This window comes from Lolium rigidum, chromosome 2 (genome assembly GCF_022539505.1).
Source record: "Lolium rigidum isolate FL_2022 chromosome 2, APGP_CSIRO_Lrig_0.1, whole genome shotgun sequence".
Lineage (NCBI taxonomy): Eukaryota > Viridiplantae > Streptophyta > Magnoliopsida > Poales > Poaceae > Lolium > Lolium rigidum.
Genome location: NC_061509.1, coordinates 247,485,783 through 247,557,871, shown reverse-complemented (window position 1 = coordinate 247,557,871; position 72,089 = coordinate 247,485,783). Strand labels below are relative to the sequence as shown.

Here is a 72,089-nt window from a genome sequence, read left to right as displayed (position 1 = left end):
TCGATAATTTCTTATGTTCCATGCCACATTATTGATGATATCTACATGTTTTATGCACACTTTATGTCATATTTATGCGTTTTCCGGAACTAACCTATTGACGAGATGCCGAAGTGCCAGTTCCTGTTTTCTGCTGTTTTTGGTTTCAGAAATCCTAGTAAGGAAATATTCTCGGAGTCGGACGAAATCAACGCCCAGCATCTTAGAATCCCCGGAAGCATCGAGAACACCCGAGAGCCACCAGAGAGGGGACACAGGCCACCCAGGTGATAGGCCCGCGCGGCCTAGGGGTGGCCCGCGCCCCCCTGTGGTGTCGTTGCCTCGTTGACCTCCTGACGCCGCCTCTTCGCCTATAAGAAGCCCCTCGACCTAAAACCTCGAGACGGAAAAGCCACGGGACGAGAAACCATCCAGAGCCGCCGCCATCGCCAAGCCAAGATCTGGGGGACAGGAGTCTCTGTTCCGGCACGCCGCCGGGACGGGGAAGTGCCCCCGGATGGCTTCTCCATCGACACCGCTGCCATCTCCACCGCCATATTCATCACCGCTGCTGTCTCCCATGAGGAGGGAGTAGTTCTCCATCGAGGCTCGGGGCTGTACCGGTAGCTATGTGGTTAATCTCTCTCCTATGTACCTCAATACAATGATCTCATGAGCTGCCTTACATGATTGAGATTCATATGAGTTTTGTATCACAATTCATCTATGTGCTACTCTAGTGATGTTATTAAAGTACTCTATTCCTCCTGCATGATGTAATGTGGACAGTGTGTGCATCATGTAGTACTTGGCGTAGTTTATGATTGTGATCTCTTGTAGATTATGAAGTTAACTATTACTATGATGGTATTGATGTGATCTATTTGGTTATGTTGATCTATCTTGCACTCTAAGGTTATTTAAATATGAACATTGAATATTGTGGAGATTGTTAACTCCGGCATTGAGGGTTCGTGTAATCCTACGCAATTAGTGGTGTTCATCATCCAACAAGAGAGTGTAGAGTCTAGCATCTATTTATTCTGTTATGTGATCTATGTTGAGAGTGTCCACTACTGAAAGTATGATCCCTAGGCCTTGTTCCTAAATAATGCTATCGCTGTCTGTTTACTGTTTTACTGCATCTGTACTGTCCGCAATATTACCACCATCAACCACACGCCAGTCCTGGACAGCAAAGCACTTTTCTGGCGCTGTTGCTACTGCTCATACTTATTCATACCACCTGTATTTCACTATCTCCGGAGACTCCTTGTCCCACGTGTGTAAAGGTGACAGTGTGTGCACCGTGTGGGTCTCTTAGGCTATATTTCACATAATACTTATTCACTGTTATGAATGGCATAGTGAATTTCTTATTTATATCTCTTTATGATTGCAATGTGTTTTGTATCACAATTCATCTATGTGCTACTCTAGTGATGTTATTAAAGTAGTTTATTCCTCCTGCACGGTGTAATGGTGACAGTGTGTGCATCCGTGTTAGTACTTGGCGTAGGCTATGATTGTGATCTCTTGTAGATTATGAAGTTAACTATTGCTATGATGGTATTGATGTGATCTATTCCTCCTACATAGTGTGAAGGTGACAGAGTGTGCATGCTATGTTAGTACTTGGTTTAGTTGTGTTGATCTGTCATGCACTCTAAGGTTATTTAAATATGAACATTGAACATTGTGGAGCTTGTTAACTCCGGCATTGAGGGTTCGTGTAATCCTACGCAATTAGTGGTGTTCATCATCCAACAAGAGAGTGTAGAGTATGCATTTATCTATTCTGTTATGTGATCAAAGTTGAGAGTGTCCACTAGTGAAAGTATGATCCCTAGGCCTTGTTCCTAAATACTGCTATCGCTGCTTGTTTACTGTTTTACTATATCTGTACTGCCTGCAATATTACCAGCATCAACCACAAGCCAGCAAGCACTTTTCTGGTGTTGTTGCTACTGCTCATACTTATTCATACCACCTGTATTTCACTATCTCTTCGCCGAACTAGTGCAACTATTAGGTGTGTTGGGGACACAAGAGACTTCTTGCTTTGTGGTTACAGGGTTGCATGAGAGGGATATCTTTGACCTCTTCCTCCCTGAGATCGATAAACCTTGGGTGATCCACTTAAGGGAAACTTGCTGCTGTTCTAAAAACCTCTGCTCTTGGAGGCCCAACACTGTCTACAAGAATAGAAGCTCCCGTAGACATCACCGGCAAGAGTTGAAAAAGAGAAAAGTTGGTGGAACTTACCATCATATTATTCGTGGCATCGTACCACGCGCTGTCCAGCTCTTTGACGGCCCGGCGCAGCTGCATAAAGTGCTCCTCGGAGGACCGGTGACCAGCAGGGTCAGGCGCCGGCAGCCTGTCCTTGCCCAGGCCGCGGGTCGCCTTGGACATGTCCGCGGCGTTCCACTTCTGCGCGTAGGGCAGCAAGTGCCCCAGCTCCCGGCCTTCGCGCTGGAACTCGGTGATCCGGCCAAGCAGGCCGGTGGCCTTCTCGCCGGCGGCGCTAGCAGCGCAGCGACGTGCAGCACCAAGGGCTGCGGACCGCCGGAGGGGGCGCTGGAGGCCGTTGCCTTTCCCTTGACGAGCTTCAAGGTCTTGGGCGGCGGCGAGGAAGTGGCACCGGCTGGCTCGGTGCGAGGAGCTTCCGGTGGTGGTGTTGGAGCAGTCGTTGGAGAAGGGGGAGCGCCAGGCGCATCACCCGGGTTGGAGCTTGCCGGCATGGAAGTTTCCGGCGCGGCTCTGGAAGGGGAAGACGTCTTGGTCTTCTTCTTCTTCTTCTTTTCTAGGACGGGAGGAACCAGAGGTTCCGCCCGCCCGGCAGCTTCTTCTTCGGCGCCGATGTTGCTGGCGCCGGTGTCTTGGTTCTCGGGAGGGGAGACAAGGTCCTCCTCCGCGCGGTGATCTGGCGGTGTAGGGGCCGCACGCCCCGAGCTTGAAGTACCTCCCAGAGGGGAGGCAGAGATGTTGCCGGCACCAGATGGTGCCGGGCTTGAGTGAGGAGGAGGGGTTGAGGTCCTCGCGGTACCCTCAGAGCCCTCAGTCCTTGGGCCAAGCTTGAGCGCAGGGCTGAACGAAAGAAAAAGAAAGAGTTGGAAAAAAGCAATCGGCAAAAGAACTTGGTAAAAAACGAAACAAGCAGGGAAACAGGAGCTTACCCAGAGGAGGTCGGCATCTGTTTGCGCTTATAGCGCCTCACGCCTGTTTCCTTCCCCGCCAAAGGTTCCGTCCGGAAGCGCTTCGGGGGAGGGGCCTGGCTGGAACCGGCATCAGATGCCGGAACCTTGTTCTTCTGGCCCTGGGCCATAAGCTTCTCCACAAACTCGGCACCGGCCTTGGCCTGCAGGGGAGGCGCGTGCTCGTGGATCTGCGTGTTCGAGCTAGCTGAGGGAACATCTACAGAGGAGCAATAATGAAAAAGTATAAGAGATTAAAGAGAAAGCTACCTCGAGCAAGGTCAGGTCATCCGAGGAACCGGATGGTTCCGGCACGGATTTACCGAGGCGCGAAGCTTTGGTCCGGCCCATCTTCAGGTCCTGCCAACGAATGTAAGGGTCCGGGTCAACCGAGTCCAGGGCATGCTTCACGCAGGGGCCTCGTCGGTCCGCGTCGATGCGGGGGAAGCGGTCCTTGGCCTGAAACAAGAAAAAAGAAGGTTAACAGCAGCATAAAAGTTACTGGTAAGCCGACCCGAGTTGTGTAATCTCTTACTTCTTGGGTCGGAGGGTTATGGAACTGAGAGGCCGGAAGCCCCATTCCCAATCATCCGGCATAGCAGTCTGGCAGATCTGCCTAGCCTTGCGGACGATGTCCTTCTTGCTGAGAGGAAGGCCGGTGATCTTGGTGGGATCACCGGGACCATACATCTCGCTCATCTTGTGCTGCCGGCGCTTAAGAGGAAGCACCCGGCGCGAGATGAAGGTGCGGATAATATCGTCGGAGCAGATGTTAGTCTCCTTCATCAGATGCTCCATGAAGCGTACTACCCGGTTTGTTTCGATATGATCCGTCTTCGGGTTGTAGCTCCAGTTGGTTTTTCTGGGCGGCGCCGGATTGAAAAGCGGCAGATCGATGAGATTTGTGGCGCCGTTGTTCTTCACGTAGAAGAAGGTCCCTTGCCATAACCGGCATGACTCAAGACCGGAAAACTTGAACAAAGGGCTCCCTTGGCGGGAGCCGATGATACAAGACCCGCATTGAACGGGGGGTTTGGGTTTAGGAATTTCCTTGCCCTGAACGGAATTGATCCGAAGAGCAAAGAAACGGGCAAACGTCTCGCGAGTGGGACGAATGCCGATATAAGCCTCCATAAAGGTGGCATAGCAAGAAAGGTAAAAAATGGCATTGCCGGGAAGATGATGAGGTTGAAGTTCGTAAAAATCTAAGAAACTCCAGAAAAACTCGGAGACGGGAAGGCCGAAGCCGCGCTCAAAGTGAGCGAGAAAAACGACGTGTTCACCGGGCTCAAGCGCCGGTTCAATCTCGTCGCCAGGAAGCCGGCAGGTTACTCCCTCCAGAATCCTTCTAGACCGGTAAAGCCAGTCAATCTCGTACTGGCTAACATTGGAGCCCATCCAGGCCCCGCGGGTGGTACCGGCAGGATCTACGCCGGAAGCTTGGATAGAGCTACCGGCTTCTTGGTCGCTACCGGCATCGATGTCCATCTGGACGAGATCGGCGGATAAACCATCGGAAGATTGGCTTTGCCGGCTATCAGAAGAAGAAGCAGAGGAAGATGAACCGGAGGAAGACTCTTCGCTAGACATGAGAACAGGTGCGGAAAAACAAGAATCCCACGATTTACCCCCGCGCGAAGATCTACGAGTAAGAGAAAAAGCAAAAGAAAAGGAGAAGTAAATACACTACCGACCCAAGATCTAGAAAGCAAGCAAAAGAGGGGTAAAGGCAGATTGAACCTAACCTGAGGCGACGAAGCCGCGGAGGAAGAAGTTCGCCGGCGGAAAGGCGAGCTTGCGGTTGCCGACGAGGTCCGTCGACGGCGAGGCGGAAAGAAGCTTGAGGAAGCGCGAATGCCGCTGCCGCGAGAGGAGCACCGCGAAGAGTCTCCGCACGGCGAAGTTCGGCGATGTCCGGCGAAGCAGCAGCGGAAGTTCACCGGGTGGCGGAGCTCAAGCGAAGAACGGAGAGCAACGGAGGCGCAGAGGACGAAGAGCACTGTGCGCGAAGAAGTGGAGAATGCGAGAAGAGGAAGAAGAGGGGGCGGTTTTGCCTTATAAAGGAAGAGAGAGAGGTGGGCCAAAAACCGCCGGGCCGCGGCGGTTCGCTCCACGGGCCGCCACGTGGCGCAGCGATACACGCGAAAAAAACGGAAAGCCACAGAGAGGTGCACATGGATCCGGAGCGGTGACTAGGATCCGCTGTGAAGCAGTTAATACGCGCGCGGAAGCCGAAGGGAAGTGACCCCTGACACTGGCGCGTCAGTTACAGTGCGCATGTCACTGACAGGCGCGGGGCCCGAGAAATTCTCGACTTCGCCGAGGAGAGAGTTAATGGCTAAGATAACGGAGGAAAAGATACTGGAGGATACCTTGCAAAGAGAGAAAACGTAAGTCCGGGCAAAGATGCCGGATCCAAGCTGAGCGCCGGAAAGATTAAACCGGTATCCTAAAAACAAGAGAACCTGGCATGGTCTGTTGGATAGGATTCACCAGACTATACCAGCTTCGGGGACTAATGTTGGGGGGATGACCCCCGGTATGCCAAAGGCATGCCAAACCGGATGGTTTGAGCCATCAAGATACCGGTTTAATATTTTTACCGGAACACAAAGATAAGAGTTTGGCTAAGTAAAGCCATGCCGGTATCCCCAGAGGGGTATACAGGAACCGGATGAAGAAGACACCGGGTTACCGGAAGGAAGAGCATGTCGGCAAGACTGGTCAAAGATTCTCTTCAGAGCTAGAGGACAAGGCTGAGGTAAGCAAAGTGGCTTTAATCGAAGACCTGGCGCCAAAGAGAGGGATGACGCTGAAAGAAGCCGGAGGACGTCAGCCTCCCTGATTAAAGAAGACCCCGGCGTCATCTATGATTAAAGTTACTTTGTAAAGTAGTTTGTCCAGTCAAAGATGCCATTAGGGTTTCTTGCTCTGTAAGCCACCCTCTCCCCTATATAAGGAGAGGGGGCACACCCGTATGTAGGATGATCAATCTCTGGAGAAACCTTGTATCCAAAAACCTGTAATCATGTTGAGATCAATGAAGATAGTGATCTAGAGCAGAGTTCTTCCTTGTGTGTTTCTTCTTGCATCCCTGCCTTTGGCTGTGTTCTTGAGGAAAGCATCCGGAAGTTCATCCCATCTAATCACAAACCCTCCCCCGAATCCTCTAGCGTCCATTCGGCCCCAACTCAAGCCATCCCATGGCATCTGCTCGTTCACCACGACGACACGTGCAGTTGATGGTAGTAATATTGCAGGAAGTAAAGATGCAGTAGAACAGTAAATAAGCGATGATTGCAGTATTTGGAAACAAGGCCTAGGGATCATACTTTCACTAGTGGACACTCTCAACATTGATCACATAATAAAACCACTCTACACTCTCTTGTTGGATGATGAACACCACTAATTGTGTAGGGCTACAAGAGCACCTCAATGCCGAGTTAACAAGCTCCACAACATTCGATGTTCATATTTAAATAACCTTAGAGTGCATGATAGACCAACGCAATTATACCGAGTACTAACATAGCATGCACACTCGTCACCATCAAGCTATGAAAGGAGGAATAGATCACATCAATACCATCATAGTAATAGTTAACTTCATAATCTACAAGAGATCACAATCATAAACTACGCCAAGTACTACATGATGCACACACTCGTAACCATTACATCATGAAGGAGGAATAGAGTACTTTAATAACATCACTAGAGTAGCACATAGATGAATAGTGATACAAAGCTCATATGAATCTCAATCATGTAAGGCAGCTCATGAGATCATTGTATTGAAGTACATGGAAGAGAGATGAACCACATAGCTACCGGTACAACCCTTAGCCTCGATGGAGAACTACTCCCTCCTCATGGGAGACAGCAGCGGTGATGAAGATGGCGGTGATGTCGATGGAGATGCCTTCCGGGGGCACTTCCCCGTCCCAGCGGCGTGCCGGAACAGAGACTCCTATCCCCCAGATATTGGCTTCGCGATGGCGGCGGCTCTGGAAGGTTTCTTGTACCGTGGCTTATTCGTATCGATGTTTTAGGTCAGTAGGCTTCTTATAGGCAAAGAATCAGAGTCGGAGGGGGTCTGGGGCCACCACACAGTAGGGGGGCGCGCCTGGCTCCTTGGCCACGCCGCCCACACGTGTGGGGCTCCCCTCTGGTGCCTCTCGGGTGTTCTGGAAGCTTCGTGGAATTTTAAGATCCTGGGCGTTGATTTCGTCCAATTCCGAGAATATTTCCTTACTAGGATTTCTGAAACCAAAAACAGCAGAAAACAGGAACTGGCACTTCGGCATCTCGTCAATAGGTTAGTTCCGGAAAACGCATAAAATTATCATAAAGTGTGAACAAAACATGTAGGTATTGTCATAAAACAAGCATGGAACATCAGAAATTATAGATACGTTGGAGACGTATCAGTTGCTATCTTTGCCTAAGAATAGTATTGATTCATGGACTAAATGTAAGGATGCTTTCATTGGTAGATATTATCCTCCCGCTAAAATTATATCTTTGAGAAGTAGCATAATGAATTTTAAGCAATTGGATAATGAGCATGTTGCCCAAGCATGGGAAAGAATGAAATCTTTGGTTAAAAATTGCCCTACCCATGGACTGACTACTTGGATGATCATCCAAACCTTTTATGCAGGACTGAATTTTTCTTCGTGGAACCTATTGGATTCAGCTGCTGGAGGTACTTTTATGTCCATCACTCTAGGCGCCGCAACAAAGCTTCTTGATAATATGATGATTAATTACTCTGAATGGCACACGGAAAGAGCTCCACAAGGTAAGAAGGTAAATTCTGTTGAAGAAACCTCCTCTTTGGGTGATAAGATTGATGCTATTATGTCTATGCTTGTGAATGGTAGGACTAATGTTGATCCTAATAATGTTCCTTTAGCTTCATTGGTTCGTCAAGAAGAGCATGTTGATGTAAACTTCATTAAAATAATAATTTCAACAACAATGCTTATAGGAATAATTCTGGTAACAACTATAGGCCATATCCTTCTCATAATAGTAATGGTTATGGTAATTCTTATGGGAATTCTTGCAACAATAATAGGAATATACCCTCTGGTCTTGAAGCCATGCTTAAAGAATTTTTTAGTACACAAACTGCTTTTAACAAATATGTTGAAGAAAAGCTTGGTAAAATTGATATACTTGCTTCTAAAGTTGATAGTCTTGTTGCTGATGTTGATCTTTTGAAATTGAAAGTTATGCCTAATGAAAATAAAGATATTAAGTCATTTGCTACAGCAAACGCCATCCAAGTTAGAATTAATGAGAATATAAGATTGATGGCCGAATTGCGTGCTAGGTGGGAAAAAGAAGAAAATGCTAAAGAGAATAATGTAGCTAAAGTTTGGACTATTACCACCACTAGTAATGAAAATGCTTCACGTGTTGCTACACCTCCTACTATCAATGGTAAAATAATTGGTGTTGGCAATGTTTCTACTCCTAATGCAAAATGTGCAAAACTGCCTGAAACTGCTTGTGATAAAACTGTTGAATTTTTTTCAAATATTGGGGACAATGATCCCATTGCTTTAGATCATAATGGTTTAGATTTTGATGATTGTCACATCTCTGAAGTTATAAATTTCATAAAAAACTTGCTAGAAGTCCCAATGCTAGTGCTATAAATTTGGCCTTTACAAAACATATTACAAATGCTCTCATAAAAGCTAGAGAAGAGAAATTAAATCGTGAAACTTCTATTCCTAGGAAGTCAGAAGATGGTTGGGAGCCCATCATTAAGATGAAGGTCAATGATTTTGATTGTAATGATTTATGTGATCTTGGTGCAAGTATTTCTGTTATGCCTAGGAAAATCTATAATATGCTTGACTTGCCACCATTGAAAAATTGTTATTTGGATGTTAATCTTGCCGATAATTCTACAAAGAAACCTTTGGGGAGGATTGATAATGTTCGCATTACGGTTAACAATAACCTTGTCCCCGTTGATTTTGTTGTGTTGGATATTGAATGCAATGCATCTTGTCCCATTATATTGGGAAGACCTTTTCTTCGAACTGTTGGTGCTATTATTGATATGAAGGAAGGTAATATTAAATATAACTTTCCTCTCAAGGAAGGTATGGAACACTTCCCTAGAAAGAGAATGAAGTTACCTTTTGATTCTATCATTAGAACAAATTATGATGTTGATGCTTCATCTCTTGATGTTACTTGATACACACTTTCTGCGCCTAGCTGAAAGGCGTTAAAGAAAAGCGCTTATGGAAGACAACCCATGATTTTACTTCTGCACTTTTATTTTATATTTGAGTCTTGGAAGTTGTTACTACTGTAGCAAACTCTCCTTATCTTTATTTTATTGCATTCTTGTGCCAAGTAAAGTCTTTGATGGTAAGGTTCATACCAGATCTGGATTACTGCGCAGAAACAGATTTCTTGCTGTCACGAATTTGAGTAGTATTCTCTGTAGGTAACTCATAAAAATCTGCCAATTTACGTGAGTAATCCTCAGATATGTACGCAACTTTCATTCAATTTGAGCATTTTCATCTGAGCAAGTATGGTGCCTCTAAAAAATTCGTCTTTACGGACTGTTCTGTTTTGACAGATTCTGCCTTTTATTTCGCATTACCTGTTTTGCTATGTTTGATGGATTTCTTTATTCCATTAACTTTCAGTAGCTTTGTGCAATGTCCAGAAGTGTTAAGAATGATTATCTCACCTCTGAACATGTGAATTTTTGATTATGCACTAACCCTCTAATGAGTTTGTTTTGAGTTTGGTGTGGAGGAAGTTTTCAAGGATCAAGAGAGGAGGATGATACAATATGATCAAGGAGAGTGAAAGCTCTAAGCTTGGGGATGCCCCCGTGGTTCATCCCTGCATATTTCAAGAAGACTCAAGCATCTAAGCTTGGGGATGCCCAAGGCATCCCCTTCTTCATCGACAAATTATCAGGTTCCTCTAGTGAAACTATATTTTTATTCCATCACATCTTATGTGCTTTACTTGGAGCGTCTGTATGTTCTTATTTTTGTTTTGTTTGAATAAAATTGGATCCTAGCATTCATTATGTGGGAGAGAGACAAGCTTCGCTGTTGCATATGAACACATATGTTCTTAGCTTTATTCTTAATGTTCATGGCGAAGGTTGAAACTGCTTCGTTAATTGTTATATGGTTGGAAACAGAAAATGCTACATGTGGTAATTGGTATAATGTCTTGAATAATTTGATACTTGGCAATTGTTGTGCTCATATGGATCATGTTTAAGCTCTTGCATCATATACTTTGCACCTATTTGTGAAGAAATACTATAGAGCTTGCTAAAATTTGGTTTGCATGATTGGTCTCTCTAAAGTCTAGATATTTTCTGGTAAGGGTTTGAACAACAAGGAAGACAGTGTAGAGTCTTATAATGCTTGCAATATGTTCTTATGTGAGTTTTGCTGTACCAGTTCATACTTGTGTTTGCTTTAAACAACCTTGCTAGCCTAAGCCTTGTATTGAGAGGGATTACTTCTCATGCATCCAAAATCCTTGATCCAAAAACTATGCCATTTGTGTCCACCAACCTACCTACTACATGGTATTTCTCTGCCATTCCAAAGTAAATTGCTTGAGTGCTACCTTTAAACAATTCAAAAGTTATTACCTCTTATTTGTGTCAATGTTTTATAGCTCATGAGGAAGTATGTGGTGTTTATCTTTCAATCTTGTTGGGCAACTTTCACCAATGGACTAGTGGCTTCATCCTCTTATCCAATAATTTTGCAAAAGAGCTGGCAATGGGGTTCCCAGCCCCAATTAATTAACCTTCATAATTTTACAAATAGACACTCCTCCATGGTATGTGATTGTTGGACGACACCCGAGGATTCGGTTAGCCATGGCTTGAGAAAGCAAAGGTGGGGAGGAGTGTCATCTAAATAAAACTAAAATAAAAGAAACTCCTTCATGGTATGAGATTGTTGGAAGGCACCCGGGGTTAGCCATGGTTTGTGAAAGCAAAGGTTGGAAGGAGTGTCACCCAAAAATAAAATAAAACATTTTTCATGGGAGCCGCTCTTTGAAAGTCTGTCTGGCAAGGGAGTTAGAGTGCCCACTTCCATTCGTTGACAACAACAAACACCTCTCAAAACTTTACTTTTATGCTCTCTTTATGTTTTCAAAATAAAAGCTCTAGCACAAATATAGCAATCAATGCTTCCCTCTTTGAAGGGCCATTCTTCTACTTTTATGTTGAGTCAGTTTACCCACTTCCTTCTATCTTAGAAGCAAACACTCGTGTTAATTGTGCATTGATTCTTACATACTTGCATATTTGTATTCATCATATTACGTTGTATTGACAACTATCCATGAGATATACATGTTACAAGTTGAAAGCAATTGCTGAAACTTAAATCTTCCTTTGTGTTGCTTCAACGCCTTTACTTTGAATTTATTGCTTTATGAGTTAACTCTTATGCAAGACTTATTGATGCTTGTCTTGAAAGTACTATTCATGAAAAGTCTTTGCTATATGATTCAGGTTGTTTAACCATTGTCTTTACCATTGCTTCGAATCGCTGCATTCATTACATATGCTTACAATAGTATTGATCAAGATTATGATAGCATGTCACTTCAGTAAATTATCTTTGTTATCGTTTACCTACTAGAGGACGAGTAGGAACTAAGCTTGGGGATGCTTGATACGTCTCAAACGTATCTATAATTTCTTATGTTCCATGCTACTTTATTGATGATACTCACATGTTTTATACACACTTTATGTCATATTTATGCATTTTCCGGCACTAACCTATTAACAAGATGCCGAAGAGCCGATTCTGTCGTTTTCTGCTGTTTTTGGTTTCAGAAATCCTACAAAGGAAATATTCTCGGAATTGGACGAAATCAACGCCCAGGGTCTTATTTTTCCACGAAGCTTCTAGAAGACCGAAAGGGAAACGAAGTGGGGCGACAAGGCGCCGACACAACAGGGCGGCGCGGCCCAGGCCTTGGCCGCGCGGCCCTAGCGTGTGGGGCCCTCGCGTCGCCCCCTGACCTACCCTTCCGCCTACTTAAAGCCTTCGTCGCGAATATCCCAGTACCGAGAGCCACGATACGGAAAACCTTCCAGAGACGCCGCCGCCGCCAATCCCATCTCGGGGGATTCAGGAGATCGCCTCCGGCACCCTGCCGGAGAGGGGAATCAACTCCCGGAGGACTCTTCATCGCCATGATCGCCTCCGGAGTGATGTGTGAGTAGTTCACCCCTGGACTATGGGTCCATAGCAGTAGCTAGATGGTTGTCTTCTCCTCATTGTGCTATCATTGTCGGATCTTGTGAGCTGCCTATCATGATCAAGATCATCTATTTGTAATGCTACATGTTGCGTTTGTTGGGATCCGATGAATATGGAATACTATGTTATGTTGATTATCAATCTATCATCTATGTGTTGTTTATGATCTTGCATGCTCTCCGTTATTAGTAGAGGCTCCGGCCAAGTCGTTACTTGTAACTCCAAGAGGGAGTATTTATGCTCAATAGTGGGTTCATGCCTCCATTAAATCCGGGACGAGTGACGGAAAGTTCTAAGGTTGTGGATGTGCTGTTGCCACTAGGGATAAAACATCAATGCTTTGTCTAAGGAGATTTTTGTTGATTACATTACGCACCATACTTAATGCAATTGTATGTTGTTTGCAACTTAATACTGGAAGGGGTGCGGACGCTAACCCGAAGGTGGACTTTTTAGGCATAGATGCATGCTGGATAGCGGTCTATGTACTTTGTCGTAATGCCCAATTGAATTTCACACTACTCATCATAATATGTATGTGCATTGTCATGCCATCTTTATTTTTCAATTGCCAAACTGTAATTTGTTCACCCAACATGCTATTTCTTATTGGAGAGACACCACTAGTGAACTGTGGACCCCGGTCCATTACATCGAACACAATCTACTGCAAACATTGTTCTTACTGTTCTTCGCAAACATCATCATCCACACTATACATCTAATCCTTTGTTACAGCAAGCCGGTGAGATTGACAACCTCACTGTTAAGTTGGGGCAAAGTATTTTGGTTGTGTTGTGCAGGTTCCACATTGGCACCGGAATCCCTGGTGTTGTGCCGCACTACACTCCGCCACCATCAACCTTCAACGTGCTTTTTGACTCCTACTGGTTCGATAACCTTGTTTTCTTTCTGAGGGAAAACTCGCTGCTGTACGCATCACACCTTCCTCTTGGGGTTCCCAACGGACGAGTGCTTTACCGTCACAAGCAATTCTCATGTGCTACCTTTAAACCTTCAAAATACTTCTCAATTTGTGTCGATGTTTTATAGCTCATGAGGAAGTATGTGGTGTTTTATCTTTCAACCTTGTCATTTACTCCTGACAGACTTTGATCAATGGACTAGTGGCACATCCGCTTATCCAATAATTTTGCAAAAAGAGCTGGCAACGGGGTTCCCAGCCCCAATTAATTAACTTTCATCAATAATTCTCTTCACATGTTTTGCCCCGATTTATCAGTAAGCAACTTAATTTGCAAATAGACACTCCTCCATGGTATGTGAATGTTGGAAGGCACCCGAGGATTCGGTTAGCCATGGCTTGTGTAAGCAAAGGTTGGGGGGAGTGTCATCCAGAATGAAACTAAAGTACGTGTGTAAACAAAAGAGAAGAGGGGTGATTTACCTAGCTGGTAGAGATAACGTACTTCATGGGAGCCTCTCTTGAAAGTCTGGTTGACGAGGTAGTTGGAGTGCCCACTACCATTCGTTGACAACAACAAACACCTCTCAAAATAATTTTACTCCTGTTTTAAAAATGAAAAGCTCTGGCGCATGTTAATCCCTGCTTCCCTCTGCGAAGGGCCAATCTTTTACTTTTACATTGAGTCACCATCCTTTCTTTGAGCACCTTCTTGAGAGCACAACTGTCATTCTTAGTATAATATGCTTGTCCCAAAATGTGATTGATTGTGGTATAACTTTGATGCTTTTATCTTTGATAATCTCTACTTCTAGTCTTTCCATGAACTTCAAAGGTGCCCGGGCATTTATGTTTTGCTGTACAAACACGGGCAATCAAGATACCACTTTATCATATCCTTTTATGAACATTGCAATCCTACTGATAGACATGATTCATGATGCTTATTATTAATTTGTTGGTACCTTTTCCATGATTGACATAGCTATTAGATGACTTTATTTGCATGTATCTTATTATGAATTGCCTAAGTACTTGTCCATATCATGAGAATATTTATATCATATGAACAAATATGTTCGTGAAAGTTCTTTTATCGCACTCAGTTGTTAACTGAATAGCTTGAGGACAATCAATAAGCTAAGCTTGGGGGGAGTTGATACGTCCAAAACGTATCTACTTTCCCGAACACTTTTTCTATTGTTTTGCCTCTAATTTGTGTATTTTGGATACAACTAACACGGACTAACGCTGTTTTCAGCAGAATTGCCCTGGTGTCTTGTTTTTGTGCAGAAACTCAACTTTCAGGAAAATCCCCGGGATTAATTGCAATGCGCCTATTTTCACAGAAGATTGACGGAGCCAGAAGACCAGAAGGAGGGGGGCCACGAGGCGCCCACCCCACAAGGCGGCGCGGTGGGCCCCTGGGCCATGCCGCCCTATGGTGGCGACGCCTCGGGCAGCCCCCGATGCTCCCCTCTGGACTACTTAAGGGTTTCGACCTAAAAACGCACGGGGGTTAGACGAAATCGCCACAAGACATCCAGAACACCGTCGCCATCGCGAAACTCCATCTCGGGACCAGAAACTCCGTTCTGGCACTCCGCCGGGACGGTGAATTGGAGGAGATCATCGCCATCATCACCACCGACGCCTCTTCATCAACTAGTCATGTTTCCCCCATCCATGTGTGAGTAATTCCCCCACTATAGGCTGAAGGGGATGGTAGGGATTGGATGAGATTGGTCATGTAATAGCATAAGATTGTTAGGGCATAGTGCCTAGTATCCGTAATTGGTACTTTTATGATATTGTTGCAACTTGTTACGCTTAATGCTTTTCACTAGGGCCCGAGTGCCATGATCTCAGATCTGAACATGTTATCAATTCATGATGATATTCATTGCTTTATGATCTTACATGCAAGTTGTATACACATATTGTTGTCCGGAACCCGAGGCCCCAAAGTGACAGAAATTGGGACAACCGGAGGGGAAGGCGGTGATATGAGGATCACATGTGCTCACGGAGTGTTAATGCTTTGCTCCGGTGCTCTATTAAAAGGAGTACCTTAATTACCAGTAGATTCCCTAGAGGCCCGGCTGCCACCGGATGGTAGGACAAAAGATGTTGTGCAAGTTTCTCATTGCGAGCACGTACGACTATATACGGAACACATGCCTATGTTTGTTTAGTACTTGGATACTGTTTTATTACTATCTACAAATGCCCTACCTTGATTGTTACATGAGTTCTCTTATCCATGCAGCGCCCGTTCATCCATCCCTGTGCCTACAGTATTTTAATCATGTTATTTACTATAATCACTATTGATGTCTTTGTTACACTGATGCTGATATTTCACTACTGCTACTGCTATAAAACTGTTGCTACTGATAAACTCTTGCGAGCAAGTCTGTTTCCAGGTGCAGCTGAAGCAACTCCGATGTTAAGGCTTACAAATATTCTTTGGCTCCCCTTGTGTCGAATCAATAAATTGGGTTTTACTTCCCTCAAAGACTGTTGTGATCCCCTATACTTGTGGGTCATCAGGCGTTACTGACAGGCGGGATTATACTGGACTGGTTCGGATTTTACCTGTTGCTGCTACCTCTGAGGGTCGTCATGCCTCGCGGGTATGGGAAGGGTTTACTTGGCTGCGAGGCGTACAGCATGGACACCAGTCAGTTGATGCCACCGAGGCCATGGAGGAGGATTATTTCCCTTGGATTATATTCTCTCTTCCTTGGAGTGAACTATCCGATTATCATTCCAGTAGAAGACGGGGCAGAACATGACGGTCCAAATATGGCGAGAAGCAACTCTATTTACACATCGCACCATGCAGCAGGCCTTGTATATCCTCCTTGTCCAGAAATTTGCCGCTTCAGTTTGAATTCTGAAGACTGTACTGTTGGTTTCTAAACCAACATTAGATGGACATGGCGGCAGGTTCCGTTGTGGTTCATCCCAAGCTTCGCCAACGCACGGCAATGGAACCTGCCTTCGCGTCACAGGTCCAAAAAGAAGGGCTGATGTACTTTATGTAATACTCGTGTTGTAATCCAAGATTTGTATCTGTTGAACTATTTCATTTGCATGTTTATCTCTACCTAGGCTACTCCCTTTCCGTAGTTGTGTTGTACTATCTGTTGAACTATTTCCTTTGCCTGTTATCTCTACCTAGGCTACTCCTTCGTATTTGTTAAATTGATGTAATGCTCCTACAAAATGCAGGCTAGACTGGGCGTGTGGCCTGTAATGTTATCAAACACCTTTTGTACTCGTTCTAGTAAGCATTTCACACGATAGCTCACATAATTAAAGTACCCCTACAACATATTAGTTGAAAGATATCTCTCATAATTAAGTACCCCTCTTTGAGCTTATGCGAATCATAAATGACTATTTATAAATATATACTGTCGTCACAAGATTATATTAAAAAATGGTAGTTCTATTAGAAAAAGAAAGTGTGAATAGTAGAATGATGGAGAAGTGTTTTTTGAAGTCTGTGCATAGCTAGTGTTCATGGTGCAAAAGCACTTAGACTAGTCTCAATGGGAAGTATCGTAGACTTCATACATATGATACTAGTTTATGATACAACACCTTCAATGCATAGTATCATGAATTAGTATCATGAAACGTTGCGAAAAACCAATTATTCATTTCTTTCCAAATAGACTAGCTTTGCGAGGAGGACAAAACATTTCTTTATTGCCCTCTCATATGAATTACCTCCGTACATCACCTGTCATACTGATTGAAAGCCATGCCAAATCGTTGGTTCAAGACCATGAATACCAAGCCAATTTTATTAGCTAGTTGGACCACCCTCGGATTGAGAACCAACGGTTGAAAGAAAGGTGTGCGCCAACTCTTATTTTTTTCTCGAGAGTCCGACACTTGATGTTGATTGCAAAGTTCACAAAGGCCAAAATTTTGACATCCTCTTTGTGCAAGTCTTGCCACCATCCAAACTCGGTTTTGAAGTACCAACCAAGAAAAAAAAGCTTGCACTTTGGAGGACCCCATGGACCATGAAAAATTTGAAAAACTTCCAGTAAGTGATGCATATTTTGATTTATATTTTGGTGAAGTTTCATTCGATTTGAATCATAGGTTTGTGAGCAAATATATATTTAGTTTAAACTAGTGTTCGAATATGTAAGAAGCTATTTAATCACAAGCTAGTCGTCCGAATGGGATGAAATATTCATAGTTTTTAAAACAAGGCATCTACATATTACTAGATTTTTTCAAATTTTTCTGAATAGTTTTTCTTTTTTTGCTTCGAAATAAGAGATAGTTTGGAACGTTGGATCTCAAATGGATGGTAGATGGTGGCACATAGTCACAATGTATCTTGGAAGCATCAAGTCACTAAAGCTCTGGGGATGGTAGATGGTGGCGCATAGTCACAATGTATCCAGTTTCCAAACCAAGCTAGGAAAGGCATTGAAAATGAAGTTCTGCTCTAAAAAATCTCTCATTTCATTTTGGTGCTCGCGTGGTTGCATGCTACCCACGTGTTAAGGTACGTGTCTCTGGCATAGAGAACTACGATTATTGGCAAAAAATATATCAAAATGGAAACTGTAAAAAAACTCTCTCTGGTCAACCTGATGTGACGAGATATCACTGCACCAAACGTCGTCGCAAATTTATATATGGGTGGCGTGTTAGTCTACCAACAGTCAAATCGGCGCCCAGTCGCAGCAGCAACCTAGAGTACTACCTAGTTTTTACCCCATGCATGTCTATCATCTTCTTCTTCACCCTCCCAGAATCACGTGCACGCGCAGGATCTCGATCCCCACCACGCCGCATCACTAGTACTATACCTTTCTCTCCTTACCCCGGCCGGCCGCGCGCCGCATCGTTCCTTCCATAGCGCTCGCCCTCTCCTCCGAAAACCCCAAGCGCAGTTGCATCCGCCATCCACCTAAATCCATCTTCACGTGATGGATTATTCTAGGCTTTGCCGGTGAACGGATCGTAGCGAACAAGAGGGGGGTGAATGGCGCTACGGCAATTTTTAGTCTTTTTCAAGTTTTATGCAACGGAAGGTAAAGGTGTGACTTTTAGCAATGGGGGTGATCCTACAATGAAGCTAGAGCATGTGCAACAAGTAAAGGAATCAACAAGATAAAGAAAGTAAGGAGCGAGACAACCGGGGGCGCGAGGCGAGTCGAGGTTTGTTTCCCGCAGCTCCCTCCACTAAAGGAGGTACGTCCGCGTTGAGGAGGTGCTAGTCTCACACAAGAGACTAGGCGGCCACACCACGAAGGAAGGCCTCACCCTCTTCCTCGAGAGAGCTCCACGGAGGTGCTCTCCCTCTTCCACTAAGGCACCGGTCGAGGCGGTGATTCCTTCACAAGGTTGGAGCGAGCTCCACACACACAAGGATGCTCCCAACACCCTATGGAGCTAGTACATCACCAAGCTAGGCTCCATAGCTGCTCATCTCCAATGCTCCACCATAGGAACCCATCACCAATGCTCCACCATAGGAACTCCTCCAATGCTCCACCAAGAAACTCTCCAAGGCTCCACCAAAAGAACTCTCCAAGGCTCCACCAAAGGAACTCCCCAATGCTCCACCAAAGGAACTCTTCTCCAAGATCCACCAAAGGAACCCTACCACCAAGATCCACTAAGGAATAGCTAGTATTTGTGAAATCTCTCTTGGTAGAACTATAGATCGGGGTCTCCTCCACCTATCCTCAAAATTAGGGCAAGATTGGTTGGAGGGGGAAGGAGATCCTCAAGAATTAAGCTCAGCAACAATGGAGGAGGGAGAAGGGGAAGAGATAAAATCGGGTGGGGAAGAAGGGGCCCTTAAATAGGCTCCTCCAAATCCAACCGTTATGTCCAGTTTTGGCCCAAGCGGTACTACCGCTTTGGGGTAAGCGGTACTACCGCTCTGAGTTCAAATTCGATCCAGATCTGGTCAAAGGACGCAGAGCGGTACTACCGCCCGAGGTACCGCTCGAGGTACCGCATAAGGGTCCAGACCTTACTGGATCCAGAGCGGTACCAGGGCGGTACCAGAGCGGTACGACCGTAACGCGTTACGGTACCGTAAGCGGTACCGTGAGCGGTACTACCGCTCGTGAGCGGTACTACCGCTCCAGGTACTGTAGAGGTACCGCAACTCGTTCTGTGGGACGAATTCAGCGCAGAACTCAGAGCGGTACCGACATCGGTACCTATAGGGGTAGCGGTACTACCGCTACAGGTACCGGTAGTACCGGCCTGGCTAAAACTGGTTTTCTTCCCTTTTTCTCTCCAACTTTGTTACCTCGCTAAACACACACAAAACCAGAAAACCTATCAACTACGCTTCAGTCTTCCGATCTTGACGCGTCCGGCGAGGTCACCGTGTACTTGCAAATCTAACAATGATACTCAAGGCACACGGTGAGATTACTCAAGTGTTGTCATCAAACACACAAAACTTGGGGTATGACTTTTGCTCTTACAATCTCCCCCTTTTTGGTGTTTGATGACAACACAAGAGTTGACAATAACATATGATATATGATGAGAACATTAGATTTGCAAAAACTAGACGGAGCTCCCCCTACACATGTGCATATCATAAATATGTATTTGAATACAAATTCACATGTTATAGAGACATCACTCCCCCTAGTTTTTACAAACCAAGCACATATGCAATATAGAAAGATGGCATGTTCAAGAGGCATATGCACAAAATGGAGGCAACATGAGATCATATACGGAGATTTGGGTGAAGTTATCATACCATAGCCTTGAGAATACCCAAACTCACAATAGAATGCCTCCATGGGGTTGTTGATGTAGCCAAGAGACAAGATAGGCAACTAGAACCAAACGGCTACAAACAACAAAGGTCTCCATCCACCTAGGAACTTCTCCCCCTTTGGCATCGGAACACCAAAAAGGAGGGTAACGAAACTAGAGAGATGGAGAAAAAGAACATACAACCAAGCTTGCAAAAATCACGAGAAAACAAGCTTGATAGAGGTTCTTAAAACAAGAAGAAGAAAGCAAAGAAGAAAGACAGAACAAGGTCACGAAGAACCGAAAAACCCTCAAGGAGGGGGTGTTGGTGGCCGAAGCCACCGTGTAAGAGTATAGTAGTTGTGAGGTCGCGTAGATGTATCTAGGACTCACGGACTACAACTCAACATGAAGCTCATAAGTCACTTAATTGACAAATAGCAAATGTTTTGGATTTCTTTATGCATTATGGGGGGGCGATAGCTCAATGGATTTAAACCGCACTCCCCCTATGTCCATGCGTGCCTTTCATCTAGATATGACGGTAAGATTGGTATGTGCGCACGACGGTCAAGCAAAGTTCGACGGATCAATGACATTTAGCTCATGCCTCAACTGAATAAAGCGCTTCTCATCCAAGGGCTTCGTGAAGATGTCCGCCAATTGCTCCTTGGTGCCAATATAGGATAGGACAATATCTCCGTGAGCAATGTGGTCCCGGATGAAGTGGTTCCGTATCTCGATGTGCTTCGTCTTGCCATGAAGAACCGGATTGTAGGCGATCTTGATTGCGCTCTCATTGTCACACAAAAGAGGCACCTTGCTATACTCGAGTCCATAATCCCGCAAGGTTTGCCTCATCCATAAGATTTGAGCACAACTACTCGCCGCGACAATATACTCGGCTTCCGCGGTGGAGACGGAGAAACAATTTTGCTTCTTCGAGGACCAACACACCAAAGATCTTCCAACAAAGTGACATGCTCCGGAGGTAGACTTCCTATCAATCTTGTCGCCCGCCCAATCGGAGTCGGTGAAACCAACCAATGCAAAGTCCGTGTCCCTTGGGTACCATAGTCCGAAGTGTGGGGTATCAACTAAATATCGAAAGATCCTCTTGACCGCCACAAGGTGGCTTTCCTTCGGATTTGCTTGAAACCGTGCACACATACCAACGCTCAACATGATATCCGGGCGAGAGGCACAAAGGTAGAGAAGAAAACCTATCATCGAACGGTAGAGCTTGGTATCCACCGCCTTGCCGCCTTCGTCAAGAGTGAGTTGACACTTGAGTTGCATCGGAGTTCCGATCCCCTTGGCGTCCTTCATATCAAGGCACTTGAGCATATCTTGGAGGTACTTTGCTTGATTGATGAAGGTGCCTTGTCGCATTTGCTTGATCTCGAACCCAAGAAAGTACTTGAGTTCACCCATCATCGACATCTCAAACCTATTTGTCATCAACATAGCAAACTCATCGTTGAATTTTGTGTTAGTAGAGCCAAATATGATGTCATCTACATAGAGTTGGCATACGAAAAGCTCCCCATTGACCTTCTTAGTAAAAAGAGTGGGATCGATTTTGCCCACTTGGAAACCACGGTCTTCAAGCAACTCCTTGAGATGCTCATACCAAGCTCTAGGAGCTTGTTTGAGACCATATAGGGCCTTTTTGAGCTTGAAGACATGGTCCGGAAAATGGGGATCCTCGAACCCCGGGGGTTGCTTCACATACACTTCCTCATGTAGAGGACCATTAAGAAAAGCACTCTTAACATCCATTTGTTGTAACTTAAAGCCATGTGAGGCAAAGGCCAAAAGGATACGGATGGACTCGAGCCTTGCAACGGGTGCAAAGGTTTCACCAAAGTCCACGCCTTCGACTTGAGAATAGCCTTGTGCCACCAATCTTGCTTTGTTGCGGATGACCGTGCCACTTTCATCTTGCTTGTTCTTGAAGATCCACTTGGTGCCGATAACATTGCGGCAATGATCGGGTCGCTTCATGTGAGTCCATACATCAATCCTCTTGAAGTTGTTGAGTTCCTCTTGCATTGCATTCAACCAATCAGGATCTTGGAGAGCATCATCAACTTTGAGTGGTTCCACCCTAGAGACAAAGGCATGGTGCGCACAAAAGTTTGCAAGTTGCCTCCGAGTGGTGACATTTCTCTTTATATCACCAATGATGTTTTGCAAGGAATGAGACTTGAGACGCAAGTGTCTTGTAGTAGGATCTTCACGGCGAGTGTCGGCTTGAGGAGATGGTTCTTGAGAGTCCTCTTGGCCTTCATCACGGTTTAGGTCCTCGCCTTGACCTCCATTGTTGTTGAAAGAGGCAACCTTGTCATGAGATCCGGATGGCTTGGGGAATAGGGAGTATCATTGTCCATGAAGATTATCCCCGAACCACTCGGAGAAGAACTTGAAGCTTGACCTTGGTCACTTGATGTTGGGTGTTGAGGTAGACGAGCTTGCGGAGTATGTTGTTCTTGAGCTTGTTGAGGTGAACTTGGACTTGATTGTTGTTGTAGATGTCGAGGTTGATCTTGAGTTTGAGGTTGAACTTGAGGTTGTTGTAGAGGTTGGCTTGCATACGTTAGATCAACGGAAGAAGCTTGGCCTTGTGGTGTAGCTGGCTCCACTTGGGTGGAACTTGGTCATTCCCCGGTACTCATAGAAGGTAGCGTTTGAGGTAGGCGAATGCCCACACCCATCCTTCCTATGGTATCCGGGGGAATTGCATCTCCTTTCTCACAAGAAGCACTTCGCTCCTCCAAAGATCTATCATCTTCATCGAATGTCACATCACAAGATTCTACAACACGTCCACTTGACTTGTTGAAGACTCTATAGGCGTGAGAATCCGTAGCATAGCCAACGAAAATTCCTTCTTGAGCTCTTGAATCAAACTTGGATAGGCGTGTGTCCTTGATAAGTATGTAGCATTTGCATCCGAAGACCTTGAAGTATGACACATTAGGCTTGTTGCCGGTGAGGATCTCATATGGTGTCTTCTCAAGACCTTTGCGGAAGTAGAGGCGATTAGTAGCATGGCAAGCGGTAGAGATAGCTTCCGCCCAAAAATTGTAGTTGCACTTGTATTCCATCATCATGGTTCGAGCGGCTTCGATCAAGGTTTGATTCTTCCTTTCGGCGACCCCATTTTGTTGGGGAGTATATGGCGTGGAGTATTGGTGTTTGATTCCTTCCTCGCCGAGAAAGTCATCCAATGTGTAGTTCTTGAACTCCGTTCCATTGTCACTCCTTATTGCGAGAATCTTGTTGTCGTACTTGCGTTGAACTTGGTTGGCAAACTCCATCATGGTCCGTTGAGTCTCACTCTTGTACTTGAAGAAGAATACCCAACAATAGCGTGAATAGTCATCAACGATGACGAGGCAATACTTCTTTCCTCCAAGACTTTCATGAGATGGTGGATGATGTCTACGCCCCCTCCTTTTCCTGTAGACAGTGTTGGGCCTCCAAGAGCAGAGGTTTGTAGAACAGCAGCAAGTTTCCCTTAAGTGGATCACCCAAGGTTTATCGAACTCAGTGTCGGCCCCCGAAGTTAGATACGCATCACGGAACTAGTACCCCCCGTGAATACGTATCCGTGTCGGAGCACCAAGCTGTTGACCCTAGGAGTAGGAATACGGACGCGGAACTAGTGCCCCCGGCGTACACGCATCCAGGCCTAGGTGTCTCGCCTTCCTGTGCACTCGATATGAAACACGCACGGTGCACAGGTTACAAGGGCATAGCATCACAGATGATATCACAACATTAACTCTACGACACAAAAGAGTTAAATAAGTATATAGCAAAGCTCATAGAGCAAGATAGCAAATGACACTCAGAGGACACATGTCCCAACAATACATCAATACATCATGCGGAAGCGAATACACGTCTGAGTACAGACAAGATGCAAATGGGACTAAGAGTCCATAAGTAAAGCAGTCGAATCCATATCCAGCAAGCCCCAGGCTGCTGCCTTAGGAGCGTCCTCTCTACTCGACGTAGTTGTCCTCAGCGTAGTCCACAAAGTAGTGTCCAGGTGGATACTCATAACCTGTCGTACCTGCAAACATCGGGCCAACGGTTGCCGGAAAAAGAGAGGAAAAGCGAGGGTGAGTACCAAGGCGCGTACCCAGCGAGACTTAGAATATTGGCTGCGCTCGCCGGCTATATGGTGGGTTTAGCGGCAGCAAAGCTTGCGCTACAACCTATAGAGACACTCTCAACTTTCCGTCTGCAAGATATAGATAAGAGAGCGTGCATATAACAGTTCTAAAACTCTACAAACATAACTCAGCCGATGCATTCCCCCTTCTACATGCTACAGGAAGAAGATGCAAAAGCACTCACACGGTGTACAGTTTTAACCAGTTTTTATTATAGTTCTCCTAATTACTACGCAAGTTAATTAGCAGGTAAAGGGTGAAAGTTGTCTATGATCAAGCAACACTTCTCCAAGTCGTCCATAACCGCGGACACGGCTTTTCGAAAAGATTGTAACCCTGCAGGGGTGCACTACTGGTCTCATACGCTCGATCAACCCTACTGGATCAAAGCAGAGTATCACGACACTACCTCTCCCTTCACCACAGACCAAGTCCAAGAGCCACCTAACTAAGTTAAACCCGTTACGGAGTTCGGACGAGTCTCCGAGGCGGACCTAGCTGTTTGCGACCACGGCTTCGGAGGGTCAAAACACACACAGGGGCGAATGACCCGCTTCAGCATGCGATAAACGCTCGTACCGCAACCTATACGTGCATACCAGAAGCAAGGGATACAAGGCACCCAAGGGCTTCCCAAAGTAAATAAGTAACATGCTGGCATGCACGCGATAAAAGAGTAAACACACCAAATACTAATTGTGGCACTTGGACAATGGAAGCAGTTCAGGAATTGGTCGAGGAGGCCCCACCGAACCCCACGTATGGTTAGTGCGCTCGGTCTTGGATCGGATAACAAGAACTCGGGATCCTAAGATATTAGTGGACACAAGTGAGCCGTGTTCAAAACGAAAAATCAGCTGACCCACCGATGCCTCTACTTAACAATTTTATTATTAGCATGAATAAGTAAGGTGTGATCTTATCGAACAGATATAACCATAAGCATGTATCTCGGAACCCCCCAACAAATATAACCCAACTAGATAACGATGACGACAACGATAATAGTAGCAATGTAATAACGGTACTAAGTAAGCCTACGACTCGCATGGCTGACCCTGTAACCAAACAACAGTTGTAGGACATATGTATGGGTCTATGGCTTGCAATAGGTGACATGCGATAGGATACGTGACAAGAACGGCACACCAGGATAGCAGTAAGGTAAAGAGGCAAAAGCGAGAAAAATAGGTAGCGGGGAAAAGTGCTCGCTCGTCAAGTCGAAGAAGAGAAACCGGCACGATCCTCCTCGGGGTAGTAGTCGTACTCCTCGCCGTACTCCTCGGTACCGGCGTCTAACGAGAAAAACCAAACACACATACAAGAGAGAGTACATAATCAATACAAGAAATGAAATGCGACAATATGATGCATGGCATGTGATATGCAAGAGGGACCATGCTTAGCAAAATTAAGTGGGACAATCTGCTAGACAAGATAGTTAATAATTGCCCGCACATATTATTTAGTTATCGTGGAATTAACCATTTGGCAAAGATAGAAAGGCATATGATGCATGGAAAGTTCATGTTTGGATTCATCTCGGAAAAACGATTGATTTTGTTGTAAAGTTCATAGTCATCGGAGATACAATTCACAAAATATGATTGATGCAAATTTTAAGTTTTAAAACCTGTTTTTATTTACTTGGTCAAAATTATTTATTCAAGAATAATCTGGTACCAGGATAGGATGTGAAATGATTCAAATCCCTGTCACTACACAGTTCTTAACAGATTTGAAGTTTGGATTTTTAAAAGTATTAGACAACCAGGGAACCAGTATAGCAAAACAAAAGAGATGGTTTGTTAAAGAAAGAGAGGCATCCAGGTTTGTTACTGGGACCTCACTGATCGCTCAAGTGAACTGACCAACTGAGCTAGATACGTCCTGGTTAAACTACATGCTACCGGAAGCAAAAGAAGTCATATGCAGCTACAGAAACTGGAGACAGGATACTGAAGTGATACGCGAAACAGTGCTCTGAAACTGAAAAAGAACCAGAGACGGAACAAGACGCTACAGCTAATTGAGACCAGATGGAGTTTGATCTCCAGCTTCCAGACAATCGCACAAGTGCTACAGCTAGCTAGGATAGATATCATTCTGGAATAACCAGGGTAACAGCTGGGAAGTGCTAACGAAAAGCTAACTGAAAAATAAACAGCAGCTAACTGAATCTGATTTCAGAACTGCACAGAAATAAAAAGGGCACCTTGCGCGCCGGTGACAGACAACAATTCGAGCCTCACCTTCGTGCAGATTTAACCGGCTAGCAGCTGGACCAGTAGATGATTGAAGAGAGGGGCTTGGTCCTTTGAAGGAAACAGGGAAACTCGACCAAGATCGACGGCTGCTGCGCCTCTGGTGGCACAACGACGAGCTGCAGCGGCGAGCAACAGAATCGGACGCGGACGACGGCGTCAGCGCGAGAAATCGAAAGAGATGAACGGGAGAACGACAGGGAACTTAGGCGGAGCTCACCACGTCGAGGGAGAGGTTGGGGAGGATGGAGACGACGGCGGGGCGAGACGGAGGTCGTTGGCGTACACGGCGGCGCTCCAGGTACGTCTTGGTGGCGGCAGCGTCCTCGAGCAGCTCCGGCTCCGGTTCAGCGAGGAGGAAGAGGGCACCACGGCGGCTCCATCCCCGCGCTCGGCGCAGCGAGCAGCGGCGAACAACGACGGCAAGGACGGCGATCTCCGGCAGGATTTCTTAGCGGTTTTGTCTGATGAAACTGAAGACTTTCTCCCGAAGTCCCTCTCTGATTTTTGTGGAGAAGCAGAAAGGAGCAGAGGGGCGGCGCAGAGGAAGAAGTCTAGGGTTTGTGGCTTGATTTGGAGGAAGGGGAGAAGGATAGAGGAGCTGGGCAGGTGACCGTGAGAAGAAAGATTAGGAGATGCTCACGGCGCTGGTTTTCTGACGGAAAGAAGAGAGAAGAACAGGAGCTGACTTGTACAGCTGGACTGGGCGTCCAGGTAGAAATAGAAAAAGGCCTAGTCTCCTTTCTTTTCCATTTTATTTAAGTTCTTTTCTGATTTTTAGTCAAACCAAAACCAAAACCATTTTGAATTAGGATAAGAGGAAGATTTGTAAATAATTTTAATTCACTGTTGGTTTGGGTTAACCCAAGCAAAGTATTTCATTAAACCAAAAAGTTGATTATTTTGTTGAATAATTATAAAATAAGAGATTAAGGAGAGGGTATAATATTAACCCATATTTACTAGAGGTTTTGGCATGACCTTTTTAAAAAGTGGTCAAGTATTAGGAATAGGATAGGTAGGCTTGAAGGTTGGAACATCTCAAGTGAGATAGAGGTAAAACAAGGAGAGAGAAAACAACACGTCAAAAAGAAATGCAAAATAAAACCAAATGCAATTTTATAAGAACCAAAAGTGACATGATGAGATGCATGAATGCAATATGATGCACAAACTTGCAAAACTAAAAGGGTAGCTCACTTGGGATGTTACAACTCGCCCCCCCTTGAAGGAATCGCGCCCCGAGATTCCTAAGGAGATGTGAAGAGAGCGGGATACTCGGATCTAAGAAGATCTTCGCGTTCCCAAGTTGCTTCTTTCTCAGAATGATTAGACCAAAGGACCTTGAGAAACTTGACAGAACTGTTCCTCGTCTTCCTTTCGGCTTCATCAAGAATGCGAACAGGATGCTCACGATAGGAAAGATCCTCTTGAAGGTCAATAGACTCGTGATCAACTGCACGGCCTGGATCTTTGAAACATTGCTTGAGCTGTGACACGTGGAACACATCGTGCACTTTGGAGAGATTTGGTGGAAGCTCTAGCATGTAGGAAACTTCACCACGCCTTGCAAGAACCTTGAAAGGACCGATGTATCTTGGAGCCAACTTGCCCTTGATACCGAAGCGATGTGTACCCCTCATGGGAGTCACACGGAGGTAAGCCAGATCATCAGGCTTATAGACCATATCACGGTGCTTTCTATCATAATAGCTTTTCTGTCGAGACTGAGCTATCTTCAGATTGTCACGAATGATTCTGACTTGTTCTTCAGCTTCTTTCACAATGTCAGGACCAAAGAGTTTTCTTTCACCGGGACCTGACCAGTTTAGAGGAGTTCTGCACTTGCGACCATATTGAACTTCAAATGGTGCCATGCCAAGACTGGATTGATAGCTGTTGTTGTAGGAGAACTCAAGCATATGGAAGACATTCTTCCCATTTCATGCCGAAGGAGATCACACAAGCACGAAGCATATCTTCAAGGATTTGATTTACCCTTTCAACTTGTCCACTAGTTTGAGGGTGATAAGCCGTCTCGAATCGTAAGAGTTGTTCCCATAGCTTTTCGAAAGCTTGCCCAAAATCTAGAAGTGAAGATGCTTCCACGATCGAGCTTATTTCCAAGGGAACACCATGAAGAGAGACAATTCTAGTGGTGTAGAGCTCAGCCTAACCGACTAGCGGAGATTGTCTCTTTGACGAGATGGAAGTGAGCAACCTTAGAGAGGCGGTCAATCACAACGAAGATTGCATCATTGCCCTTGCGGGACTTTGGAAGGCCAGTGATGAAGTCCATCTCGACTTTATCCCATTTCCACTCCGGAACTTTCAAGGGTTGGAGAACACCGGCCGGTCTTTTACATTCAGCTTTGACTCGGCGGCAAACATCACATTCGGAGACATACTTTGCTATCTCACGCTTCATTCTTGTCCACCAGAATGTTGACCTTAGATCGTGATACATTTTGTTGCTTCCAGGATGGATAGACAAGGGAGTCTCATGAGCTTCTTTCATTATCAACGCTCTTAAGCTTTCGACTTTAGGAACGACCATGCGCCCTTCAAAGAGCACAGTGCCTTGATCATCAAGAGAGAAAGCCTTGTACTTTGATTGATGCATATTCTCCTTGATTTTCTCGATTAAGGCATCACCCAACTGTGCCTTTCTTATCTTTTCTTCAAGAGTAGGCTCAACTACCAAGGTTGCAACAAAGCCTTGGGGAACGATTTGAAGATTCAACTTCGGAATTCTTCATGAAGAAGAGGTTGTGCTTCTTTCACCATGAGATTATTGCAATACTCCTTGCGACTCAGCCGCATCGGCCATCACATTTGCTTTGCCGGGAGTGTAGGAGATAGACAAGTCAAAGTCTTTGATGGTCTCCATCCATCTCGTTTGACGCATGTTCAAATTGGGTTGAGTGAAGATGTATTTGAGGCTTTTGTGGTCGGTGAAGATTTCACAACGGTTGCCCAACAAGTAGGGACGCCAAGTTGTCAAAGCATGTATAACCGCTGCAAGCTCGAGATCATGAGTGGGATAGTTCAACTCATGCTTGCGCAACTGGCGAGAAGTATACGCCACAACTTGATGTTCTTGCATGAGAACTGCACCCAATCCTTGAAGAGAGGCATCACAGAATATCTGGAAGGGCTTGGAAGTATCTGGAGCAACAAGAACTGGAGTTGAAGTGAGTTTACGTTTCGGGAGTTCAAAGCTTTCTTGACACATCGGAGTCCAAAGGAACTTCTTGTCTTTCTTCGGAAGATCCGTGAGAGGCTTGGCAATTTTGGAGAAGTTCTCAACAAAGCGGCGGCAATAACTAGCCAAACCGAGGAAGCTTCTCACTTGCTTGACATTCTTCGGAGGAAGCCATTCAACAATTGCCTTGATCTGTTTCGAGGATTGACGGCTATGCCTTTTGCGAAATGACATGCCCAAGATAGACGACTTCTGGAAGCCAAAACTCGCACTTGGAGAACTTGGCATAAAGGCGATGCTCGCGGAGCTTGGTGAGGACGAGGTGAAGATGCTCTTCATGTTCTTCATTAGACTTGGAATAGACAAGAATATCATCAAGATAGACCACCACAAACTTGTCAAGATACTCCATGAAGGCCGAGTTCATGAGGCGAGAGAACGTTCGTTGGAGCATTAGTGAGGCCAAAGGACATGACTGTGTACTCATACAAGCCATAGCGAGTGGTGAAAGCTGTTTTTGGAATATCCTCCTTGCGGATTTTTATTTGGTGATAGCCGCTTCTCAAGTCCATCTTAGAGAACACAGTAGCACCCGCAAGTTGGTCGAAAAGATCAATGATGCGAGTGACAAGGGATTAACTTATCAATGCCTATAGATTGTAGGCTAGGGTTTAGTTAGAAGTAGAGGGCAAGTAGATCTCGAAGGTTTCAGCCGAAAAGTACTCGACGAACATGAAATCTAGGGTTTACAGACAATGATTCGATGATCTCTTCGTCCCTCGACTCCCCCTTTATATAGGAGGTGGAGCCGAGGGTTTCGTTTTGTACAAGTTACAGAGTCCGGGACGGTTTCTAACTCATCCCGCCAGATTACAAATAACACTTCCTATTACAACTCTATCTTTTCCTTAAATACATCTTGGGTTTCCGAATCTTCTTATTCTTCGGGTAGTGGGCCTTCAATAAACCCCGGGTACTATATTTGGCAGGCCCATTTGGGATGCCTATGTCGAGTAGCCCCGAGATTTTGCTTGAATCATAGAGTCAAGGAAAATCTCCACTTGTTTATTTTTATTCAAAAGCTCTAACTTTTATACTTCTTCTCATAAAATTCTATATTGTACAGGGATATTGGTAGTTGGGGCTAGTTCATCCGACGGATCGAGTACTAGTTAAGCTGCGCTAGTGGCAATCCGCAAAAACCTACTTCAAAATCACGTCCCTGGACATGATCTCGGGATACTGGTGTAAACTTCGACGAGTGCCGCTTAAGGTCTTACCATTCTGTCGAGTCCCGGTTAAATTTATCGAGTACCTAACGCGTCCGTTAGGATTTTTCTTCGTATCCGTTGATACGGATAAAAGTAGCAGAGCGCAGTCTTCGGCGATGCCACGCCCAGCGAGAATAGATCCGGGGTCTTACCTTCGCAAATTTGCGGCATTCGGAAATTGATCGCAACTTTGGCGTTACGAGAATATATTGTCGAGTGCTTTTCCGGCTGTTGGAATGGCACATTTTATCGAGTCAAATATGACTTATACTGCTCTCTCGATGGGAGTATATGTAGAGTTAATTATAACTCGAAATATACTCTCTTGTCGTTCTATTTTTCCTTTGTTAATTTCATCGGGCATGCGAACAGCGTTCCCGATGGGAGTAGCCCCCGAGGCTACAGCCAAGAACTTGTGCTTGGTTGTAGGCTCAACATTTTAGTCCACCTTGTCGCTATATTGCCATTATCTTCCGATATTCTTTCCCTTCTTCTTTCTTTTTTTTTTTTTTTTTTTTTATCTATCGGGTGCGCGAACAGCGCTCCCGATGGGAGTAGCCCCCGAGGCTACGGCCAAGAACTTGTGCTTGGTTGTAGGCTCCCACAATTTCTATTTTTGCCATAATCGAAACTTTACTTTTTCGAAGTAGCCCCCGAGCATTTGGGCAAAAACTTGTTCTTGACCAAAGGCTCCCGAAGTATGCAAATCACTCATCATGTCGCCATTTTCTTTTTATTTTACTTGTCGACATATTTTCCCTTGGCAAATTTTTCTTCAACTCTATCAATGGCCGAGTTTTTCTCGCCTTGTGGGTCCATCGTTTCCACCACGTTGACACGTCGTGTAAGTGGGGGACACACGTCCTCCGCTTTTACGGCGCACGTACGGTAACGCCTATCTCGGTAAAAATACTTTTTTGCCCTTGTAACCGAGAAGATCGATTCTCACCACACGATTTCCTCATCCAACGGCTTCTGCGACCCTCAATTCTTATATAAACCTGTCTTCAACCTCCGTTCATCCCCTTGCTTGCGCCGCTCACCTGTTCCTCTTCGCAAAACTTTCCACTGCGCCCAACTCTCTACGATTTCCCGCGCTTGCATACATTGCTACTGTCCATTGCCGTTGATGCCACCGCGCGCGCGCCGACTCGCCACGGCACTCCGGAATCCGCGATGGCTGCTGAAGATCTTGAGTGGGAGAGATCTAAAATCTCCAATCAAGACGTCAATCGATGAAAAGGCTTGGCCTTATGAAGAAGGAAGACGCCATCCGCTTTCCCGACGAAGAAAGCTACCCCAACCCTCCAATGGAGTATCGGGTTAGTTTTGTTGATCATCTCATCCGTGGCCTCTCTCCCCCAATCCATGATTTCCTCCGCGGTCTTCTCTTTGTTTACGGGATTCGGTTGCACCAGCCGACTCCCAACTCGATCCTTCATATTTCTATTTTTATCACTCTTTGTGAATGCTTCCTTGGAGTCGCTCCCAATTGGGCTCTTTGGAAGCGCATTTTCTGCCTTCGCCGCAATGGCGCGCACAACGCCACCTACAACATAGGTGGCGTAGTTATCTGTGTCCGAACCGATGTCGATTATTTTGACGTCAAATTTCCCGACTCCGTCCAAGGATGGCGCAAGAGGTGGCTCTATATACACGAAGAAAGCGCCAATTCCGTGGAACACAACATAGTTCCCTTCGACGGAAACGCGAAAATTCAACGCCGCCACTCCTGGGACGCCGAAGTTTCCGAAGAAGAGAAGAAGGCGACAGAAGCTCTCATGTCTCGTATTCATCAGCTCCAAAATACTCGAGGCAAAGAGTTATCTGGTGTCCAAATCACAGCCTATTTTCTTAGAATTAGAGTGCAGCCTCTTCAGGCTCGCAAAAATCCCCTTTGGACATATTCTGGTGCCAATGACGCCAATAGGCTCTCCGGAGATCTTTCTGTAAAGGACTTGGAGAAGCTTATTCGAAGAATTACCTCGCTGAGTAAGAAGGATCCTATTCCTTCCTCCTGTCGCGTGGCACCCTACAACTCCACCAATCCTCTTCCCGAGGTATTTTGTCTTCTCGAATTTTTATCTTGTTCCGAATTTTTCCTGCATCTCATTGTATTAATATCTCGCTATTTTTCCCTTTGTCGCTATTTTTTTATAGGATCACCCTACTATGGCTTCCCTTCCTCCTCTTCCTGAGGATGGAGAAGTCGAAGAAATGGGTATAGTTGCCGAAGATGCTCAAGGCTCTTACGTTCTCGAAAGTGAAGTCGCGGGTTCTCACAAATCTGCGGCTTCTCATGAGAAAGAGGCTGAGTACGAGGCCGGTGAATCGGCCGAATCCCTTCCTCCTGCTTGTTTCTCCAAAGAACAAGAGGAAAAGGACTGAAGCCGAGGATTCGGCATTTCTAAGGTTGAAGAAGTTGTTCCTTCTCATCCGAAGGCAGACTTATGATCCTTATGTTGAGTCCCTCATCGGCTCGTAAGTCAACTTTATCTCTCCTCCCCTTTTTTATGTGCTCGAAAGATTTAACTTGTCTTGCTTTTTGTACTTGTCGATTTTTATTCACTAGTGATGAGGAAGAAGAAGTACCGATTCGCGACGTAGCTCCTCGGACCGGCACGTCACGTGCTTGTGCTTGTTTCAGACACGTTAGTTGAAGGAGATGAAACATCGCCTCCCCAACAAAACGTCGTCACCACTACTCCACCATCGAGCCCCCTTGTCCCTTCGCCAAAAAGGGCAAGGGTTGAAATGATCGTTGAGCCTCCTCCTCCACCGAGCAGCTATTCGCCGCAGCTCTTGGATGATGTAAGTTTATCGAGATCCATCTTTCCTCTTTTTTGCTTTTGTGGAACCTTACTTTTTGTAATGCCGAAGTTTTTCCCCTTCTTTTCTTCTTCTTTGACAGCCTATGATCAAGGATCTTATCCGCATCGGGTCCCAATTTATTGGATACCGCGAGTATGCCGACGAGCCGAAGGTAACGACTTTTATACTTGCTTTTTTTCCCTGGTTTTTTACTCATGCTGCCTGTCGCTATTTTTGATCTTTCTTTTCCACATCTCAACAGAAAAACTTGCGGAGGCTAACCAACGTGCCGAGTCACTTGCTCGAAAACTCGAGCAAAGTGAGACGGCTCGTAAGAAGGCTGAGCTTGCCGCTAGCGAAGCTAGAGCTGAAGGCGATGATGCTAAAGCAAAGGCCGCTAGTGTCGAAGAATTGCAGCAAAGGCTCAAAGATGCTGAATCTGCTTTACACGAGCAGAAATCTGCACAGGCTGCACGTGAGCAAGGGGTCATCAAGCGCTTGAAGTCGCAATGTCGACGTACGCTGAGTAATATCCTTAATTTCTTCTATTTTGTTGCATTTCCTGTGTCTTGGTTTTCGACTAATATGTTGTCTCATGTGTCAGCCCAAACAGGCCAAGATTACGATCTGGAGAATCCCGTCAATGACCCTCTCCTTGACGCACTTTCTCTTTTGGAGCTCCATGGACGCGAAATTCGTGAAGGCGTGGCCAATGCTAGTGGGGCTTTGTCGGTGTTGTTCCCCTACTTCTTCCCGAAGAAAGAGGAACCTTCGACTTTCCTTGACCTTGCCAAGCTTTTCAATACATCGAGAAGATCTTGGGCTGAAGATGCGCCATGAGAATATGAAGGTGGGCACGTTGAAAATACTGTTGCTCACGGTTGCGACGGTCGACGGACTCTCGGCTGGACGAAGGTTGGCGACACCGATCAGATAGAGCGATCGAGGTGGAAGTCAACGATGAAGGCGGCCAAGCCCAATACGAAGAAAATCTTGGCGTATCTCGGGATTAAGCCAACTTCGACTCCCAGCTCCTCGAGGCCGGAGGTCTAGTGGCATGCCTCCTTGTTTCCTTTTCCGTTTCTTTTGGTCTTGTCGCCATTTTAGCTTTGGCGACAATTACTCACTTAATCTTCCTGGAGAACTTTCTTTTGTAATACCCATGTAAATATTCTAGCAAGTAAATGAAATTTTCCTTCGTGCTTTTCATTGATCCTGGGCCTTTCTTTTCCAGTTAATATTTGATAACTACTCGACTCCTCCTTGCTCTGCCGCTGCTTCACCTGCATCTTCCTTCTCGAAGAAAATATTAGTCGACCCTAGTCTCCTCAAGAGTTCATCAAGCGGGCATTTGTCGGAAGATTTACAAGAACTTCGACAACAACTTCAATCTATGAAGAAACAAACTTTGGCCATGATGGAGCAATCTCGAAAAGCCTCTGAAGGAGAAAAACTTGCTCTTCATCAAGCCGAAGAAGTCTGTAGGCTGCTAGGGATCTTCTGTCATCTTGGAAGCAAAAGGAGCCACAACCGAGAAAATAGTATGCTTGAGCTGATGCTAGAGGCTAGCACGGATATGCTAGGTACGTTTTTGCCTTCTTTTGATGCCTCTTCTTTATCTTGCTTGTGCCTTTCTTCCAATTTCTTGCCCTGTTGCTTTTAACGAGGCTCGGTTCTTGATTACTGCGCCGAAGATCGGAGGGTAAATGAGAGAACAAATCTTCTTGTTAACCTCTCCCTTAATCATGGGTGTTTGTTCGGGCCACTCCTGAACGAACCCAACAAATTGTTAGGTTCCAAGATCGTGCGTGCCAGGTGCGCGATTTTCTCGGCTTTTGCACGTCGACATTAACCCTTGTCTATAGGAATCTGTTTCCGCGAAACGAGGTTCGAAAACTCTTCCCGAATTATTGGAGGTATTCGAGAGATGCTCCTCGCATCCATAACTTTGTGCGGGCTCAACTCATCTGCTTGGAGCGAGGTTTGCCATGATTATGATAAACATTTGTTACCCAAAGTTGGACCTGACGAAGATTGTTGCTGGTTGCACGGCCAAGAAAACGCGTCGAAAGAATGATATTGACTCAATCGATGCCATGGTAGCTCCCGTGGCCGAGTCGATGATAGATGAACTTCTTCGGATGGACTCGAATTCTTTACCAAAGGTTCTTATGCTGAACACGAAACAACCAGGGGTTTATCGGTAGATACTATCTTGGGATTTCATTGACTTGTATCATGTTAGAAATCTTGTAGCTCATATTTCCGAAGGAACTCGTTGTATGTTGCTGAGGTCCTTTATGTTGTTGAAGCCCCCGAGCCTGAAGATTGCACTATTTTTCCTTCCTTGAAATCTATTTTTCCTGAATAAGACATATTTGTTTGTCCTTTCGGCAGATTGCCCGTTTTTGAGTATCGTTGATGTCGAAGTTCTATATTTGCATGGCGAGGTTTTTAAACCAAGGCACTTATGTTTTTTGATGTGTGTACTATATTTATGATTCTTGTCTCCCGATTTTTTTATATTTGGCGAGGTATTAATGTACCAAGGCGAAATATTTTAGTGAATCTATATTGTATGTATTTTGGGGCTTGAGCGTTTGAGCCCCCGAGCGTGTCGAAAAATAAGAAGTATATCTTCACTATCTTTATTATATTGTAGCACCACGAGCCCGCCTCATTAAAAACCTTTCCGGCCCCACTCGGTGCCCCGAAAAAGGAAAAGAGTGCGTACGAAAACTCGTGGGCGTTTCGGTACATTGAAGTTTTACAAGGACTATATTTCGACTCTAGGCGTAGAACCGCCTAAGTTGCGCCACGTTCCGGGGGTTTGGCTCCTCCACCCCTGTCTTCTTGTCCTTTATCTCGTATGCTCCTCCTCCGATTACTTCAGTGACGATGTAAGGGCCAAGCCATGGTGATTCGAGTTTTTCATGACTTTTTTGCGTGAGCCGAAGAACTAAGTCCCCCACTTGAAAAGACCTTGGCCGCAAACGTCGACTGTGGTAATTCTTCAAGTCCTGTTGATATTTGGTTACGCGAGATAGTACTTCGTCTCGAGCTTCGTCGAGTGCGTCTACATCGTCTTCCAATGCTTGTCTTTGAAGCTTCTTCATCATATCTTGTGACTCTAGGGGAGTCGTGCTCTATTTCTATTGGAAGTACTTGCCTCCGCGCCATGGACCGAGAAAAAACGGGGTTTCTTGTGTCGCCGTATTTGGTGTTGTTCGGATGCTCCACGAGCACACTTGGTAATTCTTCGGGCCGGGTATGTCGAGCTTTTTCTAAAGGTCCCAACGGACGTTTCTTGATGCCATTGCGGATTATGCCATTGGCTTTCTCAACTTGCCCATTGGTTTGAGGATGTGCAAGCGACGCAAAGTTCAGCTTGATACCCACCTCTTTGCAATAGTCTTTGAATTCATTGGATGTGAAGTTGCTGCCGTTGTACGTGACGATGCTTTGTGGGGCACTCCAAACCTGAAGACGAGGCCTTGTATGAATTTTACTGCGGATGCTCCGTCTGGTGAATTTATTGGCTTCGCTTCTATCCACTTTGTAAATTTGTCGACAGCTACTAGCATGTACTCCTTTCCTCCTGGCCATGATTTGTGTAACTTGCCCACCATATCGAGTCCCCATTGTGCAAAGGGCCACGACAAAGGTATTGGTGCTAGTTCTGCTGCTGGAGAATGAGGTTTTGCGGCAAACCTTTGACACGCGTCGCAAGTTCGTACTATGTCCTTAGCATCCTCAATTGCTGTTAACCAGTAGAATCCTGCCCGAAAGACCTTGGCTGCGATAGCTCGACTACTTGCGTGGTGGCCACATATTCCTTCGTGTACATCCTTTAGAATTATTCTTCCTTCTTCAGGTGTAACGCACCTTTGCAAGACGCCTGAAATACTTCTCTTATATAATTCCCCCTTAACCACTGTGAAAGCTTTGGAGCGTCGAATTACTCGCCTTGCCTCGACTGGATCGTCGGGTATTTCTTTCCTGAGTATATATGATATGTATGGCTGCATCCATGGTATCTGTATTACCATGACCAGGTCTTGCTCTTCTTCTTCTTCTTCTTGCTTTTCCTTGATAGGCCCCGAGGGTTTCTTGTCCTTCTTTTTTGACTTTGTCGACTCAGTAGATCTCTCTGTTATCTCTTCCCAAAATACACCTGGTGGGACTGCAAGGCATTGCGACCCGATGTTTGCCAGAACGTCGGCTTCGTCGTTGCTCAATCTACTAATATGATTTACTTCGCATCCATCGAACAACTTCTCGAGCTCATTGTACACCTCCTTGTATGCCATCATGCTATCGTTGGTTGCGTCACATTGGTTCATAACTTGCTGAGCTACCAAGCTGTGAATCGCCAAAGATTTTTAATCGAGTTGCTCCGCGGTGCTTTCGCCATCTTCATCCCGTGTATGAGAGCCTCATATTCCGCTTCATTGTTAGACGCGTTAGGGAACGTCATCCGAAGGATGTACTTTAACTTGTCGCCTTCGGGTGATATGAGTACTACTCCTGCGCCGGCCCCTTCTAGTCTCTTGGACCCATCAAAGTTCATAGTCCGGGTTCTCGATAAATGCAGGGGTCCTGTATTTTGCAACTCCATCCACTCTGCGATGAAGTCCGGTAGTATTTGCGACTTTATTGCTTTTCTTTTTCATACGTGATGTCCCGAGGAGAAAGTTCTATTCCCCAAAGGGAGACACGACACTGTAGCTCACGGGTTATTCGGTATATTTGACAAAGGAGCTTCATTGACCACTATGATCGGGTGTGCTTGAAAAATAGTGGCGCAATTTTCGTCTTTGTCGTGAACACCCCATATGCTAGCTTTTGGTGCGAGGGTACCTTTGTTTTGAGGGCGACAAGACTTCGCTCACGAAGTATCGCGGTCGTTGTACTCCATGGATTTTCCCTTCTTCTTCTCTTTCGACAACTAACACCGTGCTAACCACTTGGGGTGTGGGCTGCAATATACGGCGGGAGAGGTTCCTTTTCCTTTGGAGCCACCGGGATTGGTGGTGTCGATATTTTTCGCTTCGGATCCTCGAAAGCTCTATCGGCTTCTTCGTTCCACTTGGAACTTATCTCCTTGTTTGATCGGCGCATAAAATGGTAACGCTTTTTCTCCTAACACGGCGACGAATACTGCTCAAAGCTGCGACTCGCCCGGTTAGATCTGTTGTATTTCTTTCAACTTCGTTGGCTTCCTCATTGTTACTATGGCTTGTATTTTGTCGGGATTTGCTTCAATCCCTCTTGCTGAAACTAGAAATCCTAGAAGTTCTCTAGTTGGGACGCCAAAAGAACACTTCGTCGGGTTCGGCTTGAGGCGAGAATTTGTTGAGGTTGTCAAAAGTTTCTTTGAGATCCTCGATCGGCGTTGTCCCCTTTTTTGATGTTATGACGACATCATCGATGTATACTTGCACATTTTTCCCGATCCGTGTTGCTAAACACTTACGCATCATCCTCCGATATGTTGCTCCCGCGTTTTTAAGACCAAAGGGCATTGTCTTGTAGCAAAACACGCCGTAAGGTGTAATAAACGCTGTTTTGGCTTCATCATCTTCTTTTAATCTGATACTGGTTATAACCGGAGTATGCATCCAAAAAGGAAAGACGTTCACAACCTGCTAGTGGAGTCGATAATTTGATCGATCCTTGGGAGGGAAAGTGATCCTTAGGGCAATGTTTGTTGAGACACGTGAAGTCGACGCACATGCGAAGGAGCTGTCGTGTTTTTCTTCGGCACCATCATTGGGTTAGCTACCCATGTGGCTTACGTAGATATCTCTCCGATAAAACCAGCTTCCTCTAGTCGATTTATTTCGATAGCATGGATTTGCGGTTTGGTTCGAAAAACGCCGCAAAGGTTGTCCGATTGGTTTTCTTTGTTGGATCCAAATTTAGGTGGTGCTCGGCAAGTTCCACAGGTACTCCTGGCATGTCGGCTGGACACCATGCGAAGATTTTCCGGTTCTCACGGAGGAACTCGACGAGCGCGCTTTCCTATGCGATATCCATGTTGTTTGCAATGGATGTCGTCTTTTTTGGATACGTCGGGTGAATCGCACCTCCTTAGAATTTTTCTCTGTGTTGAAAGTTGATTCTTTGTTTGGCCTTCCAACGTACGGCGATACGTCGTAATCGGTCATGCTTTTCGACGCCGGGTATTCAGCTTGCATCCCGAAGGTTTCGATAACCGATGGAAATCCTTGTCGCATTTATCGGCTAAGGCGAAACTCCCTTTGACCGTGATTGGTCCCTTGGGTCCGAGCAATCTCCACAACGAGTATGTATAGTGTGGTACTGCCATAAATCTAGCATATGCTTTGGTCGTCCCAACAAAGCGTGGTATTGCGATGGAAAATCCACGACTTCAAACTCCGAGTTTCTCGATTCTATAATTTTCTCGGGTTCCAAAGCGAACGTCGAGGTTGATCTTCCCCAATGGGTAACTTGGTTTTTACGGTGTGATGCCGGTGGAACCTTGTGTACTGTTGGCTTCGGGTTTGCTAAGGATATGTTCATTTTCCTCAATGTATCTGCATACATAAGGTTTAAGCTGCTGCCACCATCTATGAATACTCGAGAAACATCAAAACCCGCAATAACCGTCAGCGAGAATAAGTGCTTGGCCGCCTACGGTCGAGGAACTTGCTTGCGGATGATGCTGCTATTGTGAAGCCGATATCTTGCCACGACCAATTAAGGTATTCAAGCTGTTGGTGGAGGCATTTTCTACGCCATATACACCTATCGTGAGATTACTTTTTGAGCTCTATTGGATGGCCTTCCCTTCGAATCATCGACAACTGCTCCGTTGGAGTTAGGATCAACGTAGGGTGGTGGTGCGAGTCTGCCGCTATTCCGAGTTGGTGTCGATTGTCCTCTGTAATCGCGGGAGGTGGCGGTAGATGAACTTCGCTCCTAGGCTCCCGAGGGTTTCTCTGTGCTTGCTCGTGCGTGAGCGTTTTACGCACATCTGAACATTGCTTGGAAATTTCGACAATCTTTCTGCAGGTGTCCTGACTGTCTTTTCCCATTGCTATCGAGGAAAAAATGCATCTGGCACGGTCCATTTAACATTTCTTCGGGAGACACAAAAGGTCGTGGAAACCTTGGCCCATTATTTTGCCTGTTGCGAGAGTCGTCCCTATTATCACTTCGCTGCTCGTTGCTTCTCTGATAATCGTCTCTGTTGCTTCCTCCTGTACTTGCCCGAAATCTGCCGAAATTTGCCCCAGGGCGTCATAAGTTGGATACTCGCAGGAAATCGTCGCCTCGACCGATAACTTCGACCACGGTCTTCTTACGGCGACTGTGTCGTTTATTGTGGACAGCGTCTTCTCCGTCTGCCCATCTATTTGCTATCTCCATCAACGCGGATCTTGTTTTTGGATTGGTCCTTCCCAAATCCTTGACAAAATCTCCACGCCTAATTCCTGCGACAAACGCATCTATTGCTCTCTCGTCAGATATATTTTCTGCCGAGTTTTTTATGATGTTCCACCTTTGGATATATTTTCTCATTGATTCATCTGGCTTTTGTCGACATGCCCTCGGCTCTTCTAACGACGCAGGTTTTTGCACGTGGACCTGAAGTTCTTGACGAATACGTCCTCGAAACTTTCCAGTTGTCGATGGATCCTGGCGGAAGTTTTTTGATCCAAGATCGTGCGGCTCCACTTAAGTGCACTGAATACTTTGCATCGTCTGTTGCTCTAGTTCCTCCGAGTTAGCTTCACCGTCTCGAGGTAATCAATTAACCGGTCCTCCGGATCTTGCAGGCCGTCGAACTTTTTGAAGTGGTCGGGTAACTTGAATCCTGAGGGGACTCGAGTTTTTCGGACTCTTCTCGTGAAGCACGGTAAACCGCACATATCTTCGTCATTAAGCTCCGGGGACTGCCGATGATCCCTTCTGCTTTGCCTTGCTCTATCGACCCTTGCTTGTACTCCTGTGTCTCTTGCTCCACTTGGTCCTTCGGAGCTACCGCCGTTCTTGCCGCGGGTCGTGGACTATTTTGCCTTGCCGCTCCTTCGGGAGGCGTTGCTACGAACTGTTGTCCCCATAGCTCCAACCCCTGCCAATGCCATGTTGTATAATGTTTCCCTTGGATCTCCCGGGGGTGGCACTGGATGCGAGGATATAAGCTTGTGTCGCCATATACCCAGCTTACGGTGTCTTAGGGATAATATTTCCCCTTGTATCTATCGACATAAAAGACATGTCGAGGTTTTGAACCAAGAACTCTCTTTCTGCTTCGGGTATGTGTTGTAACCTTGATCTTCCTCTGTTCCGAGCCTCCCTGTGGCTATCACCCGAAACTCTAGATTGTCCACTTAGATCTGCCCTTCTCCTGCTGGATGCCGAAGCTGCCTCCTTTCTCCTGTTCAACTCAGCTTGCTCTGTTTTTCTATTTCTCGGGCGGTTCGTGCGAGCATATATTGATAAGCTTGCGGTTCTTGAGTCGTAGCCGTTGTCGTCATTGGTTCCGAACCATCTATGGCTTTTGCCGCTCTATCCCGAGCTGCTGTGGAAGTTGGATTCGACGCGTGGTGTGGGCCCGACATATTTAGTGCCCATACCTCTCCTTAGATCCGAGGGATCGACAAAAGGATTTCCCAACTCGTCGAAAGCCTCCGATGTTTCCTCTTGATTTTCGATAGCATAAATCGATGATATTTTGTACTCGGATCTATGTTGGGTTCGGTGACATCATTGTTGAGATTGATGAAGACCTTGCCCATTGTGAGAGACTTGTCGATGAAGTCGTAACCGTCGACATCGCTTGAGCCATCGCTTATATATGAGTCCGCGAGATGACTCAAACGATGCATTGCTTGAAGATCTTGGCGAGTTTCTCTCTTGCTCGATGTCGACGTAACGCGTTGCCGAAGTTTCTTCTTCGATTCGGTTGATGATGCATAGCTTGAAAAATCAGAATCGACCGCCGACGATCCCGACGAAATCGGAATTTCGACACGATACGATCCTTCCTTCTCGACGCGAAAGTGGAACCTTCCGAACGTCATCTCCAAGGGCTCGCCGGATACGCATATGCATCCAAACGGGAGGGTGGGTGAGGAACAAAATCAACAAGACCAGCGAGCGATCTGTTTACCTCGATCCATGGTGTTGCTTCCGGTTGACGATGTCGAAGATCTTGAACGTGCCATCGAGATCGGATCCTTACGCCTCTAATTCCCACAGACGGCGCCAATTGACAAGGGATTAACTTATCAATGCCTATAGATTGTAGGCTAGGGTTTAGTTAGAAGTAGAGGGCAAGTAGATCTCGAAGGTTTCAGCCGAAAAGTACTCGACGAACATGAAATCTAGGGTTTACAGACAATGATTCGATGATCTCTTCGTCCCTCGACTCCCCCTTTATATAGGAGGTGGAGCCGAGGGTTTCGTTTTGTACAAGTTACAGAGTCCGGGACGGTTTCTAACTCATCCCGCCAGATTACAAATAACACTTCCTATTACAACTCTATCTTTTCCTTAAATACATCTTGGGTTTCCGAATCTTCTTATTCTTCGGGTAGTGGGCCTTCAATAAACCCCGGGTACTATATTTGGCAGGCCCATTTGGGATGCCTATGTCAGCGAGGAAGAGGATATTTATTCTTGATCGTCTTCTCATTCAGAGGGCGGTAGTCAACCACCAAGCGATCAGTTTTATCCTTCTTCTTGACAAAGATGGTGGGGCAACCCCACGGGGAAGTGCTAGGCTGAATGAACCCAAGCTTTTCCAACTCATCAAGTTGTTTCTTGAGTTCAGCTAACTCATTTGGACCCATCTTGTAAGGCCTCTTGGAGATAGGAGCTGTACCAGGTTCTAGCTCAATGACAAACTCAACAGCCCTGTCAGGTGGCATTCCTGGAAGCTCATTTGGAAAGACATCGGGGAAGTCACAAACCACCGGAACATCTTCAATTGAAGGTAGAGGATTTGCTTCAATAGAGAACACTTGCACTGTTGAAGAAGTTGGAGAATAGACTATCTGGCCAGAAGGATGAACAAGAGTGACAGACTTTGTGGCACAATCAATCTTTGCCTTGTTAGCTTTCAACCAATTCATGCCAAGGATCACATCAATGCTAGCACTTTTGAGCACTATCAATGAAGCAAGGAACATATAGCTTCCAATGAAAATTTGGTTGCCATGACTTACATTAGAAGATCTCATATTTGCTCCCGGCGAGTGTACCATGAGAGTGTTGGGCAAAGAAACCAATGGCAAACCATGCATTTGAGCAAACTTTTGAGACACGAAAGAATGCGATGCACCAGTATCAAACAGAACTTTAGCAGGAATAGAGTTCACAAGTAAGGTACCAAGCACAACGTCTGATGCCTTCTCAGCTTCCTCTGTGGTGATGTTGTTGACAGTGGCAGATCTAGGCTTATTGTTATAGTTGAAAGCCTTGCCTGTAGAAGGAGCACGCACCATCGTCTGAGTCGAGGAAGGACGAGGTGGTGGTGGTGGAAGTTGCTGCCTCTGAGAACAAGTACGGGAAGTGTGCCCGGGCTGACCACAAGAGTAGCAAGTGACTGAAGAAGAACGAGGAGCAAACTGTCTCTGAGGAGGACCAAAGGCTGGCCTCTGCTGCTGAACAAAACCTCCGTGCTGCTGAGGAGTGAAAGCTGGCCTGTGCTGAAACTGTGCTGGCCTGTGAGCAAACTGAGGGGTGGGTGGGCGGGGAGCAAACCCAGGCGGTCTCGAGTGGAAAGACCGTGGAGCTGGTGGAGCAGTGTCAGGAAACCAAACTCTGCGCTTCTGAGATGGCATAGCTGGTGTCGAAGAAGAGCCACTGTCACGAGAGTGCTTCCTTGACTGCTCAAACTCCTGTCTACCATTCTCAGCCTTGATAGCTGTATCAACAAGCTCATCAAAGTTTTTGCACTTGATCAGGTTGATAGCGAACTTGACTGTAGGGTTGAGGCCTCTACGAAACTTGTCTTGCTTCCTCTCATCGGTGGAGATCTCATCACCTGCATAGCGAGCAAGGTTGGTGAAGGCTCTGCTGTAGGTTTCCACATCCATATCAGCCTGTGTGAGCCTGCGAAACTCCTCACGCATCTTGTCCATGGCACCATCACGAATGTGATGACGCCTGAAAAGTGCCTGGAAGTCATCCCAACCAGTCTCAACATCTGGATCTCTCCTCTCCAGGTAGCTGTCCCACCACGCAGCAGACTCACCTCTCAGGAGGAAGGTCACAAAGGAAACTCGCATGCCGCTGGAGCTACACGCGCAGTGTTGAGGGTGCGGTTCATCTCACGCAGCCAATCATCTGCATCTAGTGGCTTCAGAGGAGTGTCGAAGGTGCGCGGGTTGAGATTAAGGAACTCTCTGATAGTGACCCGGCCATTCCCTTCATTGTTCTGCGCCTGATTCTGGGCCAGCTGCGCTAGAATCTGAGTCACATTCAGCAGAGCTTGCCCAATTTCCAGAGGTGGAGGTGGAGGGGGCGGAGGTGCGCGCCTTGGAGGCATCCTGATGACAAACATCAAGATTGCAGATTAGTACACAGTAGGATAAAAATCCAACATAAGTACATTAGAAGAAACTGCAACTTGCAAGATAGAAACATGAATATGACATAGGTATCATCAAGGTACATGAATTCAAGTACACAAGAGCTAGTCATAACATATTGAAGATTAGAATGATAGCAAAACAATACTTCACAAATCTCGCAAGATAGTGGTATGTAGCTATACTGAAGTTTTTAACATTGGCAAGTGTCAACACGACCCAAGTTATGTTTATTGGAAGATGAATAACACAAACAGGAACTTGATAGGAACAACTCCGTAGAAGAAAAGAACTCGATATTAGCACCGGAATCAACACCCACTCAACATGATTATGCCAACGAGCAAGAAAAGAATTTTCAACCGAAACATGATTGATGAAGTAACACAGAAATTGGATTGAAGCAACATTTTCTCAACACAAAACCACACAACAATCTATGGTACTACGGAAGCCCGAAGACGTGAAATCCTAGATGAAATTTAGGTAAGAGGAGAGTAAAATCCGTTACACTTCCTTACCAGAGGGAGGGTGGATGGGGTAAGAAATAAAAAGAATTCCTACTCTCGCGCATAAAGTTTTCCTATATAGCTACTAAAGTATTAGTTCTAGACATGACTACGTCCGCTGCAAGGGCTCCTAAAGGCAGTCCATGCTCTGATACCAAGTCTGTCGGCCCCCGAAGTTAGATACGCATCACGGAACTAGTACCCCCCGTGAATACGTATCCGTGTCGGAGCACCAAGTTGTTGACCCTAGGAGTAGGAATACGGACGCGGAACTAGTGCCCACGGCGTACACGCATCCGAGGCCTAGGTGTCTCGCCTTCCCTGTGCACTCGATATGAAACACGCACGGTGCACAGGTTACAAGGGCATAGCATCACAGATGATATCACAACATTAACTCTACGACACAAAAGAGTTAAATAAGTATATAGCAAAGCTCATAGAGCAAGATAGCAAATGACACTCAGAGGACACATGTCCCAACAATACATCAATACATCATGCGGAAGCGAATACACGTCTGAGTACAGACAAGATGCAAATGGGACTAAGAGTCCATAAGTAAAGCAGTCGAATCCATATCCAGCAAGCCCCAGGCTGCTGCCTTAGGAGCGTCCTCTCTACTCGACGTAGTTGTCCTCAGCATAGTCCACAAAGTAGTGTCCAGGTGGATACTCATAACCTGTCGTACTCGCAAACATCGGGCCAACGGTTGCTGGAAAAAGAGAGGAAAAGCGAGGGTGAGTACCAAGGCGCGTACCCGGCGAGACTTAGAATATTGGCTGCGCTCGCCGGCTATATGGTGGGTTTAGCGGCAGACAAAGCTTGCGCTACAACCTATAGAGACACTCTCAACTTTCCGTCTGCAAGATATAGATAAGAGAGCGTGCATATAACAGTTCTAAAACTCTACAAACATAACTCAGCCGATGCATTCCCCCTTCTACATGCTACAGGAAGAAGATGCAAAAGCACTCACACGGTGTACAGTTTTAACCAGTTTTTATTATAGTTCTCCTAATTACTACGCAAGTTAATTAGCAGGTAAAGGGTGAAAGTTGTCTATGATCAAGCAACACTTCTCCAAGTCGTCCATAACCGTGGACACGGCTTTTCGAAAAGATTGTAACCCTGCAGGGGTGCACTACTGGTCTCATACGCTCGATCAACCCTCACTGGATCAAAGCAGAGTATCACGACACTACCTCTCCCTTCACCACAGACCAAGTCCAAGAGCCACCTAACTAAGTTAAACCCGTTACGGAGTTCGGCCGAGTCTCCGAGGCGGACCTAGCTGTTTGCGACCACGGCTTCGGAGGGTCAAAACACACACAGGGCGAATGACCCGCTTCGACATGCGATAAACGCTCGTACCGCAACCTATACGTGCATACCAGAAGCAAGGGATACAAGGCACCTAAGGGCTTCCCAAAGTAAATAAGTAACATGCTGGCATGCACGCGATAAAAGAGTAAACACACCAAATACTAATTGTGGCACTTGGACAATGGAAGCGAGTTCGAGAATTGGTCGAGGAGGCCCCACTCGAACCCCACGTATGGTTAGTGCGCTCGGTCTTGGATCGGATAACAAGAACTCGGGATCCTAAGATATTAGTGGACACAAGTGAGCCGTGTTCAAAACGAAAAATCAGTCGACCCACCGATGCCTCTACTTAGCAATTTTATTATTAGCATGAATAAGTAAGGTGTGATCTTATCGAACAGATATAACCATAAGCATGTATCTCGGAACCCCCCAACAAATATAACCCAACTAGATAACGATGATGACAACGATAATAGTAGCAATGTAATAACGGTACTAAGCAAGCCTACGACTCGCATGGCTGACCCTGTAACCAAACAACAGTTGTAGGACATATGTATGGGTCTATGGCTTGCAATAGGTGACATGCGATAGGATACGTGACAAGAACGGCACACCAGGATAGCAGTAAGGTAAAGAGGCAAAAGCAGAAAAATAGGTAGCAGGGAAAAGTGCTCGCCTGTCAAGTCAGAAGAAGAGAAACCGGCACGATCCTCCTCGGGGTAGTAGTCGTACTCCTCGCCGTACTCCTCGGTACCGGCGTCTAACGAGAAAAACCAAACACACATACAAGAGAGAGTACATAATCAATACAAGAAATGAAATGCGACAATATGATGCATGGCATGTGATATGCAAGAGGGACCATGCTTAGCAAAATTAAGTGGGGCAATCTGCTAGACAAGATAGTTAATAATTGCCCGCACATATTATTTAGTTATCGTGGAATTAACCATTTGGCAAAGATAGAAAGGCATATGATGCATGGAAAGTTCATGTTTGGATTCATCTCGGAAAAACGATTGATTTTGTTGTAAAGTTCATAGTCATCGGAGATACGATTCACAAAATATGATTGATGCAAATTTTAAGTTTTAAAACCTGTTTTTATTTACTTGGTCAAAATTATTTATTCAAGAATAATCTGGTACCAGGATAGGATGTGAAATGATTCAAATCCCTGTCACTACACAGTTCTTAACAGATTTGAAGTTTGGATTTTTAAAAGTATTAGACAACCAGGGAACCAGTATAGCAAAACAAAAGAGATGGTTTGTTAAAGAAAGAGAGGCATCCAGGTTTGTTACTGGGACCTCACTGATCGCTCAAGTGAACTGACCAACTGAGCTAGATACGTCCTGGTTAAACTACATGCTACCGGAAGCAAAAGAAGTCATATGCAGCTACAGAAACTGGAGACAGGATACTGAAGTGATACGTGAAACAGTGCTCTGAAACTGAAAAAGAACCAGAGACGGAACAAGACGCTACAGCTAATTGAGACCAGATGGAGTTTGATCTCCAGCTTCCAGACAATCGCACAAGTGCTACAGCTAGCTAGGATAGATATCATTTTGGAATAACCAGGGTAACAGCTGGGAAGTGCTAACGAAAAGCTAACTGAAAAATAAACAGCAGCTAACTGAATCTGATTTCAGAACTGCACAGAAATAAAAAGGGCACCTTGCGCGCCGGTGACAGACAACAATTCGAGCCTCACCTTCGTGCAGATTTAACCGGCTAGCAGCTGGACCAGTAGATGATTGAAGAGAGGGGCTTGGTCCTTTGAAGGAAACAGGGAAACTCGACCAAGATCGACGGCTGCTGCGCCTCTGGTGGCACAACGACGAGCTGCAGCGGCGAACAACAGAATCGGACGCGGACGACGGCGTCAGCGCGAGAAATCGAAAGAGATGAACGGGAGAACGACAGGGAACTTAGGCGGAGCTCACCACGTCGAGGGAGAGGTTGGGGAGGATGGAGACGACGGCGGGGCGAGACGGAGGTCGTTGGCGTACACGGCGGCGCTCCAGGTACGTCTTGGTGGCGGCAGCGTCCTCGAGCAGCTCCGGCTCCGGTTCAGCGAGGAGGAAGAGGGCACCACGGCGGCTCCATCCCCGCGCTCGGCGCAGCGAGCAGCGGCGAACAACAACGGCAAGGACGGCGATCTCCGGCAGGATTTCTTAGCGGTTTTGTCTGATGAAACTGAAGACTTTCTCCCGAAGTCCCTCTCTGATTTTTGTGGAGAATCAGAAAGGAGCAGAGGGGCGGCGCAGAGGAAGAAGTCTAGGGTTTGTGGCTTGATTTGGAGGAAGGGGAGAAGGATAGAGGAGCTGGGCAGGTGACCGTGAGAAGAAAGATTAGGAGATGCTCACGGCGCTGGTTTTCTGACGGAAAGAAGAGAGAAGAACAGGAGCTGACTTGTACAGCTGGACTGGGCGTCCAGGTAGAAATAGGAAAAGGCCTAGTCTCCTTTCTTTTCCATTTTATTTAAGTTCTTTTCTGATTTTTATTCAAACCAAAACCAAAACCATTTTGAATTAGGATAAGAGGAAGATTTGTAAATAATTTTAATTCACTGTTGGTTTGGGTTAACCCAAGCAAAGTATTTTATTAAACCAAAAAGTTGATTATTATGTTGAATAATTATAAAATAAGAGATTAAGGAGAGGGTATAATATTAACCCATATTTACTAGAGGTTTTGGCATGACCTTTTTAAAAAGTGGTCAAGTATTAGGAATAGGATAGGTAGGCTTGAAGGTTGGAACATCTCAAGTGAGATAGAGGTAAAACAAGGAGAGAGAAAACAACACGTCAAAAAGAAATGCAAAATAAAACCAAATGCAATTTTATAAGAACCAAAAGTGACATGATGAGATGCATGAATGCAATATGATGCACAAACTTGCAAAACTAAAAGGGTAGCTCACTTGCGATGTTACACTCAGGGAGGAAGAGGTCAAAGATATCCCTCTCATGCAACCCTGCAACCACAAAGCAAGAAGTCTCTTGTGTCCCCAACACACCTAATAGGTGCACTAGTTCGGCGAAGAGATAGTGAAATACAGGTGGTACGAATAAGTATGAGCAGTAGCAACAGCACTAGAAAAGTGCTTGTTGGCGTGTGGTTGATGGTGGTAATATTGCAGGCAGTACAGATATAGTAAAACAGTAAACAAGCAGCGATAGCAGTATTTAGGAACAAGGCCTAGGGATCATACTTTCACTAGTGGACACTCTCAACTTTGATCACATAACGGAATAGATAAATGCATACTCTACACTCTCTTGTTGGATGATGAACACCACTAATTGCGTAGGATTACACGAACCCTCAATGCTGGAGTTAACAAGCTCCACAATATTCAATGTTCATATTTAAATAACCTTAGAGTGCATGACGAGATCAACACAACTAAACCAAGTACTAACATAGCATGCACACTGTCACCTTCACACTATGTAGGAGGAATAGATCACATCAATACCATCATAGCAATAGTTAACTTCATAATCTACAAGAGATCACAATCATAGCCTACCCCAAGTACTAACACGGATGCACACACTGTCACCATTGCACCGTGCAGGAGGAATAAACTACTTTAATAACATCACTAGAGTAGCACATAGATGAATTGTGATACAAAACACATTCCAATCATAAAGAGATATAAATAAGCATTTCACTATGCCATTCATAACAGTGAATAAGTATTCTGTGAAATATAGCCTAAGAGTCCCACACGGTGCACCCACTGTCACCTTTACACACGTGGGACAAGGAGTCTCCGGAGATCACATAAGTAAAATTCACTTGACTAGCATAACGACATCTAGATTACAAGCATCATCATATGAATCTCAATCATGTAAGGCAGCTCATGAGATTATTGTATTGAAGTACATAGGAGAGAGATGAACCACATAGCTACCAGGTACGGCCCCGAGCCTCGATGGAGAACTACTCCCTCCTCATGGGAGACAGCAGCGTTGATGGAGATGGCGGTGGTGTCGATGGAGAAGCCTTCCGGGGGCACTTCCCCGTCCCGGCGGCGTGCCGGAATAGAGAGTCCTGTCCCCCAGATCTTGGCTTCGCGATGGCGGCGGCTCTGGAAGGTTTCTCGTACCGTGGCTTTTCCGTCTCGAGGTTTTAGGTCGAGGGGATTCTTATAGGCGAAGAGGCGGCGTCAGAAGGTCAACGAGGCGACGACACCATAGGGGGGCGCGGGCCACCCCCAGGCCGCGCCGGCCTATGGTCTGGTGGGCCTGTGGCCCCCCTCTGACGACTCTCGGGTGTTCTGGATGCTTCCGGGCAAAATAGGACCCTGGGCGTTGATTTCGTCCAATTCCGAGAATATTTCCTTACTAGGATTTCGAAACCAAAAACAGCAGAAACGAGCAAGCGGCCCTTCGGCATCTCGTCAATAGGTTAGTTCCGGAAAACGCATAAATATGACATAAAGTATGCATAAAACATGTAGATATCATCAATAATGTGGCATGGAACATAAGAAATTATCGATACGTCGGAGACGTATTAGCATCCCCAAGCTTAGTTTCTGCTCGTCACGAGCAGGTAAACGATAACAAAGATAATTTACGGAGTGACATGCCATCATAACCTTGATCATACTATTGTAAACACATGTAATGAATGCAGCGATCCAAACAATGTAAATGACATGAGTAAACAAATGAATCATATAGCAAAGACTTTTCATGAATAGTACTTTCAAGACAAGCATCAATAAGTCTTGCATAAGAGTTAACTCATAAAGCAATAATTCAAAGTAAAGGCATTGAAACAACACAAAGGAAGATTAAGTTTCAGTGGTTGCTTTCAACTTGTAACATGTATATCTCATGGATAATTGTCAATGCAAAGTAATATAACAAGTGCAATATGCAAGTATGTAGGAATCAATGCACAGTTCACACAAGTGTTTGCTTCTTGAGGTGGAGAGAGATAGGTGACCTGACTCAACATAAAAGTAAAAGAAAGGCCCTTCAAAGAGGAAAGCATCGATTGCTATATTTGTGCTAGAGCTTTGATTTTGAAAACAAGAAACAATTTTGTCAACGGTAGTAATAAAGCATATGTGTTATGTAAATTATATCTTACAAGTTGCAAGTCTCATGCATAGTATACTAATAGTGCCCGCACCTTGTCCTAATTAGCTTGGATTACCGGGATTATCGCAATGCACATATTTTAACCAAGTGTCACAAAGGGGTACCTCTATGCCGCCTGTACAAGGGTCTAAGGAGAAAGCTCGCATCGGATTTCTCGCTATTGATTATTCTCAACTTAGACATCCATACCGGGACAACATAGACAACGAGATAATGGACTCCTCTTTTATGCATAAGCATGTAGCAACAATTATTTTTCTCATATGAGATTGAGGATATATGTCCAAAGCTGAAACTTCCACCATGGATCATGGCTTTAGTTAGCGGCCCAATGTTCTTCTCTAACAATATGCATGCTCTAACCATAAGTTGGTAGATCGCCCTTACTTCAGACAAGACGAACATGCATAGCAACTCACATGAAATTCAACAAAGAGTAGTTGATGGCGTCCCCAGTGAACATGGTTATCGCACAACGAGCAACTTAATAAGAGATAAAGTGCATAAGTAAATATTCAATACCACAATAGTTTTTAAGCTATTTGTCCCATGAGCTATATATTGTAAAGGTAGAGAATGGAAATTTAAAGGTAGCACTCAAGCAATTTACTTTGGAATGGCGGAGAAATACCATGTAGTAGGTAGGTATGGTGGACACAAATGGCATAGTGGTTGGCTCAAGGATTTTGGATGCATGAGAAGTATTCCCTCTCGATACAAGGTTTTGGCTAGCAAGGTTATTTGAAACAAACACAAGGATGAACCGGTGAAGCAAAACTCACATAAAAGACATATTGTAAACATTATAAGACTCTACACCGTCTTCCTTGTTGTTCAAACTCAATACTAGAAATTATCTAGACCTTAGAGAGACCAATTATGCAAACCAAATTTTAGCAAGCTCTATGTATTTCTTCATTAATGGGTGCAAAGTATATGATGCAAGAGCTTAACCATGAGCACAACAATTGCCAAGTATCACATTATCCAAGACATTTTACCAATTACTACATGTAGCATTTCCCGTTTCCAACCATATAACAAATTAACGAAGCAGTTTCAACCTTCGCCGTGAACATTAAAAGCTAAGAACACATGTGTTCATATGAACCAGCGGAGCGTGTCTCTCTCCCACACAAGAATTTATTCAAACAAAAACAAAAACAAAAGCAAACAGACGCTCCAAGCAAAGTACATAAGATGTGGCCGAATAAAAATATAGTTTCAAGAGAAGGAACCTGATAATTTGTCGATGAAGAAGGGGATGCCTTGGGCATCCCCAAGCTTAGACGCTTGAGCCTTCTTGATATATGCAGGGGTGAACCACCGGGGCATCCCCAAGCTTAGAGCTTTCACTCTCCTTGATCATGTTGTATCATCTCCCTCTCTTGATCCTTGAAAACTTCCTCCACACCAAACTCGAAACAAACTCATTAGAGGGTTAGTGCATAATCAAAAACTCACATGTTCAGAGGTGACACAATCATTATTAACACTTCTGGACATTGCTCAAAGCTACTGGAAGTCAATGGAACAAAGAAATCCATCCCACATAGCAAAAGAGGCAATGCGAAATAAAAGGCAGAATCTGTCAAAACTGAACAGTCCGTAAAGACGAATTTTAAAAGGGCACCATACTTGCTCAAATGAAAATGCTCAAATTGAATGAAAGTTGCGTACATATCTGAGGATCACTCACGTAAATTGGCATAATTTTCTGAGTTACCTACAGAGAATTTTGCCCAGATTCGTGACAGCAAACAAATCTGTTTCTCGCGCAGTAATCCAAATCTAGTATCAACCTTACTATCAACGACTTTACTTGGCACAACAAAACACAAAACTAAGATAAGGAGAGGTTGCTACAGTAGTAAACAACTTCCAAGACACAAATATAAAACAAATTACTGTAGCAAAATAAACACATGGGTTATCTCCCAAGAAGTTCTTTCTTTATAGCCATTAAGATGGGCTCAGCAATTTTAATGATGCACTCGCAAGAAATAGTATTTGAAGCAGAAGAGAGCATCAAGAGGCAAATTCAAAACAAATTTAAGCCTAACATGCTTCCTATGAAAAGGAATCTTGTACACAAATAAATTCATGAAGAGCAAAATGACAAGATCAGGAAGATAAAACAAGTGTAGCTTCAAAAATTTCAGCACATAGAGAGGCATTTTAGTAACATGAAAATTTCTACAACCATATTTTCCTCTATCATAATAACTTTCAGTAGCATCATGAGCAAACTCAACAATATAACTATCAAATGAAACATTCTTATCATGAGTCTCATGCATAAAATTATTACTCTCCACATAAGCATAATCAATTTTATTAGTTGTAGTGGGAGCAAATTCAACAAAGTAGCTCTCATTATTATTCTCATCATCAAATATAGGAGGCATATTGTAATCATAATCAAATTTATCCTCCATAACAGGCGGTACCAAAAGACTACTATCATTATAATCATCATAAATAGGAGGTAAAGTATCATCAAGGTAAATTTCCTCCTCAATGCCCGGGGGACTAAAAAGATCATGCTCATCAAAACCAGCTTCCCCAAGCTTAGAATTTTCCATAGCATTAGCAACAATAGTGTTCAAAGCATTCATATTAATAACATTCCCATTAGCATGCATATAAAGTTCCATGAGTTTTTTAATTCTCTCTTCAAACACATCATGTCCTAATTCAAGATAAAGTTCATAAAGATCTCTCATATTTTTGTTGTTTTCCATTATGCCTAACTAGTGTAAACAAGAAACAAAAAGATGCAATTGCAGGATCTAAAGGAAATAGCTTCGAGCACACACACAATGGCGCCTGAAAAGTACGTTACACCGGAACCGGAGTATGAGTGCCTTTTACCTTTCCTCCCCGGCAACGGCGCCGGAAAATAGCTTGATGTCTACGCCCCTCCTTTTCCTCGTAGACAGTGTTGGGCCTCCAAGAGCGAGAGGTTTGTAGAACAGCGAGCAAGTTTCCCTTAAGTGGATCACCCAAGGTTTATCGAACTCAGGGAGGAAGAGGTCAAAGATATCCCTCTCATGCAACCCTGCAACCACAAAGAAAGAAGTCTCTTGTGTCCCCAACACACCTAATAGGTGCACTAGTTCGGCGAAGAGATAGTGAAATACAGGTGGTATGAATAAGTATGAGCAGTAGCAACAGCAACAGAAAAGTGCTTGCTGGCGTGTGGTTGATGGTGGTAATATTGCAGGCAGTACAGATATAGTAAAACAGTAAACAAGCAGCGATAGCAGTATTTAGGAACAAGGCCTAGGGATCATACTTTCACTAGTGGACACTCTCAACTTTGATCACATAACAGAATAGATAAATGCATACTCTACACTCTCTTGTTGGATGATGAACACCACTAATTGCGTAGGATTACACGAACCCTCAATGCCGGAGTTAACAAGCTCCACAATATTCAATGTTCATATTTAAATAACCTTAGAGTGCATGACAGATCAACACAACTAAACCAAGTACTAACATAGCATGCACACTTGTCACCTTCACACTATGTAGGAGGAATAGATCACATCAATACCATCATAGCAATAGTTAACTTCATAATCTACAAGAGATCACAATCATAGCCTACGCCAAGTACTAACACGGATGCACACACTTGTCACCATTACACCGTGCGGGAGGAATAAACTACTTTAATAACATCACTAGAGTAGCACATAGATGAATTGTGATACAAAACACATTGCAATCATAAAGAGATATAAATAAGCACTTCACTATGCCATTCATAACGGTGAATAAGTATTCTCGTGAAATATAGCCTAAGAGACCCACACGGTGCACACACTCGTCACCTTTACACACGTGGGACAAGGAGTCTCCGGAGATCACATAAGTAAAATTCACTTGACTAGCATAACGACATCTAGATTACAAGCATCATCATATGAATCTCAATCATGTAAGGCAGCTCATGAGATTATTGTATTGAAGTACATAGGAGAGAGATGAACCACATAGCTACCGGTACAGCCCCGAGCCTCGATGGAGAACTACTCCCTCCTCATGGGAGACAGCACCGTTGATGGAGATGGCGGTGGTGTCGATGGAGAAGCCTTCCGGGGGCACTTCCCCGTCCCGGCGGCGTGCCGGAACAGAGAGTCCTGTCCCCCAGATCTTGGCTTCGCGATGGCGGCGGCTCTGGAAGGTTTCTCGTACCGTGGCTTTTCCGTCTCGAGGTTTTAGGTCGAGGGGCTTCTTATAGGCGAAGAGGAGGCGTCAGAAGGTCAACGAGGCGACGACACCCTAGGGGGACGCGGGCCACCCCCAGGCCACGCCGGCCTATGGTCTGGTGGGCCTGTGGCCCCCCTCTGACGACTCTCGGGTGTTTTGGATGCTTCCGGGCAAAATAGGACCCTGGGCGTTGATTTCGTCCAATTCCGAGAATATTTCCTTACTAGGATTTCTGAAACCAAAAACAGCAGAAAACGACAAGCGGCCCTTCGGCATCTCGTCAATAGGTTAGTTCCGGAAAACGCATAAATATGACATAAAGTATGCATAAAACATGTAGATATCATCAATAATGTAGCATGGAACATAAGAAATTATCGATACGTCGGAGACGTATCAGTGGACCAAAGAGATCAACATGTAGGAGCTCCAAGCATCTTGTGGTAGAGATAATGGTCTTGGCCTTGTGAGGAGCTCCATGCATCTTTCCTTGTACGCAAGCCCTACAAACACAATCCTTGCAAAAAGAGACATCTTCTTTTAGTCCGAGAATGTGGCCACCCTTGTGGAGACTTTGCAAAGTCCTCATGTTGACATGGGCTAGTCGGCGATGCCATAACCAACCCTTGTCACCTTTGGCGAATAGGCAAAGAGCGGAAGACGTTGTCTTTCCGGAGAAATCAACAACATACAAACCGTTCTCTACATATCCAACAAAAGCTACATTGAGTGTCTTGCTCCACAAGAGGACCACCATATGTTCATCAAAGAATGTGCATAAACCCATACGAGCAATTTGATGAACGGAGAGTAAGTTGTAACCAAGGGTCTCGACAAGGAGGACATTCACAAGTGAGATGTCGGGTGTTACCACCACCTTGCCAAGACCCAATACCTTAGAGCACGTGTTGTCGCCATATGAAACGGTAGAGAGAGAAGGCCCGAGGTCGACAACAATATCCTTGCTTCCGGTCATATGACTTGTGGCTCCACTATCAACCACCCATTTAGCGCCACCGGAAGCATAGTCCTACAAGGAATCAAGTCTTGGATTTAGGTACCCATTTTTCAATGGGTCCTAGCATGTTAGTAACAAGGGGTTTGGGAACCCAAATAGTCCAATCAACATTGTCCTTTTGAGGACCAATAAAGCGAGCACGAATATGTCCATAGTAATCAACAAAAAGAACATGAGAAGGGTTGTTAGAGCCGGCGAAACCCGTCGAGGCGGAGTTGGGCACTCCATCCCTTCTTGAGCTAGCATTGTTCCCTTCACGGTTGGTCTCCATGTTCTTCTTGTCCATCTTCTTCTTGGTCCTCCTCTTCCTCTTCCTCTTCCTCTTTGGCTTGGTAGCCACTCCTCCTTCATTCCACGAGCCCTCTTTGGCTCCATCTTTAGCTTCAATGATTCCTTCCAAGTACTTGGCTTGAACTTGGAGTCTATCAACCTTGGCCTTCAAGCGATTGACTTCATCTTCATGCTCCGGGTGTGGATGGCAAATATCAAACACTTGGACCTCCTTTGCCTTGTTCACCCGGAAGTGTTCCATCAAAGCTTTTTATTGGAGAGCGTTCAACTTCATGAGCAAGCGCTTGTCATTTTCCATCTTGGCAATGTCGCTTTCATGAGTGCAACATGCACGGTCCTTGCTTAAGGGAAAGTACTCCTTCAATGTTTCTTCTTGCATGGAGTTGATCTCCATGAGCTTGTCTTCCCTTCTCTTCAAGGCGGCAATTTGCTCCTCATGATCACAACATGTATCCTTCTCCTTGCTCATACGGAGACACTCCTCCAACGACTCTTCTTGCTTGCTACTCAAACTCAATAGCTTGGCCTTGGTGATCTCAAGAGCGGCAATTTCTTCTTCATGGTTGCAACATGACGTCTTCTCCTTGAACAAGCGATAGTACTCATCCAAGGCTTCTTCTTGAAGAGCATTGACTTCCAAGAGGAGGGCATTGTGCCTCCTCAAGGAAGTAACTTGATCCACAGGCTCATCATGGGAAGAATCGGGGTCTTCATCGTCTTTTGCTTTGTTGGCTTCCTCGAGCAAGAGCATCTTCTTTTTGAGGTCACCAACCAACTCAAGAGCATGGTCTCGATCCTTGGTGAGACGTGAAACAATAGCTTCATTCTTGTCTTCAAGCACAATGACACTAGCTTCAAGAGACATGCGAAGGTTCCTTTCATCATCAAGCTCCTCCTTGAGATTGGAAAGCTCATAGGCCGCTTCCCTCTCCAACTTCTCCCTCTTCTCGATAAGATCTTGTGCCGCACCAAGTTGGGCTAAGAGAGCCCCAACATGAATCTTGGTGTCCCCCTTCATGTTAGTGAGAAAAGAATCCAAGGAATCCAAACCCATAATCTCACGTTTAACGGTGAGACTAGTGGCATCATCAATATATGAGACGTTAGTCGAAGATGATGGTTTGGAATGGGATTTTACCTCCGTGGATACCTTTGCCATGAGACACCGTGCATTGTTGGTGACGAGGTTCTCATTTGGAGAGTCGAAGAGGGAGGTAGAGGGAGTGGAAATGGAGATGGCGGCCACTCCCTCTCCTTCCTTGTTGGAGTGCTTGTCCTCATGCTCCCCATCTTCATCGGAGGTGTACTCTTCACGGATGATGAAGGCTCTAGGCTTCTTGTTGGAGGAGACCTTGTCGTCATCGAACCTTGGGGAGAACTTGCAGAATCCTTTGGAGTGTGGCTTGTACCTATCCTTTGGGATAAGCCTTCCACCATGATCTTCTCTTCTCTCAAACGTACAATCCGCGACAAAATGGTTCTTGTCACCGCAATTGTAGCATGTTCTTCCCCTTGTCCTTTCTCTTGGGCTCTTGGAGGGTCTTCTTGGAGAATCACGTGATCTTCTTGGTCTTGTGTTTTGTGACATGTTTCCATCCCAAAACTTCTTGGCGGCGAGAGCCATGTGCTCATGGTAGTTGAACTTGAGATCATCCGAACCCCACTCAACGGGATCCTCATCACTTTCACTAGCTTAATGCACCCTCATCTTCAACGCGAGGTTGGGCTTGCGGGAGTTGTGGGCGCGAGCAACAAGATCCTCCGCATTCTTCTTGGAGATGTCCAAAGCGATGACTTCGCTAAGGACTTCATCGGATGTCATAGCACGGAAGGAGGCGTTTTAGCGGATGGCCGTCAACTTCACTTCCTCATAAGGGAGGAGAGTGTTGTAGAACTTGCGCTTGATCCAATGGTCATCCACGAACGTTGCTCCAAGATCTTGCATTTGTACGGCAAGAGCGATGAGGCGCCGATACATCTCTTCGGGGGTCTCTCCTTCAATCATGACGAAATTGTCGGCCATGTTGTTCACTTCATCAAAACGAGAGCTTTGGATGCTTGCATTGCCGAGGAAGAGCTTCTGAAGTTTGTCCCATGCTTCCTTGGCGGTCTTGATCAAGCGGATATGAGCGCGGTCCTTGGGGAGATGGCCATATGAATCATGTTGATGGCGGTGGCGTTGAGTTGGTCATCCACCACATATCTTCGTGTCATCTTCTTGGGATCTCGTGGTGAATAGCCCTCCTCAATGATACGCCAAAGCTCGGTAGAAGCGCTGCGCACATGTGAACGCATTAAGAATTGCCAATTCTCAAAGTTGTTTGACTCGAGTAACGGTGGAGAATCATGCGACAAGATATGCGGCATCGGTATCGGAACGTTGATGGTGTAATCATTTGGTGGTGGCACCGCATGATAACCCCCTTGACATTCCGCTACCGGTGTGTCATCATCCTTCCCTTTTGTTGAAGTGCCGGTATCCCCAACCCCTTCCTTTTGTGAATCTTTTGTCGCTTCCGCGACAAAATCAACAAGAGGAAGGGTGTTAGCTTTTGGTGGCGGATCCTCGGCACTTGCTATTGGTGGAGGGTTTGGTTTTTGAACCACCAACTCCATCATCATCGCCTTCATTTGGGCAGCGATGGATGACTCCAATTTCTTGAGGTCATCCAACGTAGCCGTAGTGCTATCGATGGGAGATGATGGAGCGGGTGGCTCAAGGGAAGGTGACCCATTCACAACCATCTCTTGTTCGGACATTTCTTAGGCGGTAAAGCCCGAGCAAGAAAACCTCGCTCTGATACCACTTGAACGGATCGTAGCGAACAAGAGGGGGGGGAGGTGAATGGCGCTACGGCAATTTTTAGTCTTTTTCAAGTTTTATGCAACGGAAGGTAAAGGTGTGACTTTTAGCAATGGGGGTGATCCTACAATGAAGCAAGAGCATGTGCAACAAGTAAAGGAATCAACAAGATAAAGAAAGTAAGGAGCGAGACAACCGGGGGGGCGCGAGGCGAGTCGAGGTTTGTTTCCCGCGGTTCCCTCCACTAAAGGAGGTACGTCTGCGTTGAGGAGGTGCTAGTCTCACACAAGAGACTAGGCGGCCACACCACGAAGGAAGGCCTCACCCTCTTCCTCGAGAGAGCTCCACGGAGGTGCTCTCCCTCTTCCACTAAGGCACCGGTCGAGGCGGTGATTCCTTCACAAGGTTGGGGCGAGCTCCACACACACAAGGATGCTCCCAACACCCTATGGAGCTAGTACATCACCAAGCTAGGCTCCATAGCTGCTCATCTCCAATGCTCCACCATAGGAATCCATCACCAATGCTCCACCATAGGAACTCCTCCAATGCTCCACCTAGAAAATCTCCAAGGCTCCACCAAAGGAACTCTCCAAGGCTCCACCAAAGGAACTCCCCAATGCTCCACCAAAGGAAATCTTCTCCAAGATCCACCAAAGGAACCCTACCACCAAGATCCACTAAGGAATAGCTAGTATTTGTGAAATCTCTCTTGGTAGAACTATAGATCGGGGTCTCCTCCACCTATCCTCAAAATTAGGGCAAGATTGGTTGGAGGGGGAAGGAGATCCTCAAGAATTAAGCTCAGCAACAATGGAGGAGAGAGAAGGGGAAGAGATAAAATCGGGTGGGGAAGAAGGGGCCCTTAAATAGGCTCCTCCAAATCCAAGCGTTATGTCCAGTTTTGGCCTGAGCGGTACTACCGCTTTGGGGTAAGCGGTACTACCGCTCTGAGTTCAAATTCGATCCAGATCTGGTCAAAGGACGCAGAGCGGTACTACCGCCCGAGGTACCGCTCGAGGTACCGCAATAGGGTCCAGACCTTACTGGATCCAGAGCGGTACCAGGGCGGTACCGGAGCGGTACGACCGTAACGCGTTACGTTACCGCAAGCTGTACCGTGAGGGGTACTACCGCTCCAGGTACTGCAGAGGTACCGCAACTCGTTCTGTGGGACGAATTCAGCGTAGAACTCAGAGCGGTACCGACATCGGTACCTATAGGGGTAGCGGTACTACCGCTACAGGTACTAGTAGTACCGGCCTGGCTAAAACTGGTTTTCTTCCCTTTTTCTCTCCAACTTTGTTACCTCGCTAAACACACATAAAACCAGAAAACCTATCAACTACGCTTCAGTCTTCCGATCTTGAGGCGTCCGGCGAGGTCACCGTGTACTTGCAAATCAAACAATGATACTCAAGGCACACGGTGAGATTACTCAAGTGTTGTCATCAAACACACAAAACTTGGGGTATGACTTTTGCTCTTACAGACGGGGCGGCGGGGACGGCCACTTGGAGGCTCTCACCGGCGACAACATCGACCTCATCATTGCGCATCTGGACGTTGTAACCGTCCGACTTGCCGCATGTTCCAGGGAGCTCTACGACCAGATCGGCAAGGATGAAGGTAAGATGCACCATTGGGATGAACCCTGCCTGCTGATGCCTCCGCCTGCTTATTGGTTCGATGAACACTGGGACGTGGCGACATCATCTCGTCTGCATGATATCGTGTACGACCTCGCCGTTCTATCGCCCTACCGTTCATGCACGACAGAAAATGGGTTGGCGCGAACGGCGACTGGATCGCCGCCGCCGATCATCATGGGTGCCAGTGGTGCCTCGTGAACGTCTACACCGAGCGACATATCACCCTTCCATCCCTACCTGCTTCGAAGATTGATGATAGAGCCGTTGATGATACTAGTGTTTCATATCAACCTGCATACTGTTTTAACTGGGGTCCAGTAATTAATTTGTTGAAGATTGTAATCTGCCAAGTGCCCACAAAAGTGGGAGGTACGCAGATTACAAGCTCATCGCCTTGTTCGACAAAACGATTTTCTACCTTGAAGGGGGTGGCGACTGGAGAATGCTGGAGGCCCTTACACATGCATCTGATTATCCAAAGTACTGTGATGCCATTGAACTCGGTGGCCACGTTTTTGCGGTGGACGAAACTGACGGCTCGACGTACTTCTGGGACACCGCAAATGGTATTTTTTCAGTCCTTATGTTGCATTGCATGATACACTGCCTTAATAAATGAAGTTATTTCATGAACTACCTTGTTTATATTTTACCTTTCATAAATGACTTAATGATCACACCCCCTTTTGCTGAATATGAATGAACCGTTGCTTGCAATGAATTAGTACGAATTAGTCACCAACAAACATAGTATGCTCAGTATGTGATTGCATTCCTGAATTTGTAACTCTACGCCACTGCAGAATATGGATGTAATTAACCAGTACATCAAAAGATAACGTAGCACTATGAAGGCACCCTTTTTGATAACCTTTTACACCCATTGTTTCATATATAACTAATTGATTTTTGCTCCAAAAGGAGGACGAGAGACCCCCACCATCTGCATCAGAGAGATGCATAAGGACTTTCATAAGTATATGACTTAACGATCACATCCTTTGTCTGAATATGAATGAGCCGTTGCTTGCAACGAATTAGTACTAATCAGTCATCAGCAAACATAGTATACTCCGTATGTGAATGCATTCCTGAATTAGTAACTCTATGCCACTGCAGAATATGGATGTAATTAACAAGTATCTCAAATGTTAACATAGAAACAGAAAAATAGAAGAAAAATCGTTTGTAATTACATGCGTAGCTTATATTTTAATATAAATCTTCCCTATTAATAGTGATGCTATTAATAATTATTATGTGTAAAATCTGATCAATCCGATGCAGAGTTTTAGTTCTTGGCTGTAATCTTACCGATAACTGGATTTTTTGGGTACCTATCGGTGTAAGAAAGCATTGGCCGGTGTTTACAAAAATTTGTGTAAAATTGGATGACCTTTGATATATTTGAAATAAATTTAAGTTTTTTTTTTGAAAAACTTAGCCGAAATTTGGATTGGCGTTTTGCGAACGGGTAATACATGTGCCCACCGGTATTTTCTAGAGCTTGGGGAAAAAGCCTTGATTGGATGTACCTACATGCAGATCAAACAGTTCTTTATTTATATCGGTGAACAATCTGCAAAATGGTACTTCCTAAAATTCATATTATTTGACTTCAATATGGATGTATCTAGAACTAAAATGTGTCTAGATACATCCATATTAGAGTAAATTAATATGAACCGGAGGGAGTATAATTAATTTTGTTTTTGATACGGAGTACATTATTTCTCCCATTTTCTTGAATAGATTTCAGTTTCCCACAATTATGTTTGATTAGTGATTGTGACATCCCGTCAGTCAAAATAACTCCGGTTATCTTTTTCCTAATTCAATGTTATTTAAGTTTGAGTAAGTTTACGACTAATATCTACAACCTCATATATATATATATATATATATATATATATATATATATATATGGGAAATAGCTGGCTACCATGGGTGGTAGCTACGCACCCCCATCTGACCACTGATCAACCCTATGGACGGTTTTCCTTACGCGTCACAAATTAACGCCGTTAGTCCACTACAGATAGAAAAGGGCACTGAAACAACCGGTTCGACGACCTCATCCCCACATCCCCTCTGCCTCACTCTCCCGCAGACGCCGCACGCGTAGTGGCCCAGCCCGGCCTCGGCTCCATCCCCGCGTCGTGCATGCAGCACGCTGGCTTCCGCCCATCCTCCACCTCTGGCAGGAGCCGCGCTCCAGCCCAGCTCGGCCTCTGCCCATCCCCTACCTCCGGCAGACCACACACGCCCAGTCCTTCCCTGCCTTCTACTACACCACCGATGTCGTATTCTTCCAGGCGAGCTGACAAGGAGCTTTCTTCCAGGCGAGCTGACAAGGAGCTTTCAGAGTCCGTCGTCTTCTCCCAGCCGTGCGCGCCGCGACACCGACCTCTGCTGGCCGCCTGGCTCCCCTTCGTCGCCGGCCTCCATTCCATTTCCGAGGATTGAGGAATCACACGGGCACTAGGCCTGAGGATTGAGGAATCGCGTTGGAACTGTCGGTGGAGGACCCATAGCTCCATGTCTAGTCAGATCCGTTTGGCCTTTTTTGTCGATCTAGTCAGCTCCATCTTTATTTTTGCCGATCTGTTTGAGGTAATCAGGTCCTTTCGGTTTTTTTTTTTTTTTGCTTTTGACGGTTGCCGATCTGTGTTCTCGATCCAGATCTAATTTATGTGTTGATTTTCTGGTGTAAGTGTGTTCCTAATTCGGAGGTACAAGTGGGTTGCTTTTCCGCTGAAATTTCTGGCGCAAGTTTGACGTGCTATTCTGGAATAAAAAACTCGAAAGACTTTCAGCTGTGTTCCTGCCTGAATTTTTTCTTGAGCCTGTTAGGATTCTTGTTGTATTTGCACATCCAAAAGAGCGTTGCTGATCTAGATCCACATATTGTTTCTATTTGTGACCTTGGAAGAGAATGAGATTTTCAGGTTGTAATCGATGCTTAAGATCTGCCCCCTACGTACTGAATTTTTCTTGGTTGACCATCTCCGTTTCATCTGTTTGTTCTAATTTTTTACACTTATCTCACCTTCTGAACTTTGGCTGTCCACGACTGCGATCGGTGCTTGTCCACGAGCCTGTTTCTGGGTACTTTACGAGATAATTAAGAAATCTCTTCTGTGTCCTCTCGAAGATATTTCTTTTCAGATTCGGGTTCTGTTGTTCACAATCTTTTTTGTTCTGCAGGTGGCGTCGGCGGAGGAAGAAGAAGTTGGGGCCAGGCAAACGCGTGGAGATTTTTTTTCCGATCCTGATTTCTTCAGCTCCTATTTTTCCGATGTGGATGGATTTTGTTTTTTTACCATTCAAGTGAACCGAGTAAATGTTTATTTTTGTACATGGTGTTTTCCAGGTCTAGATCCTATGTCCGTTCAAATAAACCGTAAACTCGTTGAGGAGAAAAGTTGTTTTAATTATATCCTAATGTTTTTTGATCCAGATTTCATGTACATATGAAAATATTTTTACTGAAAGGTTTTTATCTATGCTTAATAATTATGGTACATGGTACTGTACTAATAATCTATGCAGTATCAACCACACATAGATTTGTCCACCTGGAACAGTGAACAAAATTTCCAAGCCGCAATCTCCATGCTGCATGCGGTCAACGTCCATCAAACTTTTACGTAAATTTACTGCCACAAGGACAGACTCCAGAAGAAGCGGTACAGTTGATAATCTTGTACTGTAGGAAATATTGGGACGGTGGGGCAACGGAGCCAAACGGAAGCACGAATCGCTGCAAAATATCCAATGGCCAGTAGGGCGTGCCTAGGTACCACCCCGGCTAGAAAATCCGCGTCCATATATATATATATATATATATATATATATATATATATATATATATATATATATATATATATATAGGCCCAACTATTCTCGAACCCCCCTTAAGAGGGGTTCTAGAATAACTATTCTCGAACCCACCACCTAACACGTGCCCGAACCAGCACCACCTGGAAAAACCGACCGACCCTCACCCACGAAGAAAACCGTCCGACACGTCCTTGCCGTGCGTGAACTTCCGATCCCATTCCACGCGTTCCATCCCATCGCCTCCGGGATACACTTCGCCACGCGCCACAACCCCAGGCCCACAGCCACGAACACACCGACAACGCCCCTGCCCTGGCCACCTGCAGCAGCGACGATCCCGCCTCCATCGCACGCCGCCGGGGATCCCGCCACCACCGCGCGCTGCCGGGGATCCCGCCTCCACCGCGCGCCGCCGGGGATCCCGCCTCCACCGCGCGCCGCCGGGGATCCCGCCTCCACCGCGCGCCGCCGGGGATCCCGCCTCCACCGCCCGCCACCGGGGATCCCGCCTCCACCGCGCGCCGCCGGGATCCCGCCTCCACCGCGCGCCTTCGGGAGGACACCAACCTCCACCGCGCGCTGCAGGCCCCCCGTCTCCATGCCGTGCCGCCGGGAAGGGCCCTGCCTACACGTCGCATTCTTCCCCGGCGATAGTACCGCGTCTCCACTGCTCATCCTACTCGATCTCCTGCATCACCTCTGTCTGGAGAATCCCATCGGCGAGCTACCTGCTGGTCTCCTTAGCGCTGCTGTCGGCCTGCCCTGGTCCATCGCGGGTCGTACGGGCGGGGTCTGCCCTCACCTCTCCTTCAACTGGTTGAATTTGCTGCAGGTTCGATGAAACTGCATTGTTTGGCAAAAATGAACTGCTTATTTTTCCGTTGCTGAACTACCAATTGTTCATGAACTGCTAGTCATGGTGTACTACTCGACCACTACAGTGCTGCATGTCCTATAACTGTTTGTTGTAATGCCTATGATTGATCTATTACGGAATTTAAGAAATATGATGGTTGCAAGTTCTTAACTTCTGCAACTAGTAGTTCTTAATTTCAACAATCATCAATGTATATGGCAAACCTCCTATGTAATGTATGTGGTCTCATTCAATATTCCAGTTTGGTGTAGAATTTTATTTTGTATGTCAAAACTAGTTATTATGCTTATGCCACCGACTATCATTTTTTGACTCCCCTTTTGATGAATGAGGGTCCGAGTAATTTTTTTTGACAACATTGGAACAAGCTATATAGGGTCTGAAGTATTATACACGATGAGGATATGAATTTATGGCTTTATACTTTAAAATGAACCTCTTTAGCAAGAGGAGCAGCATGAATCTGCATATATTTTTTGAATGGATGATTACACAAAAAAATGATTGTTATGCAGTGCCCTGTAATAATACAAAGTATATGTCTGGAAGTGCACATAGGAGAAAATAGGTAGTTCATTGTATATAAAATAATAGATGTGCTCTTCTTTTTGTAACTTTACCTTCTTCTGTCCAAAAAGTTTCATCATATAGTTTGTTTGTTGTTCACAGGAAGTTCATTCATTAGAGAAAGTTCACTTTGGATTGAAAAATAGTTCTATCAGGACGCACATGCAGCCCTCCAATTGAAGAAATTGTCTAGTCACGTGTTGTTCCTCGATTTGTGTAGTTTCTTACCAGAGAAAGGCCGGAACCAAATAGACTTATAACTGTGATGTCTTTCTTTTTTACTTATAATGATATTTTATTTTCTTCTTTGAAATTTAGACGCAACTAATAGACTTGATCCTTGTAATCTATTTGTGTAGAATGAATCATACATGTTAATCTAGAAAATGCATTATTGCTTGTGGATGATCTATTTCTTGTGATTTTTATGCTGATAAGATATGTGGAATTTCTTTTTGAAGTTCACATTACTTGATTGGCGTAGTACACATTTTGCGGTAATAGAAATGGTAGTAAGCATCAAGATAATTCAGAAGTTCTGAACTTTTAAAAAAGTGAAGTCCAGTTCGTCTCATGCTAGAAGTTCATCTTGGTTTTGTCTCGCTACAATTTGTCATCTGGTAGTGTGCATGGCTTAACTATCTTTATTCTACTATCTGTCCTGATATTCAGTATTCACAAGCTATAGGATGTCATGGGTGTGCCAATTCATCTATTATTTCTTATGTAGGAACCCAATCTCCAAAAAGGTAATTGAGACCTAGGTCAGCTTGTTCCACTCGATGATGGCCTAGTTATCTTCTGAAATTCACTATTTTATTGGGTAAAAGTTCACTTCATCTATGAGGGGAAGTTCACATGTTTTTAATCATGCCATCATAGTCTTCTGCATATTATCAATTGTGTATTGCAAAAGAATTAGTTTTCAGAGATGCAACTTATCTATGCATTCATAGCTCACAAAAATAAAGTTCCGGTGGTACACTTATGTATTTAGGACAGGTCATCTATACGAGTTACACAAAGATACCAACAAATGTCGCAGTAAACTATTGACAAAGTTCACTTGTATATTTCTAGGTGTTTGGGTAGAACCAGGCCATTCTCCATTTGTTGTCCGGCCGGTGGAGTAAAGCGAAGTTCAGATGTGGGAGCCCAGCTTCCAAGGTAATTGAAAAACATGTCGGCCTGATCCTTTCGATGATGGCCTAGTTATCTTATCATTATTCAGAATTGCTATAGAAAACTCTCTGCATTTCTTTCTTGATGCATAGATAAACAATAGAATCTGCTCCCTGCATATTTTTTCATCAGAATAGAAACTCTCCACATTTCACTTTTCTCTGACAAAAAGTTCACTTTATATCAACGGGAAAGTTCACTTCCATCTGCACGGGAGTTAACTTTCGCAACACAAAAAATTGAAATTCGATTTTTTTATGAATGAATTGCTGCTAGAGCGGTGTTGGACTGCTGATGGTTTTTAAATGCATCTAGTTCACTTCTGAACTGCTGCTAATTAATATTCTGAACTGCCGCCATTTCGGTGAAGTGAAGTTCATATTTCTCTCATACCCTTCCTCCTAGGCTTCGCCGGGACGGGCACAGGATGGGTGAAGTTCACTTCTTCTAATCCTTATAGTTCACTTCTCATTAGTATCGTCTGTGACCCAGTGGCCATGGCGCAGTTCATCGTAGGCCATAGTGCAGTTTGCTCTTTGCACATTGGAAGTTCGCCTTATATAAATAATGAAGTCCGTTCATATTGCTGTTTACAAAAAGATGATTGCTGTGATTGGTATCTTATATTTGAAAAAGTACTATAATTTGCGATATAGAAGGAAAAATAAGAAGTTCATATTGTTCACATGTGAAGTTCACATTTTGTATTCCAGGAGCTCTTTTTGTCTGCTTGTCCGTTTAAACAAAAAGAAGGCGTGAATTTGAGTTGATGTTGCACTCCAGTGATAAGATCGGATATGCCAAAATTTCGAAGAAGCTATCCAGTCAGGTGTTGTTCCTCGATTTGTGCAGTTCCTTACCAGAGAGGATTTTCACCAGCTGCAGGTGTGTGTCAATGGAACCTTATTCTTACAATCTGGTAGTCCTTGAATGCCTGAACCAAATAGACTTATAATTGTGTCGTCTTTTTTCTTACTTTTGTAGTTTGAAGCCTTTATCTGCACCTTGGGGCTGTTGGGAGTCCATACCATTTGAAGAGTGATTGTGTGAATAATAGCTGGACACCCCCATAGCGTGTGTCTGAACTCTCCCCGAGGCGCTTCTGAACTCCTCCCCGCCATGTCCCGTGAAGGTGAGCAGAATTTTTGCCCAATATTCACAGAGAATTTGCAATAATAGTGTTGTATGTGTTGACGCTCCTATAATTTACAAAACAGTTCTTGCATTTGCTAAAGAAGTTCACTTATTGTTCTAGACCGGTTCAGTACATGAAAAACTGAATTTCACTCTTGTTCTAATTCTGGTGCATCCAAATTGCTTAATGGATTGACTTCATATCTACCGATATTTAGAAGCTACCTTTGTTTCTTGAATCATTTGGCCGAGGTATGGATAGTGCTTGTTGCTCCTCCACTCAAAATCGATTACGGAGGAGTAAAAGAAATCTGCGGAGGGAGGAAGTTTTGGTTCTATTTTGTGTGGAATTGTGTGCAGTTCGATTTGTCTATTAGCAGAAGTTCAATTCTGTACAAAAAAATGGTTCTATTTGTCCGCGCTGGAAATCTCCATTTTCTCGGCAAGTTTGCATTGTAATTGCCTGGAAGTGAACATTTGTCTACTTGAAAGTTCAGATTTATGTTACCAGGAAACTAATCTTTTTTTATTATACAATTTTTTGGCCGAAACAATACGATTTGATTTGCAAAAGAAGTTTGATTTACTGTGAAGACATAAAGTCCACTTGACAAAGCTATAGAGCTTTATTTACTGAAAAGCCGAAGTCCACTTCATTAAAATTTGCTTTTATGTCTATAAAGAAAAAATATATTTCTAGAATAATTTCCACTGGAATATATCTGTCTATTTTGACACTCCTAATTTACAAAAAGTTGGATTTCAAATACATACAGAAGTTCACTCTTTGTTCTAAACCGGTTCAGTGGATGAAAGCAAAGTTCACTATTATTTAAATTCCGGTCCATATATATTACTTGATTTATTGCCTTTAAATGCTAAAACCAACACGAATACTTATAAGCTACCTTTCTTTTCTGTATCATTTGCCCAGGTATAGATATTGCTTGTTTTACATTTATGCGAGTTACACTAGATGATTCAGAGTAGGTTGCACAGCTGCTACTAGATTCCTTGTGTTTTTCCTTATCCTTGCCTTTTATTTTTTTGATGACAGTTAGTTACTTTATTTTTACTTTATATGCAGGCATACATGCAAGATACAACTACATCAGATGTTAGTTCACATTAGAAAAGAATGAGCCCTTTGCGAATATTGGGCAGTTCGTTTTCCCTTTTTGAAGTTCAGTTCATGTGAGCTAGAAGTTTAGATGGCGCCACCGCCGCTCTGAACCTACACGAACGTTGCCATGAACTTCTCCAAGCGCCGCTCTGAGCTCCATACATGTCGCCTCTGAACTTCCTTTCCGCTCGGACACCGTGGTAAAGTATCTGCATTCCTTATTGCTCCTCCTATCTATTGTGTGTATATTCAGTTATTTGGTATTTTGTGATGCTGCTAGCTATTTGTTTGAAAGAACTATATCCTTGTTTAATAAAGAGGAAATTAGCATGTGAATTATCCAGTGAATTACATGCCAGAAGTTCAATTTCATCGTCCTGGAAAGTTCACTTTGAACGAGACGGAAGTTCATCTCGCCTTGCTGAAAGTTCTTATTGTGGGCCAGTTCACCTTGAAAACACATGCGAAGTTCATTTTATAACGTGTTGAAGTTCATTTAATTTTCATTTGAAAACAAAAATTGAATAATCACGGAAAAGTTTACATTTGAACTTTACCAGGCAAGATCAACAAGAAAAAGGGTTATGCTGAAGCTAATGAAAGTGATAATAGCACTACCACCAACATAGAAGATGATAGGTTTGTGGAATTAGATGATGTTTCAGACATTCTATGTGGTTATAACAATAAAATCCTTCCTTTGAATCACACGAAGCAAAACCTATGAACTACCAGCAGAACTAAGGACCACTTTGGACAACAAACTTGACAGGGATGATTCACGAAGAAAAAATGTGAGGCCACCAAAAAATCTTTTTGTTTTTGAAGGAGACTTTTTTGATAGCAAGGCGAGCAAGCTGGATTCCTATCTGGTAATCTTATACTCCTTTCGTTGCAATTTTTCTTAGGTACTT

At 45.0% G+C, this 72,089-nt stretch overlaps 2 protein-coding genes across 2 annotated transcripts; both read right to left on the bottom strand.

Moving 5' to 3' along the window:
- Positions 1 to 23,973: 23,973 nt before the first annotated feature.
- Positions 23,974 to 45,182, bottom strand: LOC124690737 (inactive histone-lysine N-methyltransferase 2E-like). The gene is made up of 3 exons (XM_047224084.1): positions 44,282 to 45,182; positions 25,583 to 25,662; positions 23,974 to 24,267 (listed from the first exon to the last, which is right to left on the bottom strand). The coding sequence occupies exons 1-2, from the start codon at positions 45,180 to 45,182 to the stop codon at positions 25,583 to 25,585; spliced, it is 981 nt and encodes a 326-aa protein (XP_047080040.1). The 3' UTR covers positions 23,974 to 24,267.
- Positions 45,183 to 45,353: 171 nt separating this feature from the next.
- On the bottom strand, positions 45,354 to 64,902 carry LOC124690736. The gene is made up of 5 exons (XM_047224082.1): positions 64,569 to 64,902; positions 49,276 to 49,693; positions 49,044 to 49,174; positions 48,003 to 48,086; positions 45,354 to 45,443 (listed from the first exon to the last, which is right to left on the bottom strand). Exons 1-5 carry the CDS (start codon positions 64,900 to 64,902, stop codon positions 45,376 to 45,378), a joined length of 1,035 nt encoding a protein of 344 aa, XP_047080038.1. The 3' UTR covers positions 45,354 to 45,375.
- Positions 64,903 to 72,089: the final 7,187 nt, after the last annotated feature.

Excerpts from the sequence above, each read along its gene's own strand:
- LOC124690737 (XM_047224084.1), bottom strand. The coding sequence starts at position 45,182 with ATGCGAGTTTCCTTTGTGACCTTCCTCCTGAGAGGTGAGTCTGCTGCG. Across the intron at positions 25,663-44,281 it reads GGCATCAGACGTTGTGCTTG|ACGCCGGTACCGAGGAGTAC; the intron begins GTACCTTACTTG and ends TTTTCTCGTTAG.
- LOC124690736 (XM_047224082.1), bottom strand. The coding sequence starts at position 64,902 with ATGGAATGGAGGCCGGCGACGAAGGGGAGCCAGGCGGCCAGCAGAGGT. Across the intron at positions 49,175-49,275 it reads CCAACCTCTCCCTCGACGTG|CTCGTCGTTGTGCCACCAGA; the intron begins GTGAGCTCCGCC and ends TCGCCGCTGCAG. Across the intron at positions 48,087-49,043 it reads CCGGTTAAATCTGCACGAAG|ACGCCGGTACCGAGGAGTAC; the intron begins GTGAGGCTCGAA and ends TTTTCTCGTTAG.